The 72089-nt window shown below is 44.9% G+C and overlaps 1 long non-coding RNA gene across 1 annotated transcript; it reads right to left on the reverse strand.

The window, feature by feature from the left end:
- Positions 1-14047: 14047 nt before the first annotated feature.
- Positions 14048-51207, reverse strand: LOC115080767. Its single transcript, XR_003853650.1, has 3 exons — positions 51143-51207; positions 20921-21124; positions 14048-14241 (listed from the first exon to the last, which is right to left on the reverse strand). It is a non-coding gene; the product is annotated as an uncharacterized LOC115080767 (long non-coding RNA).
- Between the last annotated feature and the right edge of the window lie 20882 nt (positions 51208-72089).

Consider the following 72089-nt stretch of genomic DNA (forward strand, 5'->3'; position numbering starts at 1 on the left):
TTTTAAAGATAGGTTACAAATTTTAACTAATAGATCAGAAATTTTATTTTTTAGTTCCTTCAGTACCCGTGGATGCATACCATCCAGTCCAGGAGATTTGCTACTCTTTAGTTTGTCAATCTGGCCTACTATATCTTCCAGGTTCACAGTGATTTGGTTCAGTTTGTCTGACTCATCACCCTTGAAAACCATCTCTGAAACTGATATCTCCCTCGACACCCTCATTAGTAAACACTGACACAAAGAATTCATTTAGTCTTTCTGCAATGGCCTTATCTTCCCTAGGAGTCTCTTTAACCCCTCAGTCATCTAACGGTCCAACCAACTCCCTCACAGGTTTCTTGCTTCGGATATATTTTTTAAAAATGTTTATTATGAGTTTTTGCCTCTACGGCCAACTTCATTTCATAATTCCCTCTTCACCTGCCTTATCAATGTTTTAACTTGACCATGCTTATGCTTTATCCTATTTTCTTCAGATGGATCCTTCTTCCAATTTTTGAAGGATTTTTTTTGGCTAAAATAGCCTCTTTTACCTCGCCTTTTAACCATGCTGGTAATCGTTTTGCCTTCCTTCCACCTTTCTTAATGTGTGGAATACATCTGGACTGTACATCTAGGATTGTATTTTTAAACAATGTCCATGCCTGCTAAAGACTTTTAACCTTTGCAGCTGCACCTTTCAGTTTTTTTTCTAACTATTTTCCTCATTTTATCAAAGTTTCCTTTTGAAAATTTAGTGTTAGATTTAGATTTACTTATTGTCCCATTCCAGTTATTAGTTTAAATTTGATCATGTTATGATCACTATTGCCAAGTGGACCCACCATCGTTACCTCTCTCACCAAATCCTGCATTCCACTAAGAATTAAATCTAAAATAGCTCCCTCTCTCGTTTGTTCATGAACCAATTGCTCCATGAAGCAGTCATTTATTACATCCAGGAACTTTATGTCTCTAGCAAATCCTGATATTACATTTACCCAGTCAATATTGAGGTAATTGTAATCCCCCATTATTATTGCACTGACAAATTGGCTAGCTTCCATGATTTCTCTTAGCATTTCATCATCTGTCTGACCATTTTGTCCAGGTGGATGGTAGTATACTCTTATCATTATAAAGTTATGTTTCATAATTATAAAGTTATCATTATGTTGAATGTAAAGCTTATTGCTGTGTTATTGTTTATTGTAAACCGAGGTGATGTTTTTAACGTGCCACGGTATATAAAAAATCACTAAATAAATAAATAAATTATACTCTTACCCAACACACATGGGATTTCTACCCATATAGATTCTACTGAGCATTTAGTCTTTTGTATGATCGTTAACCTGTTGGACTCTATAGCCTCCGAGACATAAAGTGCCACACTCCCACCAAGTTGATCCTCCCTGTCTTTGTGATATAATTTGTACCTTGATATAGCACTGTCCCATTGGTTATCCTCCTTCCAACAGGTCTCTGTGAAGCCAATTATGTCAATCTCATCATTTACTGCTATATACTCTAACTTTCCCATCTTACTTCTTAGACTTCTGGCATTGGCATACAGACATATCAAAGTGTGTTTTTTGTTTGTATTAACAACCTGCTTTTCAGTTCTTAGGGATAATTAGGAAATCCTTATCTCAGGTGATTTTTACATATAGGCACATGGACTACATTTGCTTTTATTAGAACCTCTCTGTTGGGATGCCCTAACTCTCCTGTTTCATTAGTATCCTTCAAGGATACAATCCTCCAAACCATGCACTGCTGAGTGACTGTCGGCTTTCCCCTTGTTCTAGTTTAAAAGCTGCTCTATCTCCTTTTTAAAAGTTAGTGCCAGCAGCTTGGTTCTACTCTGGTTAAGGTGGAGCCCATCCTTTCGGAAAAGTCTTCCCCTTCCCCAAAAGTTTCCCCAATTCCTTACAAAACTGAATCCCTCTTCTCAGTACCATCATCTTATCCACGCATTGAAACTCTGGAGCTCTGCCTGCCTCTGGGGACCTGCACGTGGAACAGGAAGCATTTCAGAGAATGCCACCCTGGAGGTTCTGGATTTAAGCTTTCTACCTAAAATACTAAATTTGGCTTCCAGAACCTCTCTCCCACATTTTCCTAGTCGTTTGTGCCTACATGTCCCACGACAGCCAGCTCCTCCCCAGCACTGTCTATAATCCTATCTAGGTGGTGCATGAGGTCTGCCACCTTCGCACCAGACGGGCAAGTTACCAGGCGGTCCTCACGCCCACCAGCCACCCTGCTATCCTCATTTCTAATAATTGAATCTCCAACTATGATGGCCAGTCTAACCCTTCCCTCTTGGGCAGTAGCCCTGGGAGACTTGTCCTCAGTGTGAGAGGACAATACATCACCTGGAGAGCAGGTCCTTGCTACAGGATCACTTCCAGCTACACCAGGGTGATGTTCTTCTATTGGGAGACCTTTCTGATCCAAGGCAGCACTGGGGCTGCCAGACTGGATTTGGGACTTGGCTACTATGTCCCTGAAGGTCTCATCAATGTACCTCTCTGTCTGCCTCAGCTCCTCCAAGTCTGCTACTCTAGCCTCCAGAGATCGGACTCGTTTCCTGAGAGCCAGGAGCTCTTTGCATAGAGTGCACACATGCAATCTCTCACTGGTGGGTAAAAAATCATACATGTGACACTCAATGCAAAAGACTGGAAAGCACCCTCTTGCTGCTGTACTGCTGCTTTCATCTTAATTTTATTGAGTTCCTATTTTTTTTTTATTTATTTATAGACTTTTTCTATACCGGTGTTTGGAACCAAGACCTTCACATCGGTTTACAATCTCAGCAGTATTTATACATAAAATACATTAAAAAGAAATTCTTACAATACACACAGTTATTATAAAAACTTCATCAACTAATAAATATAATAAAATTAATAAAAATTACATAAACACTATAATAATCACAGTCACCATTACGCTTATCAATGTGGTAGATTTTCCCAGTTAAGTTTAAGATACTAAGGAAGTTGGAATTAAAGTACTTTAAATTTGCAGGTGAATTTACTAATTAATCAGCTAGTGTCCTACAAGGGGATGATTAAACTTTCAATAAGGGTTGGTACAATAGTATGATTTAGATAAGAACCTGATTGATTTTTAATGAGAAAGTGTCTGTTGCCTAAATATCAAGAGTTGGGTGGGTGGGAAAGACAGATACTAGAATTAATTATCTCTGGCTTGCTTATTACCTCAGACACACACAAAATTACCTCAGCAGGATGGAGATGGTCCAGAGAATGGCTACTAAAATGGTCAGTGGTCTTCATTCTAAATCAAATGGAGATAAACTTAAGGATCTAATTATGTCCACCCTAGAGGAAAGGTGAGAAATGGTAGATATGATAGCACACAAACCTACTAGGACCACACTAACAGCAGATGGACTCACTCTTATTAGGACTGGAGCTGGAGCTTCATCTTTACCAGCCTCGTTCCCTACAGGTCGAGCCCTTGAGTTCCAGAGACAAGCAGGGCTTAGGCAAAAGCCCTGTAAGGAGCGGTCTGACAAAGTCAAGTCTCAGGCAGAGGTCAGGACTGGCAGCAAGCAACAGTATTCAGAAACAGGCCAAGCTCATGGCAGACAGTGAGAAATCAGTCTCCAGATCCAGGCCAAGGTGGGGGAAGGCAGTGAGAAGGCAGGACGAGGTCTAAGTTGGGTTGAGGCAGGTGACAGTCCACAAGAGTAGTCAGTATCCGTAGCAGAGGTCAGAACCAGGAATCAGGCAGAAATGGATGGACAAGACAAGATAAGCACAGGGGACCAAGAAACAAGCAGGGCAGATAGGCAAGGCAATAGAGAGGCAGGACAAGGCAAGGAGACAATGAGGCAACAATGAAGCAAAGCAGGACAACAAAGAAGCAAGACAAGGCAAAAGGCACTGAAGTAAGTAGCAACACATACGGTAATGCAGGAGGACCTATTGCTCAGGCATCAGCTGAAGTGCAGCTGGGGTTTAAATCCTCAGCTGACACTGACATCATCTCCCTGTGCAGATCTTCTGTAACCACCACAGAGCTTATATCAGCTATTTCCTGATGCTCGTGCAGGCCTAGGACAAAAAGGAGGACGTCAGCGGCATCCCTGCTGCAGTAGCAGCTCATGGCATCCTGGGATGAGAGTGGCTGGTCACAGAACAGCCATGAGACCGGCCAAACATTTCAGAGAGGAATGATCAGCAGAAAAAAAGGAGGTGTACAGGCCTCTGTATAGGTCCCTGGTGAGACCTCATTTGGAAAACTGTGTATAATTCTGGAGAATGCACCTTTTGTAAGGATATAAGCAGGATGGGGACGGTCCAGAGGGCGGCTACTAAAATGGTTAGTGGTCTTCATTCTAAATTATATGGAGATAAACTTATGGATCTAATTTTGTCCACCCTAGAGGAAAGGTGAAGGAGACATTTAAATATCTCAAAGATTTCCGTGCACAGGAGGCAGATCTCTTTCAATGGAAAGAAGGATCTAAAACAAGGGGTTATGGGATGAGAGAGAAAGGAGTAATCTTAGGAAATATTTCTTTACCAAGTTAGTGGATACATGGAACAGCTTCCTTGTGGAGGAGGTAGAGACAAAAACAGTATCTGAATTCAAGAAAGCATGGGATAAATATAAGGGATCTCTAAGCAAATGATGAGAATTATATTGCTAAATTAATTGGGCATATGGGAAGACTAGCTGGGCCATATGGTCATTTCTGCTGTCATGTTTCTATGTTTTCTATGTTTGTGCTGCTTTGTCCCTTAACAGTACCTGGATTTTTTATGTCACCTTAGCTGCTTTTATCCCCCATCATGTTGCCTTAGGAAGTTCATGCCACTCTGGGTGCCATGTTGCCCCTTTTATGCTGCCTTTGGTGGTTTATACTACTGTTATCAGTGCCCTCTTAAAACCTTGGTGTGTTCTTGACACTCTTGCTGATGTTTGGCTGCTCTGAGGGTGCTTTGGACTCCCAACACTGCTGGTACCCTTTTGCCCTTTTAAGTAGTCTTAAGATATTCATACCAAGGTCTTGGTACCTTAGAGTTCTCTTCCCCTTCTGATGGTATCTACCCACAAGTTTCATTAGAATTGCTTGGAAAACCCCCATTTTGAAGCTAAAAATAGGCTTCCCCCTTTGACTATAATAGAAAAGGAATGAAACAAATAGATCTAATAATCAAAAATAGTTTTTTTTCTCATTTGAACCTAATGAAACAAATAGAGGTGATCTATGAAATGAATGGAGTTGACCTATGAAACGAATGAACAAATCAAAATGAAAATTTTGCTTCTACACATCCCTATGAGATGTTGCTGGGCAACATTTTTTTGAAAAGAGATAGAGTGGGGGAACATTTTGCTGGGCAGATGGTGATGGAAAGAGAGAAAGAGAGAGTTGGGGGGGGAGGGGGAAATACTGCCAGGCAGGGAGTATGGGGGAAAAGAGATGGGGAGAAGCTACCAGACAGGGGATGGGAGAAGAGAGAGAATGAGAGAGAGAGAGCAAGGGAAGATGCTGCTGGGCAGGGTATGAAGGAAAAGAGAGACAGACTGGCAGAAGAATTTGACAGGCAGGGTATTGGGAGGAGATAGAGAGTGGGGGGAGATTTTGCCAGGAGGAGGATGAGGTAATGTTGCTGGGTAGGGTGTGGGGTAGAGAGACAGAATTGTGGAAATGTGGATGTATAGGGGTGGGGGTGAGAGAGAGAGAGAGAGGGAGAGAGGAGATGTTGCAAGCATGGGGTGGAGGAAGAGAGAGAGAAAGTACATAGGAGATTAAGGCTTACAGAGAGTGGGGGGAAAGGCAACAAGAGACAGAACGGGTTGAGATGTTGCTGGGCAGGGTGTGTTCCGAAGAGAAAGAGGGAGAGTGATGGGATTTATTTCTAGGAGGGGGGTACAGGGAGAAGAGAGAGTATATGTGGAGGAGATGTTGCCCAGCAAAGATGGGAAGGATACAGAGAGGGAGAACAGGGAGAGATTTTGTTGGGTGGGGCATGGGGGAATGAGAGAGAGAGAGAGAGTAAAAGGGGAAGATGTTGCCAGATGGGAATAGAGGGAAGAGAGAGACTGGGAGGAGTTGTTGTCATAAGGGGGATAAGAGAAGAGAGGTAGAGATGGAGAGAGCAGGGAAAGATGTTGCCAGACAGGGGGGTGGAGAAAAGAGAGTGAGAACAGGGGAAATGTTACCAGACAGGGGGTAAAGAGAAAAGAGAGTGTGGGGGAAAACATTGCGGGGCTGGATGTGGGAGGGAAGATAGAGTAGAGAGAGATATTACCAGGAAGGAGGAAGAAAAGGAGAGATTAGGAGGTGATTTTACAGGTGAGGGGTTGTGGGGAAAAGATAAGGATTGGGAAAATATATTGCTGAGCAGGGGGAGGGGAATGACAGAGAGAGAGAGAGAGAGTTGGGGAAAGGTGTACAGCTTTTCATTTAGTGTAATACTAACAATGGTGAATTGCCATTTGCATGTTTTGATAACTGTGGTCACAGTCAAGATCTGGCTTACACAGAATGGTCTATCCCTTAATATACAGAAGACTAAACTGCTTTGGCTGGATAAGGACCCCCTCTTGTGGGCAAATTATTTCTGTTAAGTTTGAAGGAGCTACTCTCTGTTTGCTATCTGAGATTCACAGTTTGGGTGTTATTTTGGATTCCCAAATAACTCTCCAACAGCATGCAACTAGCAATCCCTGCCTTTTACAAACTAAAGATGCTAAAACCAATAAAGTATCTATTACCAGCAGGTCTGTTTAGAAGTGTGCTATACGCACTTGTGTTGCGTCCTCTTGATTACTGCAACAGTCTTTGTGCGGGATTGTCAGAAAAGCTGACACATGCTATAATTGTTCAACATGCAAGCTTAACAAAAAGAGACTATACTGCATGCATTACATTGACTCCCAGTGAAATGGAGATTAAGATTTGAATTATTAACAATTATACACAAATTTATTCGGAGCATTCACATTTACTTGAAAATAAGATACAGTGGTGTGAACCCACCCCCCCGCACATTAAGATCTTCTTCTACTCGTATATTGACAGTACCAGCCTTGCAGAATTATAAATATGAATAGCGAGGGCGAGGGCTTTTACCTTTGCAGCACCAGAATTGTGAGATGCACTGCCAAATGAGATCCAAGGACAGCAGGACTGGAAGGTCTTTAGGAAGAATATTAAGACCTTATTTTTTAAAGAGGCTATGGGTAATTACTTTTATATTAATATTTTGTTCATCTTAATTTTATGTTTTGCTGTTTTAATGTGGCATAAATTGATTTTATAAGTTAGTAAGTACAGAAGATAAGGAGTGGGGAGAGATGCTGCCAGGAAGGGGGTGGAAAAGGGGGAAGAAAAAGAGAGATTGGGAGGTGATGTTACAGGTGCGGGGTTGTGGGGAAGAGAGAAGGAGTGGGGGAGGGGGAGGGGAACAACACAGAGAGAGAGAGAGAGTTGGGGAAGTGTGTGCAGTTTTTCATTTAGTGTAATACTAACAACGGTGAATTTCCTTTGGCAAGTTTTGATAACTGTATGGTCGCAGTCAAGATCTGGCCTGCACAGAATGGTCTATCCCTTAATATACAGAAGACTAAACTGCTTTGGCTGGATAAGGACCCCCTCTTGTGGGCAAATTACTTCAGCTAAGTTATTAAATTATAATCCACACTGAATACATTTTTTTGGAAGATTGCGGAATATAAGACTTTGAATAAATAAATAAACACATTTTATAGGGCCAGGTGAGGGAGGAAGAAACTGAGAGAGAGAGAGAGATGTTGCTGGGTAGGTAGGGTTGCCAACTGTCCAGATTTCTTCCAGACAGTACTGATTTGAAAGGCAGTGTCCAGAAGCCAAACAGAAGACTAAAATGTTCAAATTTTAACTCCCCAGCCCAGCACAGCAGCCTGTACCTCCTAATCTAGCCAGACGTTGCTTGCACATGCCCCCAATCCCTGCTGCAGAAAACAACAATCTCCCCACAGGCAGGGGCATCATTAGCTACAGCACGTGGCACCCATGCCACAAGTGCTCCCTTCTTTGGTTGTTGATACTTTCCCTCCCACCCGAACAGCAAGAGTCTTCTCCCGCCACCCCATACAGCCTCAGCAAAAGGCCCAGCTTGGCCACCGGCGTCTCCCCTCCCTCCCAAATAGCAAGAGTGCAAGGCCAGGTATCTCCTTGCCCACCCCTGAACAATAAAAGGCCCAGCAGAGCTGTCGATGTGCAAAAGATGAAACTCGGGTGAGAAAGCCTGTATGATAAACTGAATGAGAGAGTCTGTGTATGTGTGTGTGTGTGAGGGAGAGAGAGCCAATGAGTGTGAGACCATCTGTGTGTGTGTGTCTATGTGAAAGAATATGAGATATGCCATACTAGGTCAGACCAAGGGTCCATCAAGCCCAGCATTCTGTTTCCAACATTGGTCAATCTAAGTCATAAGTACCTGGCTTGTACTCAAACATTAAATAGATCTCAAGCTACTATTCCTTAGTGATTAATAGCAGTTTATGGATTTTTTTCTCTCGGAACGTATCCAAACCTTTTTTAAACCCAGTTACACTAACTGGGTTTAAACCCAGTTATACTAACTGTGTGTATGTCTGAGTGACAGAGCCTGTGTGCATGTCTGGGTGCGAGGAAGAGAGAACCAGTGAGTGTAAGAGAGCCTGTGTGTGTGTGTGTGTGTGTGTGTGTGTGTGTGTGAGGAAGAGAGAGCAGTGTTTATGTCTGTGTGTGTGAGAAATCCAGTAAGTGTGAGAGATCCTGTGTGTGTATCTACTTGTGAGGGAGAAAGAGATCCATTGACCATTAAAGAACCTGTGTATGGGCATGTGTAAGGGAGACAGAACCAGTGAGTTTGACTGAGCCTATGTGTGTGTGTGTGTGTGTGTGTGTGTGTTGATGTGCAATGGAGAGAGAGAGAGCCATTGAGCATTAGAGAGCCTGTGTGTGGGTATGTGGGTATGGGGGAGAATGTGAGCCAATAACTGTGATAGAGTTAATGTGTTTGTATGTGAGTGAGAATGTGTGTGTGTGAGAGGGAGTGCGCATCTGTATGAGAGAGGATAAAATTTGTGTACCCTCCCACTCTCCCATTAATCCATAACAATGTCAGGATAACTGGAAATCAAAAGTTCCCAAGTATGAAGAGCAGGACATTTTTTATCCCTATTTGTTTTAATTATTGGACTTTGTGTCTACTGTTTTGACATTTTTATTGGTGTTTGGTAATTTTTTAAAATGTTAATAGGAGTTATAAATTATTGGATGTCATTCTATTCATCAGCTATTTTGAAATATGTATTATTTTTATTAGTATAATTTTGTTTATATTTCTTCATTTTTTTTATTTGATGTTTTGAAAGGAATGGTGGGACTTTTATTTTTTCATTGTAGCACTGCATACAGAGCTGGCTTTTTACAATTCCTGTTCAGTTTTTGGCTGTATATTTCTGTTTATACTTTATGGCCACTTTATTCTGTATTTACTGAGGGTCCCTCTGTGTTCTCCAATTGTGACCAAGGTGAGTGTGTAGGGATCTAAAGCAGACTGGCTTGTTTAATTAACTTAATAGGACGTGTATTGGTGATTTAGGTACTGGAGTAATATTTGCAGTGTTGCCTTTTCATACTATGATTTTTACTATCTGAGTGTTAGCAGTTAGGGCTGTTTTGCTATGGGATGTTTACTATATTATAATTGTAATTTGGTTAAGGGCCAAGCCCACCTGCAATATGCATTATAATGGAACTAATACCATATGTGTTCCAAGTGTCTTTTTTTGTAGTTTCATGGTGTTAAGTTTCATATTGGGAATTACCTCCCAAGAAAAAGATTAGGGCATCATAGTGGATAATAAATTGAAATCATCAGCTCAGTGTGCTGCAGCAGTCAAAAAAGCAAACAGAATGTTGGGAATTATTAGGAAAGGAATGGTGAATAAAATTGAGAATGTCCTAATGCCTCTGTATCACTCCATGTTGAGACCGCAACTTGAATACTTTGGGAAATTCTGGTCACGACATCTCAAAAAAGATAGAGTTGCAATGGAAAAGGTTCAGAGAAGGGCGACCAAAATGATAAAAGGGATGGAACGGTTCCCCTATGATGAAAGGCTAAAGAGGTTAGGGTTGTTCAGCCTGGAGAAAAGACGGCTGAGGGGGATATGATAGAGGCCTATAAAATCGTGAGAGGGCACAAGGACTAGGGGGCACTCCATGAAGTTAGCAAGTAGCACATTTAAAACAAAACGAAGAAAATTATTTTTCACTCAAAGAATAATTAAGCTCTGGAATTCATTGCTGGAGGATGTGGTTAAGGCAGTTAGCATAGCTGGGTTTAAAAAAGATTTGGACAAGTTCCTGGAGGAGTCCATAAACTGCTATAAATCATGTTGACTTAAAGATGAATTTTAAAAGCCTGATGCGCGTATTACTTAGGGGATACATGAATATGTCAGGCTCGCTTGCACCAAGCAGATTTTAAAAGCTGCCCAGATATGCACATAAATGATACACAACGCACATCTTAGAAGTTTTAGAAAAGGGGTGGGGTTTGGGTGGGGAATGGGCATTTAGGGGCATTTAGGGGCATGAACTAGAGATATGCCCATAAATAGTTACACGATCCAGAGCACTCTGAGGCCCCCCCCCCCTTGCCACCTAACTTTACTTCTACGATTTATGCAGTAGAAGTGGCGTTTGCGCACACTTGCAAGGGCACACTTGCATATTCGCATGCAAGTTATAAAATAGCCGCATCCCTGGGTGCGGGCTGATGAATGCGTGCACATGTGTGCCTGAGCGCTGGTTTGAAAGTTACTATCTTAGAGAATAGCCGCTGCTTATTAGAGATGTGCAAAGCCCGAACCTTTTGGACGAGGCCAAAGAATATAGTACGCTGGATGACCGGGTCAAGTTGCATTAACAGTGCCTACAAACTGCGTGCAAAATCACGTCTCAACAGAACCAGAGGAGGTTCCAGATAAAGAAGAGACATTTTGATCGAAGAGTGAAGGGTGCCATCGTCTATGAGGGGAATAGAGTATTGTTGAGGAATCACAGATACAGAGGAAAGCATAAAATACAGGACACCTGGGAAGTGATATCTTCTAAAGCAGACTGGCTTGTTTAATTAACTTAATAGGAGGTGTATTGGTGATTTAGGTACTGGAGTAATATTTGCAGTGTAGCCTTTTCATACTATGATTTTTACTGTCTGAGTGTTAACAGTTAGGGCTGTTTTGCTATGGGAAGTTGCACAAGATTTAGAGTTGCACAAGTTTTAGAGCCAGAAGGGAGAACTTACAAAATAAAGGCAAGAAGTTGAGGGACCAACACAGTACATAGGAATGAAATTAGAATCTGCCCATTCCCTGTAGAAGAAAGTACCAGAAAAGACCCTACTAAGACTCAATCTTACATGCATGAGATAATTTCTCTCAAAATTGAGGATCCAGAGGGAGAGAGGGACAGTTAGTTTCTCCTGGACAATGAGGAACTGGGTGGGGATACTCACAAAGGTGACTTTTCAAAGAGCTGCGCGCACACACATTAGCAGATGTGCGCACAGATAGCACATATTCACCTAAATGCTATTTTATAAACCTCAAGCATATGCATGCAAGTAATGGTGTGCAAATAAATTTGCATAATAACGAGGAGGGCGAGGAACGTTCGGGGAGGGGCAAACATTTACATGTATAAGTTGCTTTTTTTATAATCTGGCAAAGGGATACGCATACAGCCGTGTCCTGCGCATATTTATATCTGCTAAATATCTGGTATAAGTGAGAATAAAATTCTTTATTGACAAATACCGACTGAGTGAGGGGGAGTTCAGGCTCAACATCCAGGAGGTCTCGAATACCTTGAGGGAGACTGGGCAAACTGGTGGACTAATTGGTAAAACTGGTAAATTTCCTGTACGAACGCATGGGGTTGCAGAAGAGAAATAGAGTATGGGGTGAGATGTTTCTGGGCGGGGAGAAGGGTGAAGGGAATGAGCAGAGGAGATGTTCCGGGTGGGGGGAGAGAGAGAGAGCGCAGATGGAAATGATGCCATGCAGGGAGTGGAGGGAAGAGAGAAAGTATGGGGAGTTGTTGCTGGGCAGAGGGTAGGAGTGGGGGGAATACAGAGAGAGCTGGGGAAGATGTTGGCCAGCATGGGAAGAGAAAGCATGGGAAGATATTTAGTTAGGCAGGGGATGGAGAGAAGAGTAAAAGAGAGGGGAGGGGCTGGTGGGGAGAGAATGTGAAAACAGGATGCAATGTTGCCAGGTGAAGGATGGGGTGGGATGAGAGAAAGGGAGCAGGGGGAGATGTTTCCAAGCCTGTGTTTGGAGGAAGAGAGATAGTGAGAAAGCCAGGGGAGCTGTTGCCCAGGATGGTTGGGTTGAAGAGAAAGATAGCAGTGCTTGGGGGAAAGAGAGACAGATGGGAGATGTTGCTGTGTAATGAATGGGGGGGAAATGTTGCCAATTAGGGCATGAGGGAGAGAGAGAGAGCAAGTGGAGATGTTACCAATATTGTGTGGAGAAAGAAAGAAAGAGAGTCAAAGGAGATGCTGTCGGGGAGGGTTTGGGACTACTGGTCAAATTGCACTCTTCCCCTTTAAGAGCTCTCTTGAACAATTCAAACAAGAGGACTCAGTGACTCATTTTCCCTGCACTCACTAGCAGGGACCTTTTCTTCTCCTCCTTATCATGGCTGTGGCAGCAACAGGCCTCCCCTCTCCTCAGATGTCCCCATGTCTTGCTCTGCGTCACAACTCCAGGCTAAATCTCATCTATACCGGCAACAGGAGAATGGCAGCCAGTCGCATGGGAGTTTCCCTCTTTGGGAAAGCTCTGGCACCACTGACTCTTTGGGAACAACTCACCATTGGTTACCCCCTCCTCTGGGCCTTGCAGGTGCTCCTCCTTCTCTTGGCTGCCTCCAGCAGCCCCTGTCAGCAGAAGCTCCTTCAGATCTGCAACAGCAAGGAGTGCATGGGAAGCTCACTGCAGCAGCTTCAGAGTTCAAGCCCAATCACCGGCAGTGAGAAAAAGATTGGAGGCAGTGGATGATAGCAGTGGAGGCAGCTCTTCTGTCACAGCTCCATGCCATCCCCCGTTCACCATAAGGGTCTTCTTTGCTGGCTGCCATGGCCGATTCCTTTAGTGGGGCCGACAGTGACAATGGTAGGCCAGGCGCCCTTCTACCTGTGGTGTTAGCAAATGACTTGGGAAGTGGAGGGGCTGCAACATTCTTTCTCTAGAGCACTGGTTCTCCGGAATCCCTACGTTTTTAGCTCCTGGCGCCAGTTGAAAACAATTATCCCTACCCTTGCAGCTTGCATGCATCTTGGCAATAGGCCTCACCGTCAGGGGCTTCTTTTACACAGATCTTCATTTCTGTTTGATGGCAGAAGACTTCGGATCTCCTCCACCAGGAACATCGCCTGCTCTACTCCCTTGTACGTGCCAATGGGCTTCTTATTTTATATTTCCCCCGGGGTACATGTGGCAGACATCTTAGCCCATTGAGCTAATGGGACCAAAATTTTAAATTTTCCACAAACAGGCTCTTAGTAAATATCTGTGGGTTCCTGAAAAATGATCAAAAACAGATCTGGAACACACAATTTTCAATCCCTTAGCCAATCCCCATACCGGGCGACAATAACCCGCTGCCTTCATCAGGGACCACTTTGAGGCTGCAGAATGCTGAGCCACTAAGTGCACTCCTGGAGAAGCAGACACAGATTCATACTGTGGGGAGCAGGATTACAAGCAGATAACATAAGAACATGCCATGCTGGGTCAGACTAAGGGTCCTTCAAGCCCGGCATCCTGTTTCCAGCAGTGGCCAATCCAGGCCATAAGTACCTGGCAAGTACCCAAAAACTAATTCTATCCCATGCTAATTGATGCTAGTAATAGTAGTGGCGATCTTCTATGTCAACTTGATTAATAGCAGGTAATGGACCACAGGACCACCAGAAAACAAAAATGTAGTCCACACAAAAATTGATGCTCTAAACAGGAAAAATAATTTATTAAAGAATCCAGTTTTTAAGTCCAGCAGAAAGGCAAGAACAATCAGCAAAACAGTTCACAAGTCAGGAAAAATAAAGCACCACTTGTCAGACAGTTCAAAATAGTGGCTCACTTTTTCATGTCACTTGAATACTGTTGCACTGAAGATTCCTCCCTCTCACTGAGGCCTTTTCTTTCCTTTTGGCTCCACTGAAAAAAAAAGGAAACGTTTCCTTTACCAAACAACTCAATAGGCTTCAGACTCCCCAGAGATGGATGGTAGTCCCCTGGATTAGCAGTTCCACTCCTTCCTCTTGGCCTTTAGCCCTTACCAAGCAGAGGCAACTTCAACTTTCCCCATCGGATCAAATATTTCTACACACTTGCCCTGAGCACCTCAGAACCAGAATCAGGTTCTATCACCTCAGAAATCATCTTCACAACTCCTACCTACGACTCGTGGAGCCATTTTACGGTATATTCCATCTCCAAACCAATCTCCTTTGGGTGAAGAAACATCCCATCAATCACTCCCTTTCCTCGCACCTCCCTGGGTCTCCTGTTGCTGTAAATAGTAGAGTATAGTACCAAACAGTGAAACTAGACCGGTGTCACACATGTGATATAGTAAAATAAGTTTGTAAGCCTTCACCCAGACAGAGCATATAAAATGTGAGAGGGTCTGGCACCTGAGTGAGCCGAGTGCCAGTCTCTCGGGAAGGGTGATTCAAGCACACGGTGTGGTGGACCCGGGCGCAGAGGCAGGGAAGGCGTGCAATAAGCCCTGAGCTGGACAGGGAACTCAGGTTTAAGAGAATCCCCTCTATGACCCTCTCTGGCTGCTTTTTCCACCCTGCTAAATTCACATCGCACCAGAAAGATGGAGTTCACTCTGCAAACATATTCAAACAAGAAGCTTTTATTTTTCTGGTTGCTGCAGCAGTTAGAGTGCACACCCATAGATTGGAAGAAAACATTGATCAGTTCAGGGTCCATAGGCTTGCACAGCTAAGCTGTAAATGGTTACAGAAATAATAGAAAAAATGAACAGGTTGATATTCAATGCTAGTTAAGCCGGAAAAGTAAGGACTACGTAATTGGCTGGATAAGTGGTGGGCGGGATATGGGAATTCCCGGGAGAAATGACTTATCTAGCTAACAGCCGGATATGAGCGGTATTCAAACTTATCCAGTTATGTTATCTGGATAAGTTAGACCTGCTCAATAGCAGGTCTAAAGTTAACTGGATAAGACTTATTTATTTATTTATTTATTTATTTAATTAAATTCTTTTAATATACCAATGCTCAAGACCAGGTCTTATCGTACCGGTTTACAGTAAACTAGGGGGAACCAGTTAACAGAGCAAATAAACAAACAAAAGTTACATTGTAACAGGGAATGTAGAACTGGGCTGTTAGAGAAAAAATAAGTTAAACAAATTATAACAAATTCTAAAAATTAAATTAAACAAATTCTAATGGGAGAGGAGGGCAAAGGGAGGAGAGGGTGCTTATAGGATAAGAATTATGTACAAATTTATCTAGTGTATATGAAATTAAGCAAATTTACAGATTTATTCTAGAGTATAGTAACGTAAGCAAATTATAAAATAGTGCAATTAGTCGGACAACAGTTCCTTTGAGTTATGGAGATGGATGCATTCGTGAGGCAGGAGACTGTGTGGGTGACCCTGCGTCTTTTTTAAGGGTAAGCTTGGGCGAATAGCCAAGTTTTTAATTTTTTTCTGAACGTGATATGGCAATTAGGGATGTGAATCGTGTCCTCGATCGTCTTAACGATCGATTTCGGCTGGGAGGGGGAGGGAATCGTATTGTTGCCGTTTGGGGGGGTAAAATATCGTGAAAAATCGTGAAAAATCGTGAAAAATCGAAAAATCGAAAAAATCGCAAAACCGGCACATTAAAACCCCCTAAAACCCACCCCCGACCCTTTAAATTAAATCCCCCACCCTCCCGAACCCCCCCCCCAAATGACTTAAATAACCTGCGGGTCCAGCGGCGGTCCGGAACGGCAGCGGTCCGGAACTGGGCTCCTGCTCCTGAATCTTGTTGTCTTCAGCCGGCGCCATTTTCCAAAATGGCGCCGAAAAATGGCGGCGGCCATAGACGAACACGATTGGATGGCAGGAGGTCCTTCCGGACCCCCGCTGGACTTTTGGCAAGTCTCGTGGGGGTCAGGAGGCCCCCCACAAGCTGGCCAAAAGTTCCTGGAGGTCCAGCGGGGGTCAGGGAGCGATTTCCCGCCACGAATCGTTTTCGTACGGAAAATGGCGCCGGCAGGAGATCGACTGCAGGAGGTCATTCAGCGAGGGTTCCGGCGCCTCGCTGAACAACCTCCTGCAGTCGATCTCCTGCCAGCGCCATTTTCCGTACGAAAACGATTCGCGGCGGGAAATCGCTCCCTGACCCCCGCTGGACCTCCAGGAACTTTTGGCCAGCTTGTGGGGGGCCTCCTGACCCCCACGAGACTTGCCAAAAGTCCAGCGGGGGTCCGGAAGGACCTCCTGCCGTCCAATCGTGTTCGTCTATGGCCGCCGCCATTTTTCGGCGCCATTTTGGAAAATGGCGCCGGCTGAAGACAACAAGATTCAGGAGCAGGAGCCCGTTCCGGACCGCTACCGTTCCGGACCGCCGCTGGACCCGCAGGTTATTTAAGTCATTTGGGGGGGGTTCGGGAGGGTGGGGGATTTAATTTAAAGGGTCGGGGGTGGGTTTTAGGGGGTTTTAGTGTGCCGGCTCACGATTCTAACGATTTATAACGATAAATCGTTAGAATCTCTATTGTATTGTGTTCCATAACGGTTTAAGACGATATTAAAATTATCGGACGATAATTTTAATCGTCCTAAAACGATTCACATCCCTAATGGCAATGTTCCTGGTGGAGATCTGGTGGGAGGGAGTTCCAGTGATGCGGTCCGGCAGTTGATAGTGCCCATTTTTCAATAGAGTTGTGAAAAATGGATTTTTTGGGGGGAACTTGGAGGGAATCTCTGTATGCAGATCTGGTGGGTCTTGCAGAGGAGTGTGGTTTGAGGGGTATGGTGAGTTGGAGCGAGGATTCTTGAAATAAGGTTTTGTGTATAATAGTAAGTGTCTTGAAGAGAATTCTGTAGTGAATGGGTAGCCAGTGAAGTATTTTTAGAATCGGGGTGATGTGGTCCATGCGGCGGGAGTTTGTGAGGATCCTGGCTGCAGCGTTTTGCAGCATTTGAAGAGGTTTGGTAGAAGAGGCCGGGAGACCAAGTAACAGCGCATTACAATAGTCTATCTTTGAGAATAGTATGGCTTGAAGGACAGAACGGTAGTCATGAAAGTGAAGGAGAGGTCTAAGTTGTTTTAATACCTGTAGTTTGTAAAAGCCTTCTTTGGTGGTGGTGTTGATGAATTTTTTAAAATTCATTCTGGAGTCTAGGAAGGCTCCAAGGTCTCTCACTTGATTTACTAGAGGTATGTTAGTATTGGTGGCTAGAATGTTGTTATCATTAGGGGAAATGATTAGCAGTTCGATCTTGGACGTATTGAGAACGAGGCAGAGACTTGTGAGAAGGAGATTGATGGCGTGAAGGCAGCTGTTCCAGTAGTTTAGCGTGTCGGAGACGGGTTCCTTGATGGGGATTAGGATCTGCATGTCGTCCGCATAGATGAAGTATGTGAGGTTGAGGTTATCGAGGAGTTGGCATAGTGGGAGAAGATATATGTTGAATAGGGTCGGTGAGAGCGAGGAACCTTGGGGAACTCCTTGTTTGGCGGCTACAGGGTGCGACTCCTTGTTAGTTATTTTTACTTTGTAGTATCTGTCGCTTAGAAAGGATTTTAGCCAGAGGAGAGCAGTACCTGAGATACCTATTTCCATGAGACGGTCGATGAGGATTGTGTGGTTCACTGTGTCGAACGCTGCCGAGATGTCTAGCAGAGCTAGAAGGTATGATTGGCCTTTGTCTAGACCCAACAGGATGTTGTCAGTTAATGAGAGTAGGAGAGTTTCTGTATTTCTGCGTTTCCTGAAACCGAATTGCGATGGGTATAGGATGTCGTGGGATTCGAGGTAGTCTGAGAGTCTAGTGTTGACCAGTTTTTCCATTAGCTTGGCTAAGAAAGGTAAGTTAGCGATAGGGCGAAAATTTGTGGGATTAGATGGGTCCAGGTTGGGTTTTTTTAGTAAAGGTTTCAGCGAGGCTGTTTTCAAGGCGTCTGGGACTGTTCCGTTTGTGAGTGAACAGTTTATAATGTCAGCCAAATGTTTGGCGATGATGTTAGGAATTGTAAGAAGGAGTTTGGTTGGAATTTGGTCTATTGGGTGCGATGAGGGCTTCATTTTCTTGATAATAGATTCTATTTCCAAGGATGATGTAGTATCAAAAGATTCTAGGGACCGTTTGTGTATCGATGGGGCGTGGTTTTGGTCTGGTGGTGGCTGGGAGTTGTGACTGGGGTTGGGAATGGGGTTGGAGGATGTTAGCGGGATAAGTAGATTTTTTATTTTGTTGTCGAAGAAGACTGCCAGCTCGGTGGATTTGTTTTGTGCTTCTTCTTCCGGGATGATAGGAGGAATAGGGGTGGTGAGTGTGGCAACATATGAGAAGAGAGTTTTTGGGTCGTATATGAAGCCATGTATTTTTTTGGCGTAGAAGTCTCTTTTGGTACGAAGAATAGTGGTCCTATAGTAGCTCATAGTGGTTTTGTAGGAGGCCCGTGCAGTATTAGTGGGGTTCTTCCGCCATTGTTGCTCTTTATGTTGAAGGTTTTGTTTAAGTGTTCTTAATTCTGGTGAGAACCAAGGTTTTTTGTTAGTACAGGCAGGATTAATGTTTTTGGGTGTCAAAGGGCATATTTTATCAGCTGCTGCGTGGGTGATGGTTAACCAGGAGTTAATGGCGGAGTCCGCATTTGTGAGGTCCAGGTTAGTTAGTTCCTTGGTGAGCATGTTGCTGAGAGTTTCCATGGAGCATGTTTTTCTGAATTGGATCTTGGATTTGGAAATGTTGTTGGTGGGTTTATTCTTTATAGATATTTCTGTTTCTATAATTGAGTGATCTGACCAAGGGATGGGGGTGCAGGTAGGAAGAGCAGTGGTCGAGATTGGATCATTCGTAAATATTAGATCTAGTGTGTGTCCTGCTTTATGCGTGGGTTTGTTAATAATTTGTTTGAAGCCCATGGCCTTGAAGGATGAGAGGAGGGCTTCGCAGTTGGCTGAGGGAGATGGGAAGTCCACATGAATATTGAAGTCTCCTAGCAGGATCGCTGGTGAGTTGGTGTTGATGTGTTTGGCTATAAGTTCTATGAGGGGTGATGGGTCGGAGTCTAGGAGCCCAGGCGGGGCGTAAATGAGGCAGATTTGGAGTTGGTTGGATTTGAAAAGGCCGATTTCAAGTTTAGTTGAAGTTTTAATTGCATGCTGGGTTAGTCTAAGTTCTTTTTTGGCAGCTAGCAGTAATCCTCCCCCTCTTTTTTGTGTTCTAGGGATGGAGAAGATGTCGTAAAGTTGTGTTGGTAACTGGTTGATTAGTGGTGTGTCCGTGTTTTTTAACCATGTTTCAGTTATGGCACAAATGACCGGTTGGGTGTCCAGTAGGTAGTCATTGAGCAAGTGAGATTTTTTTGATAGAGATTGAGAGTTGAGGAGGGTTATTGTGATTAAGGATAGGCCTAGGAGTTGAGTTAGAGGGGAGCTCATGATTGGGATCACGGATCTCTTAGCGCGTTGTGTCTTGGGAAAGGGCAAGGGAGAATAAACTCTGTTGAAGGAGGAGTGCGGGATGATAGGGATAGGGAAGGTTTGCATCATGTTGATTAACTGGAGAGGCTGGCTGACTGCTGGATGTTCGAGGGCTGGTAGAATGCTGGGTGCTAGATTCTAGAGAGGCTGGATGAGTGTGGATGCTGGATTCTGGAGGGCTGGTTAGATGCTGGATGTTGAATGACGTTGAATGTTGGGTGTTGGATGCTGGAGTGGCTGGAAGAATGCTGGATGCTGGAGTGGCTGGAAGAATGCTGGATGCTGGAGTGGCTGGAAGAATGCTGGAGTGGCTGGAGGAATGCTGGATGCTGAAGTGGCTGGAAGAATGCTGGAGTGGCTGGAAGAATGCTGGATGCTGGAGTGGCTGGAAGAGTGCTGGATGCTGGCGTGGCTGGAAGAATGCTGGAGTGGCTGGAAGAATGCTGGATGCTGGAGTGGCTGGAAGAATGCTGGATGCTGGATGCTGGAGGAGCTGGAAGAATGCTGGATGCTGGACTGGCTGGAAGAATGCTGGATGCTGGAGGAGCTGGAAGAATGCTGGATGCTGGAGTGGCTGGAAGAATGCTGGATGCTGGAGGAGCTGGAAGAATGCTGGATGCTGGAGTGGCTGGAAGAATGCTGGAGTGGCTGGAAGAATGCTGGATGCTGGAGTGGCTGGAAGAATGCTGGATGCTGGAGGAGCTGGAAGAATGCTGGATGCTGGAGTGGCTGGAAGAATGCTGGATGCTGGAGGAGCTGGAAGAATGCTGGATGCTGGATGCTGGAGTGGCTGGAAGAATGCTGGATGCTGGATGCTGGAGGAGCTGGAAGAATGCTTGAGGAGAAACTGCTTTAGGGCAGTAGGATTAATGGAGAGGGTGGATTAGGCATAAGATGGCGCAGGTAGCTTATAGTTCTATGTGTTGGTGCGCACGAAGGGGCGCACAAAGGGGCAGGCCCCTTTGTCGCGCTCCTTAGGCACGCGACGCCAGGCACGAGACGCCTTCAGCCGTTTTCAGCCCTTTAAAGGGCTCTGGGGAGGCGTCGGGGCTTCCGGGGAGGGCTGAGCAGTGCCCTTCCAATTGCTGCTTCCTGATTGAAATCGCCGCGTTTTTTTATTTTTTTCAAAAATGTGTTTGCTAACCTCGGGGCCTCGCGAGAGGCTAGTTCCTGGTCCACCTCCCCTGGCCCCGATGGGCCGACGCCGATCGAGCGGGGAGGGCCATGCTGCTGAATATCTCTTTATCCATCTAACTCACAGACATTTTGATCCAACTGCCCATCTTTCACCAGCTTCCTCCACAGCCTGTAGCACTTTCTTCCTCAATCTTCCTTCCCAATCAGTAGCCTAGGAATGAAGGGAAAACAAGATCCAAATGTAGACTGCTTTGCAAGAGACTTGTCACTCTCACTTCAGCCTAATCACCTTACCAGATTTAAAACAAAAATTCAGCATGTCAGAGTTATACACTTTCCCCATATAGCTTAGCACACTCCACTGCCTCAGGTCTTCTTGCTATGCACAAAAACATAGATAGCATTTCCCAGGTATCACACTTCCTCCGTCTTCCCTGGCTGGTATATCTAGACCCAGGTACACTTAATAGATTCTGGTTAAAAATTACATCTCAAGCTCTCCTTGGTTCTTCAGTCCTCCTGGTCCACTCCTAAAGATCTCTTCCCTGTCCTTTCAGCAATCTGGTCTGGCTTAGAAATGTCCCCTGGATTGTTGTGCTTATTATTGCTGTCCTTCCTTTATTGGCTACTTGAATACTGTTGGTTCTCTTTTCTGCAGTCTTTCCCACTCACTTTAGCCTTGGTCTGCTTTGAATGGAGCCTATTAGAATCAATCCCACTCTGCCACCATTTGTGTGAATCTAGTGCAGATTTTCTCTCTTGCTTACTAGTTTAAATGTTGCTTCTTTTATAATAACTCTTCAAACAGCAACCTTCAGTTTAAATAGGTTTATTGTACATTTGCTCACTCTGTATGCTTCCAGAGGTTGACAGTCCAATTTTCACATAAACACAAAACTTTAACTGCGAGCAAGTCAAAGCAATATTAGTTTCTGGTTTACTTTTAAACAACAGCTTTTCCTAACGTTCTAGATGCCTCTCCAGTTAAGCTATCCTGTTTAGAATCTTGGCTTCTCCTCATCCAGACTTGCTTCTCTGGGCTTGGGGATTTAGTTAGCTTGGGCTGGCTCCCTGGACTCCTTGCCTCGGGACTCTTCATCTTCTCTTCATCTCCCCTGGCTATCACACTTCCTGCTTTCTCCTGGTCTTTTTTAAGCTGTTACAACTTCCTCATTGAGTTAGAAGATTCTTGTTCAAGGTAGACCTACCTAATTCTTGTTAAGTGTGTCTTCCTTTACCTGTTATGCCTGTCGGTCACAGACGGCTGCGACCACAAGTCCTCACGTCCTGCACTGCTCTCCTGCCCTCCCCGGGGCTGCTCGCTGCACAGGCCTGTCTACATCGCCGTGCCCCGCGGGACATCTCTTGGCAGCATGGACGCCGCTACTCCCTGCTCCAATGCTGGGCCTTCCTAGGCGTGCGCGTATGTCACAGGCTCCACCTTTGAGGCCTCTTCGGCGCGAACCTTGGGGGCGTCCCGCTGTGATGCCATCATCGGCTTCTCGTATATAAGCTCCACCTTCGTCCCCAGCAAGCTAACTTGGCAACAAGTTCCATCCGTGGTCTGAACTCCTGTGTGTGTTGCTTTCGTGTCTCTTCTTGCCCCTCGCTCCACCCTCTCTACCTGGGATGTGAAGTAAGCTTAACACTCCCTTCGGCTCTGATGGACAGTGCAGCCACGGCTTCTCTCCGCTTCTTGGTCCCAGTTCCCCCGGGCTGGCCTGATGCTTCGGATCCGCCATGTTCCCAATGACGTAAGGGCACGCGCACGCTCCAGACTTTGTATCAGCAAGGGCGTGAACCTCGGGGGCGTCCCCCCGTAGTGACATCATCCATCTGCACTTTAAAAGGTCTTTGTTTGCTAAGCTCTAACGAGTTAGCAAGGAACTCCAACGGGACTTGCTTCGGCAGTTCACGATACTTGCACCTTCGATCCGAGTCAGCCGGGGAGCCTGTCCCCATTGCTCGGCCTTTTCAAATTTACCAGGAGTACCTGCTCCACGGGGGCTCTGCTCTCTCTTCTTGATTTCAGATTGCCAGAACACTTGGAAGACTCTTCGTTTCCTGGAAACGATCACGGTCGTGAACACAGTGAGTTCTGTTACATAGGAATCGGTACTCGCTCCACGAGGTCCTACATTCCTATGGCTCTGAAGACTCCCTTCCGTCCAAGACGTTATCAGAGGTACAGAGATCAAGAGTTACATTGGCAAGATTACAGATAGGAACTGGTACTCGCTCCACGAGGGCCCATGTCCTAGAATCTTATACAGACTCTCTTCTACTCTAGAAGACATTTCATATACAGCAATTGTGAGTTCTTATTAAGGACTGTTTGTAGGAACCAGTGCTCACCTATGGCTCCTGTTCCTGAATGTACTGAAGACTCTCTGTGGCATAGAGACCATTGCAGACATCTACTATTGTAAGTGTACCATCTTGTATCCAGTATACCCTGTCTTCTCACTACTTCTAGTCTCTCTCTACAGCTCAGCGACCCAGAGATTATATTCCAGTATCAGAAGGACTTCAGCCTTGCCGGACACAGTGACTCACTACTGCCACCTCTGGTGGTGCAGCTTCCAGTCTAATAAAGAACTATTGTGTTTATCTCATATTCTAGCCTAGCCAGTGGTTCCTCTCAGGATCTCCTCCTGGGAGAGCTGTCATCTGCCATCGGCCCAGGGATTTACCATTTCCTCCAAGTGGTCATTCCTTTCACTTTTGTCACCTTGTGGGAGCCAACCACTACAGACCACTGACTCCGCTCACGGAAGTATTATATAGACAGCTACTCCTCTTTCTCTGAGACTTGCCAGCAGCTTATATATATATACATACTGATTACTACTCCGTAGCGGGGGGCATGATAGACTGCTATCTCAATAGCAAAGTACTATATACCTATTGCCAACTTCTCTTCCTTGGAGAGTTGATCCATAACTCTCCAAGGAAGATTGCTATTCCTTAGCAGATTATACAGCTTGCCACTTCCTTTCCTTACAGGAGTATCTAACAGCAGTTCGCTAACAGAATTACAGATAGCTAACTCCTCCCATATGGAGGAGCAGGTCATGTCATATCGCTACTCCTTCCCCTTTCAGGAGCACAGCCGAACAGCTTGCTTACTCCGCCCTCCTGGCGGAGTGAGCGACAGCAGTTTACTAACTCCTCCTCTCTGGAGGAGGTGAGCGTAACAGATTGCTAGCTCCTCTCCTTGGAGGAGAGCGTAACAGTGTGTTCCTGAGATGTCACCTGCTGCCTCACTCTTGGACCCTGTCTGGCACCCGCTCTTTGGGGGTCAGTGTGCGCTCATCAGGGGCTCTCTCCCCTGGCCTCTCCCGCTCCTCGGCCTGGCTCTGTGCCTCTTGGGTTCCACTCTGCATTGGCGCCTGCTACTTGAGTCTCCATGGAAACACCGCAACTCCCTGTGAGTTCTTCCTCTGGCCTTCCTCGCTCCTCGGGGTTGTGCCTGTGTCCGCGCCAAGTCTGGCCGCGCTTGCCCGCTCCTCGCATTGCGGTTCCATTCAAGAGAACTACCTAGTTCTACCCTGCTAATTGGGGCTGGACTCCAGCTCGCTACTGACTGTCAGCTGTCCTGCTCCTCAGGTCAGTCCCTTGCTACATCGCTGGTAATACCTCCGCTCTCTGGGTTCCTGCCTACATCAGCATCTGGGTTCGGGACCGGACTATCCTACCCCATGAGTGGTCTACGTCTCTTGCCCACGTCCATCACGCTGCAGCTCCACCTCCTTGGGGTGAACCTCCCGGAGAATCTCCTACTTGACTAACCCTGTGACTACCTCTCCGCAATTTGCCTGGCGCCTCTCTCTCCAATAACCACCAATATCCTACCACCCTCCAGGGCTGGCATATTCAACAGATCAGATATTCTGATCTGATTGCTGCAATACCAAAATCAAAACATCAAGGCCTTACAAAATGTTCTGGTGTTTGCACTTTCACTTGGGATATTAAAGTGATCAGAGGGTCTACCAGTAAGGCTCAATCACATTGCCATTCCTGCAAGTCTTCAGAAAGTGCCCTCCAGCTTCATGAGAGTCTAGTCCTCTTCAATAGCAAGCTATTATTATAGACCATTATTATAGTTTGCTTTTTCTCAGACACCACAGGAAATTAGTAGGAAGGGAATGGCAAATAAAACCATGATACAGAGGATATCACAATACCACTGTATCATTCCATGGTGAGACTGCACCATGGACTGCATTGTGTGCAATTCTGGTCACTGCTTCTCAAAAAAGTTATAGCTGCACTGGAGAAAGTAAAAAGAAAAATGACCAAAATGATGGAACAGGAGTCATGTGATGTGTTGATTTGGTGCAGTCACTCTGTTGCTGAATCTTGGTGCCATCCCCCAATATTTGTCCTTTTCTGACAGTCATAGTGAAGCTATTATGGTAACAAGCACTGAATCTTGAAGCGCTTATGAATATCGACCATTACATGCAGAAATCCCCTTCTGGAATGCTTGTGAAATCGGTAAGAAAGGAGAAGGAGAAGCCGAGAGCAAGGGAAGAAAAAATGGCCACCACAGTCAACACTACTGTTCAATGGGCAATTACAAACACCGATATAATGGCGATTACTGAAACTGAAAGGCGGCAGTCGCTGAACAGTTAACTACCATCATGGAACAAATCGCAGATATTAAAGCGTTGATTGCCAAATTCAATCCTAGGGTTGAAGCCCTAGAAGGCTGTTTGTCCATAATTGAGGATGATGCTTTTGCCAACAAAAGGAAGCTGGCGAGCCTAGAAGAGCTAGTGTGGGCACATGAGGATAAAATAGACGAATTGGAAAATTGCTCAAGGCGGAATAACCTACGTTTTGTAGGTTTTCCTGAATCCATCGAGGAACAAAAATTGATGGCAATTCTGGCAGACTGGCTACCAAAAACATTGGGTTTAATGGATCATATTATGCCCCTGGTTATAGAGCAAGTCCACATCTTTGAAGGTCAATTCAGGAGATCTAGATCAATTAAACATAGAATTAAGGGTACATAGGGCTACGGAAGAAGGAAAATCTGAATTCCACAAGGTAAAGCAGTAAGTAGTTAAGATATCGCACATACAGAGTTTTTTTGGAAATTGCCCACAGGTTAATAATCATTTTCATTTAGCACACCTGAATTAGCCTCGGTTTAGTGAAGAGAATGGATGTACACCCGCGGTAAGTATAAAAGCACAGAATAGGCATACGCGCCTCAGACAGGAAAAGGAGGCGTCGTCCACGAACAGAAGCACGGTAAATACAAAAGTAAGTTCCTGCGACTTGAAAATGGTGAGTGAGAAAAATACGCAGTTATAACAAGTAGTAAACTTAGATTAATTGTATTTAATTTTACATAGTTGAAGATATACCAGCCACTGTGTACCCAGCAAGGACGCAGTAGCCACCCCTCCTGTAGCCCCTGAAGCAGGCACACCCGTGCCGAAACATGGCCCATGTCGGGCAAGCAGACGCGACCCTATAAGAAGGAATAGAGACAGATGCCTCGATAAGTATTCATTTATCTACTCACGGGTCGCCTCAGCAAACAGGGAGTTGGGGTTTTATCAAAAAGAAAAAAGAAAATATTGCTATTAATAAAAAATTATATTACTACAAGACTATGATAATAAAGAGAAATAGACGGGGCGAATAAAAGGACAGCCTCAAATTGGTTGCCCTTGAATATAGCCACCGTACACAAAATCACCATTACACAAGCATTCCCTTATATCGATGTATGTTGAAGAACTGATGCAATTAATAGCAGTGGCTATTTCCTAAGTAAAATTGATTAATAGCCATTAATGGACTTCTCCAAGAACTTATCCAAACCTTTTTTGAACCCAGCTACACTAACTGCACTAACCACATCCTCAGGCAACAAATTCCAGAGCTTTATTGTGCGTTGAGTGAAAAAGAATTTTCTCCGATTAGTCTTAAATGTGCTACTTGCTAACTTCATGGAATGCCCCCTAGTCCTTCTATTATTCGAAAGTGAAAATAACCGAGTCACATCTACTTGTTCAAGACCTCTCATGATCTTAAAGACCTCTATCATATCCCCCCTCAGCCGTCTCTTCTCCAAGCTGAACAGCCCTAATCTCTTCAGCCTATCCTCATAGGGAAGCTATTCCATCCCCTTTATCATTTTGGTTGCCCTTCTCTGTACCTTCTCCATCGCAACTATATCTTTTTTGAGATGCAGCGACCAGAATTGTACACAGTATTTTGGTTCCTTTTCTGGATTAAAATTGAATCTTTCTAAATCAGAGGCCATGGACATTGGTGGACATTTGTGTGCCTTATGGAACAATTTCCCGCTTGCCTGGACAAAAGATACAATTAAATATTTAGGGGTCAAAATACACAAAAACCCAGGCACTTGGTATCCATGTAATATTACACCGCTATTTCAGGAATTTCAGAAGAAACTCAATTGTTGGAGATATTTTTCCTTGTCATTACAGGGTTGTATGGTAGAGGTTAAAATATTTTTGCTGCCCAAATTAGTTATTTATTTATTTTTATTTATTTAGTGAGTTTTATATACCATCGTTTGGTTTCACCATTACAATGCTTTACAAAATTTCAATGTTTAACAGAGTTTCCAAAAGGTTCTTGTGATTGTTAACATAGATATTGTCATAAGAACATAAAAACATAAGAAATTGCCATGCTGGGTCAGAGCAAGAGTCCATCAAGCCCAGCATCCCTTTTCCAACAGAGGCCAAACCAGGCCACAAGAACCTGGCAATTACCCAAACACTAAGAAGATCCCATGCCATTGATGCAATTAATAGCAGTGGCTATTCCCTAAGTAAATTTGGATAATAGCCGTTAATGGACTTCTCCTCCAAGAACTTATCCAAACCTTTTTTGAACCCAGCTACTCTAACTGCACTAACCACATCCTCAGGCAATAAATTCCAGAGCTTCATTGTGCATTGAGTGAAAAATAATTTTCTCTGATTAGTCTTAAATGTACTACTTGCTAACTTCATGGAATGCCTCCTAGTCCTTCTATTATTCGAAAGTGTAAATAACCGATTCACATCTACTCATTCAAGACCTCTCATGATCTTAAAGACCTCTATCATTTCCCCCCTCAGCCGTCTCTTCTCCAAGCTGAACAGCCCTAACCTCTTCTGCCTTTCCTCAAAGGGGAGCTGTTTCCTGTCTTTTAACCAGTTTGTAATCCACGAAAGGACATCACCTCCTATCCCATGATATTTTAGTTTTCTTAGAAGCCTCTCATGAGGGACTTTGTCAAATGCCTTCTGAAAATCCAAATACACTATGGGGTAGATTTTATAAATTTGCGCGAGCGCGTACTTTTGTTCGCGCACCAGGCACGAACAAAAGTACGCTGGATTTTATAAGATACGCGCGTAGCCGTGCGTATCTTATAAAATCTGGGGTTGGCACGCGCAAGGGGGTGCACATTTGTGCAACTTGTGCTCGCCGAGCCCGGCGCGCGCTGCCTGTTCCCTCCGAGGCCGCTCCGAAATTGGAGCGGCCTCGGAGGGAACTTTCTTTCCACCCCCCCGCACCTTCCCCTCCCTTCCCCTACCTAACCCACCCCCCCCAGCCCTATCTAAACCCCCCCCCCTACCTTTGTTGCCAGATTTACGCCCAGGGTTCACATTCTTACAAAAACATAATAGATAGGACTGTTCAGCTTGGAGAAGAGACAGCTGAGGGTGGATATGATAGAGGTCTACAAAATCATGAAAGGATTTGAATGAGTAAATATGAAATGGTTATTTACTTTTTCAGATAATTCAAGGACTAGAGGACGCTACATGAAGTTTGCAAGTAGCACATTTAAATCAAATTGGAGAAAATTCTTTTTCACTCAATGCACAATTCATTGCCAGAGGATGTGGTTAGTGTAGCTGGGATTAAAAAAGATCTGGATTAAGCTCCTGGAGAAGTCCACAAATTGCTATTAATCATTAAGCGGCTTGTTGCCAGCATTAGTAGTTTGGAATCTATTTAATATTTGGGTACTTGCCAGGTACTTGTGACTTGGAGTGTAGACAGAATACTGGGCTTTATGGACCTTTGGTCTGACCCAGTATAGCATATCTTATGTTCTTATGTGTTTTCTCTGCTATGCTCTCTCGGTATGACCTCAGTAGCCTGGAACATTCCTCTACACTTACACTTGAAAACTCTCTTCAGCATGCATACGTCTTCATTGTGATGATGTAGAGCATGTTATTACATGCCTGCTCCCCATGTCCTTCTTGCTGTCATTTTGGGGTGTTGGAGTTTTCCTCATCTACAATGGCATGCAGTGACATTTATAGCAGGGGATTCAGTTTCACTTCCTCAGCCCCTTCTCCATTCCCTTCCCACACCCCTCCAAGTCACCAATAATTTTGCTCCTTCAGTTCTCTTTCCCCTCCCACATTTCCCACACCTGCCACCCACCCCCTACCTCTCCGGTCTCCAGCAGTCTTGCTCCCTCAACTCCTTCTCCCCAAAACACAAAAAACACATAGAAGAAATATGGCATTAGGCCTATTATAACATATAATGGGGGCTTGGCCTATAGAAAGCCATGAAAAAATATTTATAATATAGTAAATCTCCCATACCAAAAACAGCACTAACTGCCAGCACTTAAATTACAACCCTACCTACGAAAAGGCAGCACTGCAAATATTACATCAGGCACTAAAACAACTATGTACCTGCTATTTGGAAAATAGAATAAGCCAGGCTGCCTAAAATACCTGTAAAATAAAAAATATATGAATCTAAAAATATTGCACAAAAACTTTTAAAACTACATAGCCCCTTCTTCAGATGTCAGATCAGAAACATTCACTTCTAAAGATGGATCCTATATTACATCTGTTTGATGTAATTTTCTGATCCTTGTTCTGTGTAAACCGAAGTGGTATGTACTAGTGCATGAACTCCGGTATATAAAAGCCTTTAAATAAATAAATAAATAAATAAATAAATAAATAAAATATATTGTCTCAATAGCTCACATACAATATTTTTGATAATATTTACATAGATCAAATAAAAATGAATCATAGCCTGTCAAGAATAGGATTTACCCCAAGAGACAAATCTGCCTTATCAAAACAAAACTAATTCCCAGGACTGAAACAGCAACAACCCTACCCAGGAAAAAGCAGCACTGCAAATATTACATCAGAAGCTAGAAAACCAATACATCTCCTATTGAAAACAGAAAAAGACAGACTGCTATAGACCCCTACTCAGAATCTATGTACAAGTAGAATCTCTCACCTCAGTCACAAATTCAGAATACAGATAGACCATTAACAAAGACAGAATAAGAGGCAAAGAAATATAAAACATTAATCATAAAAGTAAAACCACACTAATAAAAAGAATAAATATTTCTAAATAATGGATGAACAGAACATCCAATAATTAAAACCTCATAAAAATGTTTATAAATTTCCCAACAGCATCCAATAATCAAACTAATAAGGATTTAAAAAGTCTCCCACTCTCCATGCCTGGGATGTTTCAGTTTCTATCCACTCTAAGACTGTTGTGGATTGGGGAAGGGGGCTATACAAACATTCACCTCTCTCATGCCTTACAAACACACCCATCACAGGCTTTACACACACACATACACACACACTGGCACTCATCCACACTCACCGATTCTGACCCACATACCCATCCACCCACCCAAAAAGGCAGTCACCCACCCACAAACATATATACACAGGCAGGCACACACACATGCTCACTGTCTCTTACCCATATGTGTAAACCCATGCAATGGCTCTCACTCACACATACACACCGGTTGTCTCACACATATACCCCAGTTCTCACCTACATATACACATAGACAGTCACATACACACACACCCTCAGGCAGTCACACACACACACAGATTCCGGTTCACACACACATACATGCACACACTAGCTCTCATCCACACAGTCACATACCCAGGCTCTCTCACACGCTGTTGTAGATCTCCTCCTGAAGGAGGAGGAGTTAGCAAACTGTAATAAATCTTCTCCCAGAGAGGGAGGAGTTAACAATCTGTTATGAAACTCCTCCAGGAGAGGAAGGAGATAGTAATCTGCTATCAATCCGCTGCTAGGAGTTGGCAACCAGTTATGGATCACTCCGCCAAAGGAGAGGAACTAACAATTGTAATACTCCGCAGGTGGGGTTGATGATCTGTAGTGGGTTGGCTTCCCACAGAGTGGCAGTCTATAATAATACCACTCTAGTAGTGTAAGGAATGAACATTTAATGTAAATTGGTGAATCCCTGGGCCGATGGCAGATGACAGCGCCCCCAGGAGGATGTCCTGAGAGATACCACCGGCTAGGCTGGAGAATGGAGACAAACACAGATAGTTCTTTTATTAGACAGGAAGTATAACTACCAGAGGTGGCAGTAGTGAGCTGATGTGCCCAGCAGGGCTGAGGTCCCTCAGATACTGGAATTGTGGTCTCTGGGGTGCTGAGCTGTAGAGAGAGACTATAGGTAGTGAGTAGACAGGGTATGCTGAATACATAACCAGTAGTAGATTATACACTCATAATTGTAGATGTCTGTAATGGCTTCTATGCAACAGAGAGTCTTCAGTATATTCAGAAACAGGAGCCGTAGTCGAGTACTGGTTCCTATGTGCAGTCTGGGATGAGAACTCACAATATCTGCATATGAGATGGCTTCTGGAATAGAAGAGAGTCTTTGGAGAGTTCTAGGAACATAGGCCCTTGTGGAGCGAGTACCAGTTCCTATCTGCAATTTGAAATAGTAGTGCACCAGATATAGGTATGTGATAGCTTCTGAGATAGAAGAGAGTTGAGAAGGGTTTTAGGAACATGGGCCCTCATGGAGCGAGTACCAGTTCCTATCTGCAGTCTGCAATAATGACTCGCGATCTCCGTACCTGCGATAATGTCTTAGAAGGGAGTCTTCAGAGATTAGGAACATAGGCCCTCGTGGAGTGAGTACCGGTTCTATATGCCATAGCATACTAACTACCAGACTCAAACAGTAATGACTCTACGCATGATAAGGCAACACCGCAATTTTTACAACAGGTCCTACAACAGCAATATAACCTCATACTGGGGAAAAAAAACAAGTTGGACTGCTATAGATTCCTACACAGACTCTGCACACTAGCAGAATATCCTCATCTGTGTCACAGACCCTTCCCAAACTGAATAGGTACCCACAAATTAGGAACAGAAGCATGCAGATAAAAACTGAAATGGAAACCCCAAAAAAGCCTGACTATGCATGTTTTGTTAAACCAAACAGAAATGTATTTCCTCCTGTACTGAATGAAACACAAAGATATCAGAAACACACATCCCAAAGCTGACATTACAATCATACAACTGAAAATAAAGCACCTTTTCTTTTCCTTTGTTGCCTGGAAATTTAAATTTTCTAAATGGGCTGGTTCCAGTCTCTCTATTCTTCTTTCTTCTATCTTTTAACTCTTTTTCCGAAGTCTCCTGTGACTTTTGATTTCCTCCCCTATATCTATCTCCAACATTGGTCTTTTTCTTTTAATCTCTCTTCTCCATTTCTCTTTTCTTCCTCTCTATCTATTCATAGCCAGGGCCGGCATGACCCAATAGGTGAACTAGGCGGTCGCCTAGGGTGCCAGCTATTGGGGGGGGGGGGCAAAGAACAGCCATATAGGGTCATGAGCGGAGCCCATCCAACTCACAGCCAAGAGGAGTAGAGACTCTGCGGACCATGAGCAGAGCCTATCCCACATGTGGCTGAGAGAAGTAGAGATTAGATGGGCCACGAGTGGCTGAGACCTAGCAGGCTGCGAGCAGCACTTATCCTTCTCATAACCGAGAAATGCAGACACTCGGTGGGCCATGAGCAGCGCCCATCCTGCTCACGGCTGAGAGAAACAGAGAATCAATGGGCTGGAAGCAGCGCCCGTTGTGCTCACGGCCAAGAGAAGCAGAGACTCAGTGGGCCACAAGCAGTGCCTCTGTTTGTGTGTGTGTGTGTGTGCATGAGAGGGTTGTGTGTGTGTATGTGAGAGCAATGGTGTTAGTGAGAGAGAGGGAGAGAGCCTATGTAAGGGTGCGTGTGTGAATGAGTCAAGGAAACTAAGCAGCAGATTTTAAAAAACTACGCCTGTGCGTACTTTTGTTCGCGCGACTGGCGCAAACAAAAGTACGCCGGATTTTAATAGATACGCGCGTAGGTGTGCATATCTTTTAAAATCTGGGGTCGGTGCGCACAAGGCTGCGCAAAATCGGCAGCCTGCGCACGCCAAGCCGTGCAGCCTGCCTCCGTTCCCTCCACCCCCTGCATCTTCCCCTCCCTCCCCTACCTAACCCACCCCCCCAGCCCTATCTAACCCCCCCCCCCAACCTTTGTTGGTAAGGTTACGCCTGCCCGAGGCAGGCGTAACTTGCCCGCGCCGGGCCGGCTGCCAGCACGCCATGTCCGGTCCAGGGGCTGGTCCGGAGGCTGCGGCCCCGCCCCCGGAACACCCCCGATGACGCGCCAGCTGTGACACACCCCGACATGCCCCCCCCCAGGAAAGCCCCGGGACTAACGCACGTCCCGGGGCTTTGCGCGCACCGGCAGCCTATGCAACATAGGCTCTGTGCGCGCAGGGGGAGCTTGGGGCAGGTTTTCGGGGGGGTACGCGCGTATCTTTGAAAATCTGCCCCTGTGTGTATGTAAGAGAGGGGTCTCTGTCTGAGTGAATGAGATCAGAGCCAGAGCTGGGGCCTGGACCTGGAGGGGAAGGGAGGCGCAAGGCAGAAGGTTTGCCTACAGTACCTAATACCTTGCACCGGCCCTGCTCATAGCTAAAATTCACCCTATCTTCTCCCCCTCATTCTCCCTCCTTTCACCTCTTACCTACCTACCAGCTTTTCATTTCTCATCCACTTCTCAGCCCATGTCCCCCCTCTCTTGCTCTTCCCAGCCCTCCTATTCCCATCTTTCACTTCTTTCCTGGCCTATTTCCCCCTTTGTTTTTCATCCATTCCATAGTGCCCCATTTCCAGTCTCTATGCTCACCTCAACCCCAACCCTCAACTACTTTCCTATGCCTCTTATCCCCTAACTAAGTTCAGTTACTTCTGTCACTCTCCCTGTTGCTCCCCAACCACTGCCTCTAGTCCCTTTCTTATGTCTCTTACCCTCTACCTAGCCACCTACTTTCCAGTCCCATTCCCACCCTTCCTTACCACTTTCACAGATCCCTTTCCAATGTCTCCCACTCCCTCTCCAGCTCTCCAGGTCCAGATCTTAACCCATCTCCATCAATTAGTCCATTTCTTCTACTCCACATTTCATATAAGAACATAAAAACATAAGACTCAGAGACAGTGGAAGCACTAGCTGGACTAGGTGATCATCTAGGATACTGGAAGCGGGCAGGGGGTGGCACAAGAAGGTAGGGCATCAGTTTAGGTAGGAGCATCAGAGCAATGGGAATCGGCTGATGGCAGTCGGTGCTCGGGGGGCTTCAGTATGTTATATAGGAAGAGAGAGATCATGTAATCTCCACCTAGGGAACCTCAGACCCTTGTACCGTATCTGATAAGACTTGCCATACTAGGTCAGAACATCCAGGTCAAGATCCCAAGGGGTAGATAAATTCCAAGCTACTTATCCCAAGTATAAGCAGTGGATTTCTGCAAATCCACCTTAATAATGGTTTTCCTCCAGCAACTTGTCCAAACCTTTTTTAATTGCAGCTACACTAATAGCTTTCACCACATCCTCTGGCAACAGTCCTATCTCATACCTCTCAGTCCACGTAATGCACCCTAGCTCTTCCCGCACCATCCAGCTTCCAAGTTCCTATTCTCTCAATCCATCCATGAGTCTCTGCTCTACCTACCAATTCTCTGAGTTTTCACTCTGTCCAAACATTCCTAAGCTTCAACTGTTTCCCCCACATACAATCTCTGTTCCCTCTTCCCCCAATCTGAATCATCCTACTATTCCCCTCCCCCCACTGTAAGTCCCCACTCTTTTTCTGTCTCCCCATCCATCGATCAAATCAGGGTCCCCCGCTCCTTCACCCATTCCTGAGTCTCCACTTCCCTTCCACCCAATTCTCACACTCTCCCTAATCCCCATCCCATCCCCCCAGACAATTTCCCATTCTCCCCTCCATCCCTTCCATTCCCATGCATGTTATCTGGAGTCCCCCACATCTCCTTCAGTCCTCCCTCAGAGCTTTAAAATTGTTTGGCTGCTCTGACCCTACCTCTTTATTCCCACACCTCTGTCCTCCAAAGTACTGGCCCTTACAACCTCATCCCGCAGTTCTTCTTTACGCAGCGCTGACATTTCATATCTGCCCCTGCGTACTTCTCTAGTCAGCTTTATGAACCATGTGCCTCTGTATCTATGGAGGCCTATATAGATCAAAAACTAATGAGCGAACCATATCGGTGGAGATGAAAAATGTCCTGGCTGCAAAAAAAACTGCAGGACCAGGTTGCAAATGCAGGATCGAGTATGGAGGAGGGATATGCTGGGAGAAAGAGGCAGGAATAGAGCAGCCAGAAAATAAGTTTAAAGCTCCGAGGGGGAACTGGAAGGGACTCAGGGCCATTGGGCACTAGAAAAGCCACATCCATTGATCAATGCAAGACCTTCCTAAAGTTTGTGTTCTTCCCTATCTGAGCCTTCACCAACCACGACCTTCTGAAGAGCTGACACCAACACTGTTAAAATCCCAATCCTGCTTCTTTCTCTTTAGCATGGGCTTGTACAGGGCCCATATTATATCCCACCTTCTTTTCAGCCTCGAGCAGTCACAATGTTAGACTTCTTCCTGCCTCCTTGTCATTGGTCCCGTGCAGCTGCAGCACTGAGGCTGCTTGCCAGTGACCCAATGCTGCCATTATACTGATCATGCCTATTTCCTGTATGGCTCAGCTTCACAAAATGGCAGAATTGGGTGGGCCTGAGTGTACAGTGGCTAGTCCATGGCCTACTCATGGTTAAAGGGTCCCTTAGAGAAGATAAGGTCATTGCAGAAAGACTAATCACCAATCACTCTACACTGGCCGCTCCACTCACCGCCATGACGAGGAAGGGATGTGATCCTCAAGTGTGGATTCCCAAGGCCCAAATTCCATGCCTTGAAAGAGGTCTTCTGCACTGGCCTGTGTTTATGTCACCCAGATCCAAACTGCCCCTTCATAGTCGAAGTCGATGCATCCGCCATTGGAGCAGGAGTGGTCTTGAGTCAATACTCCACCAAGGGAACCCTGGTTCCATGTTCCTTTTATTCACACAAATTCCCTCCCACAGAACAAAATTATACCATAGGGGAATGCGAACTCTTAGCAGTAAAACTTTCCCTCCAGGAATGGTGTCCCTGGCTTGAAGGGACGCAACACAGGTTCACAATATATACAGACCATAAAAACTTGGAGCACCTAAAAGAGGCCCAGTTACTCAACCCAAGACAAGCCTGCTGGGCTCTATTCTTTGCACGCTTCAACTTCGAGCTCTGTTACCACCCAGTGGTGAAAAATCTTCGGGCAGATATGCTCTCTCGCTCCGTCGAGCCAGAAGACACACCCGAGTCCCCCATGCATATTATTGATTCAGCCTGCAAATCAATTGTGGTTACCACCACGGTACCTGCCAGGAAGATGCTAGTTCCCCGCCATCTCCGTGAGCATGTACTTCTTTGGGCTCACAACTCCAAGCTGGCCAGTCACCCCCGAACTCTGGAGATGCTCGAAAGATACTATTGGTGACCCGGTATGACTAAGGACTCTCAGGACTATGTGAACTCCTGTCCGGTTTGCGCACAGCAAAAACCCCCGACTGGCCATCCGTGGGGGCTGCTTCAACCACTTCCTGCACCCACCAAGCCTTGGACAAGTCTTTCCACAGACTTCATCGTAGATCTGCCTCCTTCAAAAGGGAATACCGTAATCTGGGTCGTAATAGACCGTTTCTCAAAGAAGGGTCACTTTGTCCCCTTGCCTGGACTCCCATCAGCTCCCGAACTAGCTCAACTCTTCCTAACCCACAAATTTCATTTACATGGACTACCACAAGAAATCGTCTCTGATCTTGGCCCTCAATTTGCCGCTAAATATTGGAGGTCTCTCTGTAAGAAGTTCAATATCACATTAAACTTAACATCAGCATATCACCCACAAGAAAACGGCCAGGCTGAGAGGACTAATCAGTCTTTGAAAACCTTCCTGTGATCATATGTAAACGACCAGCAATATAACTGGGCTGATCTCCTGCCATGGGCAGAATTATCCCACAACACCCATATCGCCTCTGCCACAGAAGTTTCTCCTTTCACCGTAGTTTTTGGCCGTCAACCTCACTTACCACTGCCAGTTCCACTCAATGTACCATCACCTGCAGCCCAATCCACAGCACAAAACATTCGCCAGCTCTGGGATCAAGTAAGGGAGTGACTCTGCCAAGCAGCTGACCAGGCCCAGTGCGTCACAGACGCCCATTGTCGGGCTGCACCCATGTTCCCACCTGGACAAAGAGTCTGGCTTAGCACTAAGCACATCTGGTTACATTTGCCTTCCCAACGACTAGCTCCCAAATTCGTGGGTCAATTCCCTATCCTACAACGAGTAGGAGCAGTCACTTACCAGCTGAAACTACCAGCATCCATGGGGATTCATAACACGTTTCACATGTCGCTACTCAAACCCTTGATCTTGTCTTGGCCTTCCTGAACACCTCCTCCACTGATGCAACACTCTGCGGAACCCAAAGACACCATTCAGGTTAAAGAAATCCTGGACGTCTGTTGCCATAGGGGCCACTGGGACTACCTCCTTTCATGGGAGGGCTTCGGCCCTGAAGAGAATTCTTGGGAGCCCTCTCACAACATTCTCAACAAGAATCTTCTCCAGGAGTTTCATCATCAACACCCAGACCGGTAAAGGGGAGGCCTAGAAGGGGGGGGTACTGTTGCGCGTCCAGGCCATGTTGGTGCTGCGGTTGGGCCTGCTCACCTCGCACTGCCCTCCACCAGTTCTGGCCTTGCTGTAGCCGCCAGCTTCCGAGGTCCCCGATGCTCTCCCCAGGTGTCCTCGGCCTACTCCACGCCACAGGCCTCTCAGTGGAGCTCCCGTAGGGGCTCTGCATCTTCCATCTCCTCGGCCCCGCCTCTAGGTGCATACGCAGCCGATGTCTCTGCCTTTAAAGGGCCAAGTGAAGAAAACCTGGCTCAGACACATCCTGATGACATCACATAGCTCTAGTATAAGAGGTGAGGCTCTGTCCCCAGAACCTTGCCTTGGCAATCGGGTCGACACCTCAGTGTACTAGTTTGCCTGTTCCTTGTATCTGATCCTGCATTCCAGTGTCTCCTTGTTCCAACGTCTCCTTGTTCCAGAATCTCCTTATTCCAACGTCTCCTTGTTCCAGCATCTCCATGCTCCAGTCTTCCCGTGGTCCTCCGTATCTTCCAGAGTCTGTCCTGTTCCTGCTCCACGTTCCCTGGTAGTACCCTTTGGACTGATTCTTGGTACTGACCCGTGCTTGCCTGACTACAACTGACCACTGCCTGAACCTGACCTTTGCCTGCTTCTGACCACATTGACCGCTGCCTGGAACTGACCCTCGCTTGCCTTGACTACACTCAGACTGACCTTGGATTTGACACCTGCTTTAGCTGACCACTTCTGGTCAGATACCCTGGCTTTGACCCTTGTGCTTCACTCGGACACCCTCTTCTTGCCTTCTGTGACCATCAGATCAACCTGTTTGGACTCTGACCATGGCCTTCATCTGACCAGACCCATAGGTGCTGCCTGCTCCACCCAGAGAGCCTTCCTGAACTGCTACCTCCCAGAGGTCTCCAGAGTCTCCAGTTCAGGTCTGGTCCATCCTCTCTGCATCAGCCGCGCACCCTTACTCGTGGTGGGCACACCTCTCCGCTACCTCTCCGGGAGACCCTCTGAGGCCCACCTAAGTCCAGGCTGTCCGGGTACCCAAGGGCTCAACCTGGGGAAACCTCGGACTGTTATTGGCAAAGCTCCAGCTAGCTTCTGTCTCCTCGTGTGCTCCGCCTCCTGGTGGCAGGCGCTGTCTGGGTCCAACCAGAGGGCCGTACTAATCCTGCACCAGGCCAAGGGTCCACCTCCAGCGCAACACCAGGGTCTTGTGACTTGGATTGGCCACTGTTGGAAACAGGACACTGGTCTTGATGGACCCTTGTCTAACCCAATATGGCAAATCTTATGTTCTTATGTACAATTTCATTGAACCACTTCGGGAAATATGGATACTCTCCTTCCAAATACAAAAAAAATTAAGTGGTGAGATTATTCCCAATAGTGTATGTCAAATAAATTATGCAAGAAAGACAGAATGATAGGATTGCTATACACTCATATTACACACTGTTTAATGCAGAAAGAATTCACTTGATGATTCTTAGTGGTTAGTGCAGTTAGTATAGCTGTGTTTAAAAAAGGATTGGATAATGGTTTAGCAATGGTAACATGGAATAGACTTAGTTTTTGGGTGCTTGCCAGTTTCTTATGGCCTGGATTGGCCTCTGTTGGAAACAGGATGCTGGACTTGATGGACCCTTGGTCTGACCCAGTATGGCATTTTCTTATGTTCTTAGACTCCTTTAGCCAATCACTGAATCTCCATCCTTCTTACCTTTAAACCATTAATTTTATTTTTATACTTTTATTTACATGTAACAAAAATTTAAAATATCAAGCCTATAGAATAACTTTATAATATCCCTACAAGTGCTCATAACCTATTCTATCCCATAATCCTGAATTTATTCATATTATAAAATCCCATATTGTGTAATTCCAACAAGGGCCTTTTGTTTCACCTATAAGGCTTCTTCAGGGACTATTATCATTTTTACAATACAAACCAATACTTTACTCACTTATATCCACAAGAGATAAATCAAACAATAGGAAGTATATTACAAATACCCCACAGAATAAGACAGGCAATATTTATTTGATTTATACTATTAGGATTCATCTCACCACTTATTAATTTTGTATTTGGATAATTAGTAGTGGTGTTGAGTATTACTTACCATACTGTGCCTTCCCAAACATTTCTCACTCATTGCCTCACGATCCTTCTCCGCTTTCCTGATCTTAGTCATGGGGTTTTTTCCCCTTCTCATTGAATAGGTAAGACCCAGGGAGTCTCATTTCAAGTATCGGATAGAGATTCTTTGCAGAACACATCATCAATGTCCTGGTTATCTCCCCAATCGCTCTGCTCATCTGCACTCATGGAGACCTGTTCTAGATGTTTCCCTGCTGATTTCTGTAGTACCCCCGTGCTGAAACGGGGCAGACTGCTACAAGTTTGAGGCTCCTTTGGCCCCTCTCACACACACTCCAACCTAGGAAAGGAAAACTCCTGCCAAGTCTTCCCAGTTTTATACCTTCCTGGGACACATCTTCCACCAATTACGTAAACCCACAATCTTAAGGGGACCAACACACCAACCCTTATTCATAACATTAAGACATCATAGAGGCCCTCCCCACAATAAATGGCATCCTGTGGTCATTCAGAGGTACTGCACACTCAACAGTTAAAACTTTAAACAAATGAGAATCCTGGGGTCTTTCCCACCCAAAAAAATCTTATATCACTACAATAGAAAAAAGAGCACAAATGTGGGTTCTCCCCACAATTAGAAAATGTTTACAGTAGAAAAAAAAAGTATTTACAGTCTATCCAATGAGCTTTTCGATAGATACACTTTTTATCTTCCAGGTCTTTACTACCAGAACTTCTATGGGCAATATTTCAGTCCCTGACATCTCTAAAGACTCAAGATAATGATGCAGAAGTATTTCCCTAGTAACCCACACCCACTCCCCATCACTTTACTGGTACATCTCACATGCTTACCCAACCCTGGGATGGGCCTGGACTGTATCGCATCTTCCCTTTGCTAGGGATATATTTAAATAGTATTAATCTAAAAGTCTATGGGCCTTATAATCAGAATTTACAATATATGGTATATATCTCTTGAAATTTTTTCCTTTTCCTGATTTGTCAAAGTAAAGATAACAGGATATTGGATAAACATACTGGCCCAATATTCAGATGCCGGATAGCCGGATAAGTTGGACTTATCCGGCTATCTAGCACCACTGAATATCCGGTTATGTTGTGTGGCCGATAGATAGCCAGATAAGTGACTTATCCAGCTATCTGGCTAGTTGGCTAACTTAAAACGGGCAGTGGGTAGATCGAGGCGGTGTTACTGAGTAGCAATATTAAGACTTAGCCAGATAAGTTTTCTGACTAACTACCTGATTCACTAAGGCTTTTCTCCCATTCTGTATCTATGAGAAAATACCTTGATGATTCAGGCCCTTAGACCTGCTCAGTAGCAGGTCTAAACTTAGATACAATTTATCCAGCTAAATAGAAACTTCTACACGGATATTCAGCAGCATTGTCGTGCTGCTGAACATCCTTGTAACTTAGCCAGATAAGTGTTATCTGGTTAAGTTACTTAGCTATATAAGCTATGAATATCTACCCCACTATGTAATGTGGGGTAGATATATTTTTTAGCTGTTATGTTGGCCAGTATGGCATATAAACTAATATATATCCAAGTTAGGCATACTATATGTTTTTGATTTTATACTAATGGAAGGTTGCAATGTATATGAAATATTTAACAAAATTAGCACCAGAGTAAATTTCTGCCTTTAAATTGGTTTGAGCTAAAATTGGAAAGGTAGTCTAGAAATGCAAAAATAATAATCTGAGCAATGACTGAGTCAAAGTCAAGAAAAGATAAGAGCAAAAAAAAAAAAAAACAAACCAAAAACACTGCAGGTTAGTGTATGTTTTGTGTGTGTTTGTATGTAACTGGACGCATGATATGTATAACACCACAGCTGTAACAGAAATCCGGATATTACACCATGTAACCAGAGAGTAAGTATGTCTAACAACCTGTAATTAAGTCATGTCATGCAGCCAGATTCAACTTTGGAAAAAGAAATGCCTGGAGTAATTGCATTTAGTTCATCTTGTAGCATGCTCCCAATCATAACTGCTAATTCAATTGTACATTCATTCTGCCAGCTTGTTCCCATTAAGCGCACGTTTAATTACTTCAATAAAGGATTAATATGCAGCGCACAAAAGAAAAGGCCTTGCACCATGCCAAAGCACACAGCTGCCCCACCGTTTAGCGCAGAGATAAAGGAAGACTATCACCGGACAGCATAATCCTGTTACAAATACATCATTATTAGATGAACATTTGGGGCTTTTATTTTCATGCTTGTTAGTCAGCATTCAGGGCGCTTATATTTTCTCGGCAGCAGAAAGAGCTATAATGTGTGACTTGACAGTTCAGCCATTGTTGTCTCAATAACACTATCCACTGCCTCTCCCCCTCCCTCTCCACCCCTTCCTCGTCTTTCCCCCCTGATTACTCCCTTCCAGGCTTGTAAGGCTGCTCTTATCTCATCTTCAAGCCAGAGCATACAGCAGCAAGGTTACAACATCCTGAGATAAGGGACTTGGCTGCACATCATTCCTGACTATGCTGTGAACCACTGACAAGCAAGGCATCTATTAAAAAGGCAACAACAAAGCAGAGAGGGCCCCCCCCCCCCCAATCACCACCCCTTCCCTCATCCTGGCTTCCCCTCCCCCCTCCCCACCTCTGAAGACAGCCCATCAATTCTCCAGGATGTACACAATCATTATTGTTGGGGAAACAAAGGCCAGTGTCAATTGTGCAGTGTTATAAAGCAGTCCCTCAAATTAAAACCATGTTCCTAACTGCATCCGATGGCAGAAGCTATTTAGCAGTGATATTTTACGGAAAGGCAATGAAAAGCAATAACTGCTTTATTTAATGTATCTGTTCCATGCAGCTGCCCTGGATGGGCCTTAATAGAAGCTGTCGATCAATGTCAGGCCCTCTGAAATAACTGCAGCAGACTGCAATAAACACCAAGGAAAGATAACTAAAGCTACTGATCAGCCTCTTGTTACCTTCCTGTGCTCAGAGATTTGTCATATTGTTTGTACAGCTCATAATAGCTGGGGTTGATGATTATCATGTGAGTAAGAGTGGGTGGAAGGACATGGTTGGAGGGGGGGCGGGGAGGGGGGAGTTGGTGGCGGTGAGCCAGAGGAATTGAACAAGAAGCCCAGGAGATGAACAAATTGAAGAAACTTCAGTCACTCTAAGGAATCCAGCAAGTCGCATCTCTGGGAAATGTGCATTTGTTTAATCTCATGTTAGCTAGCTAACACTTCTATCTTGCATGGATCACATAAATTAGAATTATTAATTTGATACTTGTTATTTGAATAGCACCATGCACAATGACTATAGGAAGACTTGAGAGTACTAGGGAAAGAAAAAGGAGATTGCATGAATAGCATGGTAATATAGTAATGTAGTAGCCCTTAGCAGATAAGGACCATTTGGCCCACCTAGTCTGCTCAGTTGTGCCTGTGTATACTTCTCTAGCCCTGATCTTCACCTTTCTTGCCCTTAGCACTGCCCTTTGTGCTAAAGGAGATCTCTCAGCTCTCAAATTGTACACGTTTGTCCACCTGTGAGAGGCCACCCCTTATCATTTTTGTGTTAGCTTGGGAGCACAGCCAAATTGTCCTGCAACCTATCAGATCCCTTAAAATTATTGTATATTTAACCCCTGTGGGGGACAGTATGCTTAGACTGAGAGATGGGTCCTATCTACACCCAGTTCTCCACAGATAGCTTCTACTTCTGAGGGCCTGGGCTCCCTATAAGGAGAAGCATAGCTACAAGGCCCTTTTGCATTCTCCAAAGTATGCAGTCCTTTGCCCTGTCTCTGTAAACAGCACTAATAATCTCTACAGTCTAAAGCAGCAATGATCACTCCAAGAAGCAATATGGATTCCAACTTCTTTACTGAGAGTTGATAAATTGAATGAAGATTATTTGCAGTACTATCATGCCCCCTTTCACGCATGTATCTGCGCCCGAACTGAGATTTGTTGGAATTTTAAATTATGCATGCACCCTCCGGGCAGATGATTTAAAATATGCCTATCGCGCATAAGTATGCTCCTAATTTTAAGAGGTTACTCGAGGAAACCTGCTTCACATATCTTCCATTGAACTTTGTCAGCTTTAACGCACGTATGTCAGCGGATTTTAAAACATGCCCACACAAGGGATATTCCGAGTTTTTCCATTTAATCCACCAGTTTGCCCAGTTAATATTGAGATCTTCCAGACCCCTCTGATTCTTCATCCTGCTTGCCCTCCAGTTGACCTGTACCACTCACCCTGTCTGCAGGCTTGCTCCCCATCTGGAGCAGCGGTAAAGTTAAACGGATAACATTTGGTCCTGGTTGTAAAATATGGAGTTACACGAGAAAGTCATGGGCCCCCCCAAGAATAATCATGCGCTGCCCCTTTATTTTTGACGCGTGGACGGGTATATGCATGTGTACTTCACGGCTTTTTTTAAAATTGCGGTCTTCACACGTGGCCCACATATGCATGTATGTGGGCATTTTTGTGCGAGCAACACTTTTAAAGTGGACTTCTTAGGTTTTATCAATAGTTGATGAACAATAATGGAGGAAAAAGATTTATAAATTTGTGACTTCACTCTTCTAGAAAAGTCTCTAAATTTCTTTTAGAAGCCAATTCCTTAACACTTGACGTCTCTCTCCTTTCAATTACTCAAATTGCAGAAAGTGCAATCTTTCTTCCAATTCCCAAATTTGTCGCATTCCTCTCTCCACTACAGAATGGTTAGAGGTTTTTAGTCCCAAAGTCTGACCAGAACACAGCAAGTTCCAGTTCTCATACCTTTCCTAGAGTCTTCCTAAATGTTTTAGATCTCCTTCTGAAAGCACCAAATGGGTACTCGAGAGGAGGCATGTAACTCACTTGAGTCAATAGAAAAAACACTGTTCTGAAACAATACCTTCGGCTCCTTCCCTCTCCCAATGCACAAGAGTCCATTTCTTGCTGATGAAACCTCCACTCCTCAGGCAGTTCCCAGATGAAAGAGGCCTCTCCTCCCAGTAGATTGGAAACAGATTCCCTGGTACTCAGGGCACTCAGTTCCAAAAGGAAAACAAAATAGACTTTGACTCAAAAGGGAGAAAAACAAATCAGAGACAAGAAAAGTGGAAAAACTTCCTTGCCTCCAAACTAAGGAGACAGACATTGAAGACAGACAACTCAAAGTTGAAACTCCCCTGCATCGGGTCACTGACTGATCTATCCGCTGGAGGTGAGATAAAGAGCAGCAGAATCTTCCCTATGCTCTGATCCAAATCTTACACAGGGGTGCTCCAGTCTTCTGTGAAGGGGTAACAAGACTCTCACAGGGAAAGTCTCCAAAATTAGCTTAAAAGAGTGAAAGGCGATCAGAAACAGGTCAGTCTGAGCAGGTCAACCCAACAAGGGCAAAGCAAACAACTCTTCTGAAATAAGTTAGTCAAAATAAACAACAGAAGGCAGCAAACTCCTGTCCTCTTGAAACGTTAACCAAAAATTCATACCCTAAGATCTTGGCTGGGGGTGATAAGCTGCTAGAACCCACCATCTGAAGCACCCACATGGGGGAGAAAAATTCAGACCTCTCTTCATTAAATCTCTATGAACCTCACCAGCTACTTAGTATAATCCTACTGGTAAGGAAACCAGAAGTTCTTTACATATACCTGAGTACTTGCTAGGTTCTTGTGTCCTGGTTTGGCCACTGTTGGAAACAGGATGATGGGCTTGTGTTGCGCAGGAGGTGGACCCTTGGGCCGAGGTGGGAGTTGACGCTACCTGCAGGGCAAGCCCTACAGGTCCCCACCATCGGCAGGCGGAGCTGGCAGACTGATGGAGGCCAGCTGCAGCTTCGCCAATACCAGACCTCGTTCCCCGCAGGTTGAACCCTTGGTTACCTGGGCTGGCTGGACTTAGGTAGGCCACCGACTGAGGTCTTCTGAGGGACAATGAGGAGGTCATCCAGGGGTCAGCAGTGGTAGGTGTTGATGGTCTGATCTGGACAAGGCGGAGACTTGGAGATCTGGGTGCCAAAGGGAACCGAAGGCAGACAGGGGGCACCCAAGAAAGAACAGGCCGAAGCCTGAAAGGCCAAGTCCAGAGTGAATTGGAAAGGAACATCATTGAGCAGGCTGAAGTCAGGGCAGATGGCAGGCAAGGAAGAGTGGCAAGACAAGCGTGGGTCAAAACCAGAGGTCAGTGAGAGGATAGTCAGGCAAAGCAGGGGTCAAACCAGAAGGTAGTCCGTAGCGTAGGCAAAGCAATGGTCAGATCCAAGAGACAATCAGTACATAACAACATACAAACATAAGAAATTGCCATGCTGAGTTAGACCAAGGGTCCATCAAGCCCAGCATCTTGTTTCCAACAGAGGCCAAACCAGGCCACAAGAACCTGGCAATTACTCAAACACCAAGAAGATCCCATGCTACTGATGCAATTAATAGCAGTGGCTATTCCCTAAGTAAACTTGATTAATAGCAGTTAATGGACTTCTCCTCCAAGAACTTATCCAAACCTTTTTTGAACCCAGCTATACTAATTCCAAAGCTTAATTGTGCGTTGAGTGAAAAAGAATTTCTCCGATTAGTCTTAAATGTGCTACTTGCTAACTTTATGAAATGCCCCCTAGTCCTTCTATTCCGAAAGTGTAAATAACTGATTCACATCTACTCGTTCAAGACCTCTCTTGATCTTAAAGACCTCTATCATATCCCCCCTCAGCCGTCTCTTCTCCAAGCTGAACAGCCCTAACCTCTTCAGCCTTTCCTCATAGGGGAGCTGTTCCATCCCCTTTATCATTTAGGTTGCCCTTCTCTGTACCTTCTCCATCGCAACTATATCTTTTTTGAGATGCGGTGACCAGAATTGTACACAGTATTCAAGGTGCGGTCTCACCATGGAGCGATACAGAGGCATTATGACATTTTCCATTTTATTAACCATTCCCTTCCTAATAATTCCTAACATTCTGTTTGCTTTTTTGACTCCAGTGTAGCTATTCCCATCATTATGATTTGTCAGTGAATCAGGATGCTGCAATACTATCCTTTTTCAGAGCCCCATGCAGTCCTCATGACGATAAATGTAAAATATGTATGTTGGACAAGCAGCTGAAAATTAGTATCAAGGAAAGCAATCTGGCCATATTAAAAAGTTAACATCTTTCATTCCCCCCTAATTGTGAAACTCAAGACAAATTCTATTAGTGCAAAAATAAGAAAAACATGTACCAAAAGAAACAGAGATGGCTCCATCCAAGTTTGGTGATTTGTAATCAAAAAATCAAAATTGTTATACATGGGATTCCTCAGTTCAGGTCTTCATTACTGCCACAGCAAAAATCACAACATAACTGATGATGAGAAACGGTGACATGTTTCTGCTTCTAGGGTGCCATTTAATAAAACAGATAATTTTAAAATTAGCAAGATAAGTATATCTGGTTAACTTCAGCCCTGCTGGATATCAGGTCTAACTTATCTGGCTAATTTAGGCCTGGATTCACCATTCTATCGCAGAATGGTGAATCCTGAGAAAAGGGGAGGCAGGCGAAAGCCGGCAGCCTTCGTACCACCACGGTGTCTTCGCTGCTGGCTTTCGCACCAAATAGCACCACCGTGAAAGGTGGTGCTATTCAGCAAACTACTGGCAACGATAAGGTTACTAACCTTATTGCCGCCAGCGAAGACATCGCCGAGTCCGCCCCCTCGCCGCCCCGACTCCTTCCCTTGCCGCCCCGATTCCGCCCCCAGCAAGCTATCGCACGCGAAAAGGGACTTAGCTGGTTATGTGTGAATATCTGCTGTTCCCCATTACGCCGCCATCCGCCCACCACTTAGTCAGCCAACTACTTAGCCAAAAAAGTAGTTATCCAGATAAGTGGCATCCGCTAAAACTGGTCAGATATTCAACTGCTTATACTTAGCCGGATAAGTCCAAACTTACCCCTAGATTCATCAAAATGAGTTATTAACGCATTGATAATGCCCGCATTAAGAAAAAGGGGTGTGTTTAGGGAAATTTTAGAATTACTGCACTATGTGGTAACTTGCTGCTTTGCATTGGTATTATTGTGTGGTAAACTTAGCACACCCTGCACTAATCCTTATTTTTCACATCTTGCACTAAGGGGAGGGGGGAGAGAGAGAGAGAAAGAGCACACCTATCTACAAGGCCCTCATAGTAGTGAAGTATTTATATCTCTATAGGAGGGCCATCTAATAGGTTGAGGTGAGGTATTGATCTCACAAAGATGAAATTTCTACTATGTTCTCTCACCCTAGCCTGATGGACACCATCAAGCTAGGATGGAAATTTCATCTTTGTGAGACTTTCCTCACTCCAAATGACGCCAAATCTTCACCAAGGTGTACTGTGCTGTTCCTACAGCTCACTCTACATGTGAAACTGGCCCCTAAACCCTAAACCACTACCAACACCTCACCTCAACCTATTAGATGGCCCTGTTATAGAGATATAAATAGGTACACACAGTGAGGCCCTCCCCAGAGGTTCTCTCTCTCTCTCCCTCTCTTCTCCACGCCTTTTTCCTCTCTCCCCCCCCGAGGGGAGAAATGGGCAAAATGCAATTCAAAAAATGTATTGTGAATTGCGTTATGTCCATTTCAGGCATATCGCACAGCCTAACAAAAGGAAAAAGGCGTAGTTATTTCTGGCATTAAAACCATTATGCTATTGCACAGTGTGATATTGCCCCTCAATTATCTAAATCCTACCCAAACTCCTCACTGATCCTGCCTCTCCAAAAAATTTGCATTCGCACAATGCGTTATTGTTCATAACTAATACATTATCACATGCGTTAATGCCATAACGCATTTTGATGAATGACCCTATTAGCCGGCTAAGTGCCACAGGATATTAGGCCCAGATATTTTATTCCTGCCTAAGGCTGCCATAAAATTGGGTTTTAGCACTGCCATAGGTGCGCAACTCCCATTACTTCTCATAGGAGCAATTCTGGCTCTTTTAAAATATTTTTTTTCATTATGGGAAAAAGAGTAAAGCAAACTCAAATATATTATCTTACTTTATTCTATGAGGTTACACCATACAAATGTAAGAACCTCTCTATATTTTTAAAGACTTCATAAAATTTGCAGTTTGTCACCTGGTAGTTCTCAGGGACCTGAGATGGGCTCAAGGCTTTTTTTCCTATAAGGGGGAAACACTGTAGTGTTCTCCCAGGACAGGCTGGTTTATGTATTTATGTATTTATTTGTTTGTTTGTTTGCTTACTTATTTATTTATTATGAAAATTTATATTCCGCTAGCTCCAATCAAAATCTGTTTAATGCAGATTCCAAAACTACATCCATAAAATCATTACAAATAAACCATTAGTGCAATAGAAGACTCCTAAAGGCTGAACCATTAGTGCAATAGAAGACTCCTAAAGGCTGAATTCCTACAGATTTACTCTGAGTCTGCATAGCTCTCCAGGACTGAGAATGGGAACAACTTTGATACTGATTCACTTTTAATCGTCTGTATGAAGTGACTTGAATAGAAGATTTTTCTGTCTATTGTTTTGGATGGTGCGTAAAAAGATTATGGTTTTTGTTTGAAATTTGTGAATCTTTGTTTTAATTTGGAAGTGAAAAAAGAAAAGCTCCCTGGGAACCTCATAACCTTGTGAGGACTGTATTTTTTTTACATAGCAGAGATTCAAACTGTGATGTTCCCCAGTCTTAAGGTTTACAGAGTGTTGCATGTAAATGGCTATTATAAAATCAGCTGGGCCTCGGATTGCACAACCTGGTTTTGGGTGCATTTGTATTCACACAGGGAAGAGGCATTCAAAGGAGACAGAGTTGGAGTAGGATTGCGATGTACATGCATGTCTTGTGATTTTTAAATAGTGTGTGCATTGGATACCCCTATAAAAGATACGCCATGCTTGGAGCAGGTGTAACTTTGTGCAAGATTAATTTGCATGTATACTCAGCCAATTGGCTGTTAGCAATCCAGCAGTTAATGTAGAACCAAATAGTAGAATGACAGCCTTACCTGGATCAGCCAAGACGAAAGCAATCCTGCACCTAGTAATGGACAGTCCTAGTCACCAGGATGGTCGATAAACAAGACGGATTCAATGATGGTCCGAACCTGTCAGGGCGGCGGCAAGCCGGGTACTCCAGAGACGGTCCGAGATCGGGGCAGGCAGCAGGCAAGGCAAATCCAGAGGCAATCCGAGTTCAGCGCAGGCAGAAGACAAGGCACATCCAGGAACAGACCAAGTCCAAACGAGAAAGCAACGATCACCAAACGAAGCACAAGAACAAGCAAGCCTGTAGCCAAGGCAAAGGCTTAAGTGGAGCTGTCTGCTTAAGTATTGTTTTTTTCCCACAATAGACACCGAGAGCGCCTGGAGGAACGCTGACGTAAGGGGTGGGGCCCAGTTGAGTCGGCCCGTGTGGTGCGCCGCGGAGCGCGGCCCTGCTGGAAGTGGCCCCAATACTGTCGGATGATCGAGGACAAGACGGAAGTACGGATTCCTCTTCTAACATTGGCAGAGGATGTTTAAATACTCAATACGATGCACACTGTGACTTTACCGCCATGCTGGCTGTTTTAAAATTAATCCTCATTGAATCATAATCTAAATAACTGTTTCTTATCCTGGTCCTGGAACCTCACCTAACAGGGATTGTTTTCATGAATATGTACGAGACATGCTGGTATACACTGGGTCCCCAAGTCACCCTACTAATCAGTCAGGACTGAATGCACCCAAATTTGGGACTTAGATAAAATTTCTGACGCAAAGATATTTGATGACTTTGGTGAATGAAAATAATTAAATCCTATGTTTAAAAATATGGCTCAGATGCTCTGCAAAGCCTGTAAAAGTTAATAAACCACCATCCCCACCCCCCTTACTTGTATTTTAAGGTTGTCCCTTCCCCTTGGAATCACTTACTACATTTTCAACTTCATTACAATATGCATTACCCTCATTATCCCTCATTCCATTATGTAGAGTTGCTCTCTTGATGTTACTACCATCTGGAATTAGGCAGAGGGAGCACATTGAATATGCTTATGTTGTGATTTCAGGTTGAGCTAAGGGCAAAAAGCCAAAACCACTTGTTCACATTTCAGTCACCTTGCTGTTTCATTTAAACATGGTCAAAAGTACTTACACAGCCAAACTCCACAGCAGTCAGTGAGGAAAAAGAAAAACTGAAGAGATGAATTTGTCACGCCTGTTAGAAAAAAAAAACACTGTCATAAGCAGAAGAAAATTAAAGAGAACAGTACACAAGTGTTGGGGCCATGCTCATTTATATGCAGGAGTGTAATAGCTGGAAAATAAAATGATTCACCCCATTGTGTCCTATCCTCATTATGAACAGCACTGCACAGCTAAGAGAAACCATCCCTTTGCTAATAATATTTCATTTCTTTGAAGTTTCGTTTCTCCTTCTAGCCCCTCTTGGGATAGGATGGCATAGCAGCATGGAAATGTACTATGCAGTGCAATCTAGCACAAGAAGGATAGGTGGTGGGAAAGGAGACATCGCCTTCACGTAAGACAGACGTGCTCAGCATGGATCAATGATCTGAAAGGCATATAGAGGTAGAAACTATAGCAGCGGCCAGGGAGTCTGGGCAGGGAAATAGAAAGCCCCACTGAACAGCTGCCACTTAGCCGGATAACTAACTAGCCAGCTAAGTGGTGAGTGGGACCAGAGCATTCCAGGGAGGAGCAGACTTAGCCGGATAACTTATCCGGCTAAGTCTGGTTAGGTCATTGAGCTGGGTGGCTGGGTATATTCAGCGTTGCGGCCAGGCTGCTGAGTATACAGACTAAGGGGGTCCCTTCTCGCGTGCGATAGCATGCTGAGGGCGGAGTCGGGGCAGAATCGAGTTGGCAAGGGGAGGAGTCGGGGCAGCGAGGGGAGGAGTCGGGGCGGTAAGGGGGCGGACTCGGCGATGTCTTCGGCCCCCAATCAGGTTACTAACCTTATCGCCGCCAGTAGCATGCTGTTGCGTCCATCGGTCTCAGACGGCTTCGACCTCTGTGCCTCACCTTTCTCTCTGCTCGCCCTGCTAGCCTTGGGAAGATGGCTACCGCCGCATCTGCATGCCGCTCTCTCTGGTGTCCCCGGAACGGCAATGGCAAGGAAATCTGCCATGTTTCTCCTGAGGGCCTCCCAGGGTGCGTGTGTGCACGCCACCCACGTCTTTATCCACATCATGGTGGGAACCTTGGGGGTGGCCTCCCCGAGTGACGTCACGCCATCCGGGTATTTAGCCTGCCCTTCGTTTGCTAACAATTCGAGTTAGCAAGGATTGGACTTGTCTGGTCTAAGCTACTCTGCCGATTCCTTGCTGCAGCTGGAAGCTCTCTCTGCCTTTCGGGGTAATTCTCTAACCTGTGTACCTGCTCCTCGTGGGCCCTTTACTTTCTTTCAGGTGCCTATCAGGGATCAGGTACTCGCTCCTCCAGGGCCTGCTCTCCCTGCCTCGGTGCCTGTATTCAACTACTTCTGCCTGCTGGGATCTCCATCTATGCAGCTACCAACTTAGTGAGTAATCTAACATTGTCAGTCTGTCTCATCTACAGATCAGCACTGGGAACCTGCATCCTGCACTCCCTATACTATCATTGCGAGATGGGTCTCTTCTGCCGAGGGCCCTGGACTGCTACCTCTTGATCACCTCACTACTGCCACCTCTAGTGGTATCAATCTACAGTATAATAAAAGACAAATCTCTGTGTTTGCATGTCTAGAGTCTAGCCTAGTACTGGCCATATATGCGTAAGTGCTGGTCCCAGAATGCCCCTAGACTGCCTCTTCTTTACATACGTATATGTGCGTGCGAAGGTGAAAATGCACACTTATTTTTGGCCTTTATAAAATATGGATTACGTGAGTAGACACTACTTAATGCATGTATATGCTAACTTTTATGCACGTAATGTTTTGAAAATTCACCTGTAAGATGTCATTGATCAGCCCAAGAGGCCATTCTTTGATCATCGAGCTACTGGTGCATCTCTTACCCGCTGTGCTGCTTTTGCAGAAAGTGTTACTGAGCTCAGCCAGAGAGAGCTAATGCACTTATGGCATTAATATGCCATTATCATTCAGATAGATTTTGTTTAACTTTAAAAAATGAAATTAAACATTCTCTAATAAACCATTTTTCCAATAAAATAAACCCAAGCTTCAGTTTCCTTTCCAACCTAAGATGGCCACATATTATTGAGCTGAAATGTAGGCTATTCATTTTAAGTTTCCTCGGCACCCAAGAACTATATCTTCCTTTAAAGCTGGATTCAGTATACCAAGTGGGGATGAACTGCTTGGTACATGTAACAACTTCTTTTAATCAGCTATCTCTTCCACTCTGTTTGCACCCCAGTGTCCTTTGTCCTTCCTAAGGGATGTTTAAATTTGTTCTGACTTATCCACCAATGCAATTCCTCTGCATTTAATTTTGCAGTTTTAATGAGGATAACTAATTTGGTTTCTGTTGCTAATGTTGCCATGTTTGCCTGTCTTTGTGTGTCTTACTTTTGTGTATTTGCTATAGTTAATGTCAGTGTGAGGGAGTCTATAGGAAACTCCCTCAGACTACCTTAAGGGACCAAGCACGCCTGGTTTTCCTTAAGATCCAGGTCCACAAAGAATCCTGGGTGAAGAGAGGAGCCCCTCACTAGAGTACAGGAACTCAGGGCTTAGAAGGGTTAAACAGGCCCCATCAAGCAGGCAGGAAGCAACTCTATGTGAAAACTTGCTAAGTTTGATGACTTTGTGCTACCTGAACTTTAAGGTGAGCTGCATTATTTGTTTGTTTTGCTTTGCACTTTGTTTTTCACTGTAAATAAATTGCACAAAAAAGGAAACAGTCAGAATCTGCTTCCTTATTCCTTTTGGCTGTTTCCAAGCCCCTATCATCCAGTTACCACAGTCAGGCACTGGATTAAAGAGCTCCAGAAATATCCTTTTAATAATACTGTCCAGAACTATGCATATTGGGGGCAATTCTGAATAGCCTGCAGTAATGCCAATGCGAGCGCACACTTTTAGCAGGCGTACATTGTGGACTATTTTATAATGGAACCCACCCAGGTCAATTTTCTTTGGAAATTGCTTACAATGTACAATTGCTAAAAACACCCGCATACATTTATGGCTCCTATTTGTGCAGATGACTTACCAGGGGTAAAACAGCCTGTGTTTATTTTAAAATCAAATGTTCATGAACTGTTTTATTCCCTTGGCTTAAGTAGACCCCCCACGCAGGTACTTTTTACTGCAAATATATGATGTGAAATTTTCAGCCAGGCCCATCTACCCATGCAAATATCTGTTTATCTGGATAAATGGCTTTGAAAATTATCCTGTTTAAGATCACAAGGATCATTTATTATAAGTTAGAATAATAATGTTTTCATACTGAATCACTGAGATCTCCAGCATGTGTTGCGACCTGGCCGATTCTTTCAGGTCATTGGTAGTATGACCCAATCTCAGGATTAACGCCTAGATGGTTTCACTGATCATTGAGCTTTATTCACAATTCACAAGCTTGACCATTACTCTTTCTAACTTGGAAATTAACCAGGCTGATATGTATTTGAGGGCATTGTCATATGTCAACTGATATGTTCCAAATTCTATCATATCCAAAACCACTTGAAATGCCTTAGGGTGATCCAAATATAATCTCCATTAAATTACTTCCATCCACATACTGTCATCTTGTTAAAAAAAAAAATGCAATCAGATTTCCTTGACATGACCTATTGTGAGTTAATCCAGGAGTTTGGAAGGACAGCACAATTTTCTAAGGCATCTCTCCCTCTGACATTTATATGAAGATTTGAGTCACTGACTCTGATTCGGGCATTTTTGACACAACTTTTCATCCTAGGCCACTGTAAATAAAATGTGTATCAAATGCAAAACCAGATGCAGAAAGGCCACAGCGGGGGGGATACCAAAAGGAATTTCCAGAGCTTATAGCTCAAGATCAGTCTAAAAATATGTCTTTAAATATACTAACCAAATTTTTAACTTGTAAATCAATATTTGTGACTGAAAGCCCCACAAACAATTGTTTTGCTTTGATGCCACATTTACTTGAGGTATGATTAGAGTGTAATGAGTTATAAATGCAGCAAATGGACGTGTAAACCATGCAAATGAAGTCTTGTTATGGGGGGGGGGGGGGGGGGTTTGAACCAGCAGTTTCCTGATGATCAGTTGGAACCGTCATCTGTTGGGTTATGGCACCGTAAACCATAAACAATGCAGGAATGTTTCCCTGTTCTCTATCTCACCCCTTCCCTTCCACAAACCTCGTTTAGTTCATTCATTACAGCAGCAGTCTTCAGCTAGAATCCTTGCACCAGGGCTCCTTCCAGAAACTTGCAATCATGAGCCCTGCAGACCGCTGTCCTTTGAATAGATCATTCTTACTTGCAAGAGTGCAATGCTATCTTAACCTATCTTGAGGGTCCCCCTCCAAAGCTGACAAGATCAAGAAGTAAATAGTGCCCCTCTCCAACTAGACTGAAGAAAAGGGGTGGTCCCTCTCTGATGAGAAACAAGGAACAGGGTAAAAGGGGGTCCCCCTCTGATGAAAAGATCGAAAAAGGAGGAGAAGTGGTTTCATACCAACACCTGCAATAGTGAGGAGCGGAGACAGGGTTATGTGGGTCCCCCTACAGATTCAAGGCCCTGAAACCCCATGCCTTAAGATGACCATGTAAAAGTGAGAAATATTTGTTAGCCCACATAGTTCAGAACTGTAAGTAATACTGAAGAGAAACTGTGTTGACTAGCTCCTTCTTAACATCTTTACAATGTGGCAGATGCTTATTATCGTTTATTTATTTATTGGCATTTCATATTCCACTTTTTTTTATCATGAATGGCCTCAAAGCAGGCATTTAAAGTACGTTACAATAGTATTAGATCAAAAAACAATACTGGTTGAGGATCTATATATTTAAAGACTGATTCATAATTCGGTTATTTTGTTGTTGCTGTAGAAACTTCTGTAGTAACGAGGTTGTTGGACAGGAAATCTCTGTTTGGAATGCTTAGCTAAAAAGCCATGCTTTAGCTTTTTTCCTGAAGCTGAGATAGCTAGACTGCAAGCTTAGGGATAAAGGAAGTATGTTCCAAATCCTTGGTGCAGGACAGTCTAGTAGAGGCCAGAGGTGGGGTGGAAAGTAAAGCCAGTTGGGAAGATCTCTCTTGGGGGCATAAGGAAGAAGGACTTGAGAGAGATATTCTGGGACCTATTTGTTCATGCAGTGGAAGACGAAGCAATGTTTTGAATTTGATCCTGCTATTTGTAGCCAGCGTAGCCAAGATAGAATAGATATAATAAGAATAGATATAACAAGATAGAATAGCTTTTATGTGGTCAGCTGCTTTTGCTCTTACTAAAATTGTTGCTGCTGTATTATGTAGGAGCTGGAGGCGTTTTGAATTGTATAGGAAGATACCAATGAATAAAAAACTGCAGTATTCTACTGTTGATTAGTGTGTGGATTACTATAGCCAGATTTTCTAGATAGTTCCATAATTGGTGGATCTGACAAAGGTGCATAAATGAGGTTTTTACTGCTTTGGAGATATGTTTCCATACTGAGGTTTTGGTCAAGTAGGTCCCCTCAGCGTCATACTGATTCTTTGGGATGTTCCAACATGTCTAACAGGTAGGGCGGTGACTGTAAGGGATGACGGTAGTGGTTAATCCAGAGAAGTTCCAATTTAGAGGGTTCTGTTTGAGTTTCTGATTGCTGAGCCATTGGGCCACTGATGTAAGACGATTAGTGAGATTTAAAATAGAGGGTGACTGGTCGACTTCGATTTGATGCAGAGCTGAATGTCATCGCCAAAATGAAGGCACTCAATGTTACATAAAACATAAGTGCATAAGGCTTGCCATACTGGGTCAGACCAAAAGTCCATTAAGCCCAGTATCCTGTTTCTAACAGTGGCTAAGCCAGGTCACAAGGGATAGATAGATTCCAAGCTGCTTATTCCAAGAATAAGCAGTGGATACTCTTGGGGGAATTCTGCACAAAAAAACTTAAAATTCTGCCCACAAAAACTTAAAATTCTGCACACAAAAACAAAATTCTACAAAATTCTGCAAACTTTATATTGGTCAAAATAACACAATTTACACGACAGTCTTTAAGTAATTACATTTTAAATTAATACAGAAAAAAGTTATTACTTAGAGATGCAGAATTTTAAATATTTTGAGCAGAATTTCCCTAGAAATTCACTGTAAGAGTGTCCCTTCCACTCGCTCTCCCTACTCCCCTGGTCACTTTGCCCTCTCAGGCCCCAACTCTTCCACCTACCAGTATCTCTCCCCTCCACCTCTAGGCTCAACCCCTTCCACTCTATCGCCAGTCCCAGAGTTTGACCCCATTCTCAGTACTGCCCCTCACACAGGCTCTCTCTGTCCTTCCTTCTCTCACATACATGCTCCCTCTCTCTAGTACATATACACACACCCTCATATAGGCTCCCTCACTCTCTCGCACACACACATCCCCTCATGCAGACTCCCTCTCTCTTGCATACACACCCACACAAGCTCCCTTTCTCTCTCACATATACACATACCTATGTCTCTCTCTCATGCACCCCTTCACACAGGCTCTGTCTCACACATACACAATCCATTTACACAGGCTAGCACCCTCACATACACACAATCCCTTTTTCATATACACGAGCTCCCAATCTCTCACACACACACACACACACACACACTCCTTCACAATCTCCTCATATAGGCTCCCTCTCTCTGGCACCCACACTCAAGCATCCCCTCCCACTCTCTCACCTCCCATGCTCTCTCACACACTCTCCTGCTCACTCCCCTGCTCTCTCACCCCCCCTGCTTTCTCTCACCCTCACTTCCCCTCCCCTCTCTCACACCCCTCTCCCTGCCTCTCTCAGTACCATCTCTCTCATACCCCCTCCCCTCTCTCACAGCCCCCCTCCTCCACACCTCCTCCCCTCTCCTTTCTCACAACCCCTCTCCGTTTCCTCTCACACACACACACACATTCACGCTCACCAGGGCCTTCATCTTCACTGCGATCGGCGTGCCGGGGCCTTCGTCTTCGCCGCAAGCAGAGCGGGTTCCACGGCACACAGGGGCCTTCATCTTCACCGTGAACTGCATGCCAGGGCCTTAATCTTTGCGTGCTCCATTCACAGCGTGCCGGAGTCTCCTCTTCCATGTTCTGCACAGAATTTGGCAATTCTGTACAGAAAATGGAAATTCTGCGCAGGGGGGAATTCTGCATAAATTTTGCGTTCTGCACTAGTGCAGAATTCCCCCAGGACTAAACTCTACCTTAATAATTGTTAATGGACTTTTCTTCCAGGAACTTGTCCAAACCTTTTTTTAAACGCAGCTATACTAATAGCTTTCACCACATACTCTGCAACTAATTCCAGCGCTTAATTATACATTGAGTAAAAAAATATTTTCTCTTATTAATTTTAAAAGTATTACCCAGTAACTTCATTGTATGTCCTTTGATCTTTGTACTTTTTGAAAGAGTAAACAACTGATTAATGCTTACTCGTTCCATTCCACTCATGATTTTATAGATCTCTATCATATTTGTCCTCAGCCATCTCTTCTCCAAGCTGAAGAAACCGAATCTCTTTAGCCTTTCTTCATAGGGAATTGTTCCTTCCCCTTTATCATCTTTGTTGCCCTTCTCTGTACTTTTTCTAATTCTGCTATATCTTTCTTGAGATTTGGTGACAAGAACTGAACACAATACTCAAGATGAGGTCGCATCATGGAACAATACAGAGGCATTATGGTATTCTCTGTTTTATTCTTCATTCCTTTCCTAAAATTCCCTTCTTCCCATCCTCTTCTACAGTTCATACTTTCAATAATCATGAGACTCAATGCTATTCCAATCATATATAATAGCAGGAGAAACACATTAAATAAAAAAAAGTAGCACCTTTTGGACCTCAAACTCAACAAAAAAGGCTCATACCAATCATGCTCTCTCCTCTAAACCAACTCCTTGGCCTCACCTTATTTTCAGTAACCCTACTGAACGCTCAATCCGTAATGAAAAAAACCCACCTACTCTATGACTATCTTGTTGAAGAGCAACCAGATTTATGTGCCATCACAGAATCTTGGCAAAAACCAGAAGATACAGTCCTGCTCAACCAACTTCCTCTCCAAACTTATGATATCTTCTCCATCCCCAGACCTAAAAAATGGGGAGGCGGTCTGCTATTAGCATCCAAAAAAATTCTTGGATTATCCCTTCACACAACCAGCTCCTCCCTCTCTCTTGAATTTGCTGTCTTTAAATCCCCTCACCTGCAAATAGGTCTCATCTATGCTCCTCCAGGCCGTCTCGAGTCAGACCCCTCTCCTTTAATAGAATGTATCGCCAAACACATCAACACGGATACTCCAGCCATACTGCTTGGAGATTTCAATCTTCACGTGGATGCTAATCCCCGTTCCTCCAACAGTGAAATTTTCATTAACACTCTCAACCTCATGGGCTTTCAACAGTTAATAAACGAACCCACACACAAAGCAGGACACACCTTGGATCTAATCTTTATAAATCAATGCCTCACCCTTTCATCTCACGCAGTCTGCTTGCTAATCTCTTGTGATTAACTTGTGATCAGACCATGGGGTCTGATCACAAGTTAATCACCACTTCTTTAGCCATCCTCCATCCAAGCCCTACAACCTCACAGAAATCATCGGTTCATTTCAGAAAATTATGCAACCAGGAAACCCTCATCTTACATCTATCTGAGGAACTAAAACACCTCAACATAACGGACGCTGACTCAGCCCTCGCCTCCTGGTCTACTATAACAAAGTAAGTTGCAGATCTGACTTGCCTTCTAGTCTCCAAAACCATCAACTCTAATAAAGAAAAAAAAAGCCATGGTACACCCCAGAACTTAGACTCTTAAAGCGGGAACTTAGAAAGAAAGAACTCATCTGGCGAAAAAACCCAACCACTGCAAACATCTCAACCTTCAAAACCATCATGCACCAATACAGGATTTCCATTCTCCAGACTGAGAGATTTTTACTCTTGAAAAATCCACCACTTCATTTATGACCCAAAAGCCCTTTTTTCCTTGGTCTCATCCCTCACCAAACCACCTACCACAGTTATTCCGGATGAAAAAGCTGCTAACAAAGCTGAGGAACTTGCTTTCTTCTTCAAGGAAAAAATATCCAACCTCCTGAACCCACTTCTGGAGCGGAAAAATCCTTCCCCCCATCATCTTCTCTTTGCATCACCACCACAAGCCACAAGCCTGGAAGCCTTCGAACCAGCATCCTCTCTAGAGGTTGAAAACGTGCTCAAGAAACTTAAACCAGCCTCCCACCCTCTTGATTCGATTCCTGCTAATCTTCTCATAGCAAGCTCCAAAGTTATTGCTAAGCCAATCGCTCAAATTATCAACGCTTCCCTAATTCAGGGCTCAGTGCCAACCCCACTCAAACTCGCCATCCTGAAACCTCTTCTAAAAAAACCGAATCTCTCTCCTGAAAACTTATCTAACTTTCGTCCAATAGCAAATCTCCCTTTTATAGCTAAAATTCTTGAAAGAATAGTAAATCATCAACTCTCCGAATTCTTAAACGACAACAACATTCTCGCCAAGATGCAATTTGGCTTCCGTAAAGCCCGAAGCACTGAATCCCTTCTAATTTCTCTAACCGACAACATTCTTTTCAACCTCGAGAAAAAACAACCGTGCCTTCTTATCCTCCTCGATCTATCAGCGGCATTTGACACTGTAAACCATGAGATCCTCCTAGACCGACTAGCAGAAATTGGAATAAAAAACACCGCCCTCAATTGGTTTAAATCCTTCCTACAAGACAGGTTTTATAAAGTCAAGATTAACAACAAAGAATCTCAGCCTATCAGTTCCACTCTAGGCGTCCCTCAAGGATCCTCCTTATCTCCGACCTTATTCAACATTTACTTGCTACCTCTTTGTCACCTACTATCTAATCTGAATCTAACCCACTACTTATACGCAGATGACGTCCAAATCCTTATTCCTATTACCAAATCACTGCAAGAAACCCTTCATTTTTGGAATTCATGTTTTATTTCCATATCACTTCCAGCGGCGGTAGGGGGTTTAAATTCAGGAGCCCTACCTCCAGGCGCTCCTTTTTGTCCTGCCTGCCCTGCACGAGTCTCCGGCCCTACTCCCTCCCTCCACTGCAATCGGCGAAGACCGATCGGGGTCCGTGGAAGGGAGGCCTGCCGCTTCTGACCTGCTCGCACCGACGCACACTCGCAGCACCGCCGAGAGGCCCTGAGACCCACCCCCCGACGACGTCACTTCCAGCGGCGGTAGGGGTTTAAATTCAGGAGCCCTACCTCCAGGCGCTCCTTTTTGTCCTGCCTGCCCTGCGCGAGTCTCCGGCCCTGCTCCCTCCCTCCACCGCGATCGGCGAAGACCCATCGGGGTCCGTGGAAGGGAGGCCTGCCTCTTCTGACCTGCTCGCACCGACACACGCTCGCAGCACTGCCGAGAGGCCCTGAGACCCACCCCCGGACGACGTCACTTCCAGCGGTGGTAGGGGGTTTAAATTCAGGAGCCCTACCTCCAGGCGTCTCGCGCCAGGCATCTCGCACCGAAGGAGCGCAACTAAGGGGCCTGCCCCTTAGTGCGCCCCTTCGTGCGGCCACTTCGTGCCTGTACACTAGGCAGACCCATCAACACCCTGTCTCTGGTCTGCACCCAGCAACTCCTAATCCTGCCCGCTAACACTTGGACACTCAACTCTCCCCGCCCTTAATTCCACTGGCCAGAGGAAACGACCTCCTGCCTTGTTACCCCTACTGCTACTAGTTGCTACTTCTTCACAGGGTTTTTACTGTATCCCCCTCACCTTCTTCCACAGGTCCACTGGCCGTACCCATCCCAGCCTACTACTACCTCTGCACCGCTCTTCCCCTTCCCCCCAGCACTCCCCACTGCCTCCCCCCTTTTCTCACCACCTGCATTCTAATCACCTCCACCCTCAATACCCATCCACTCATCCCCCCCTCTCTTCTAACACCCTCAAGCGAAAATGTATCCCATACCTCTCCTCCACCGGCCCCTTTCCCGCTTACCCCCTCCCTTTTTCCACCCCCTCCCCCTGTGCAAAGCAGGGCCGCACGCAAATCACTAGTACCTATCCTCACCTCCCCCTTAACACAATTCCTAGGCCTCACCACCCTCTCCATAATTCTCTTCAACGCCCAGTCTCTCATCAAAAAGTCACCTATTCTCAGTGACCTCCTTATCGACTGCAAACCAGACCTTTGTGGGGTCACCGAGACATGGCTCAAAGAAACAGATACGGTGCTCATCAACCAACTACCCACCTCCGAGTACGAGATCTTCTCCCTTCCTAGACCGCAAAAAAGAGGAGGAGGTCTCCTCCTAGCTGCAAAAAAACATCTGAAGCTCAAACACATCAACACAGCCTCTCCACCCAACATAGAGATAGGCCTGTTCAAATCCCCTACCCTGCAAATCTGCCTAGTGTACGCACCCCCAACTCTTCTGGAAGCAAACCCCTCACCCGTCATTGAATATATAGTTGACTCGATCAGCACCGACCTCCCAACTATCCTACTCGGGGATTTTAATCTCCACGTAGACGTGTCCCCTCCCTCCACTTCATGCCAAGCCTTCATCAAATCCCTCCAAGCCCTAGGATTCCATCAAATCATCTCATCTCCCACACACAAAGCTGGACACACTTTGGATCTGTTGTTCATTAACGCTGATGTCCACTCCAACACCTCTCCCTCCTGTACCCCGGTACCCTGGTCTGACCACTATTTAATAGAAGGCTCCTTTTCCACCAATGCCCCCCCAGCTGCGAACCACGCCCACAACTCCACAATTATTTCCAGAAAACCCTGCCCAAGTGATGATCTAGCCGCGGCCCTTTCCTCCTCCCTGCCTAACCTTGACTGCAACGACCCTGACTCAGCTCTAGCTTCATGGTATAGCATCACCGGTGACATAGCGAACAATCTGTGTCCACTCTCTAAATGAACCATAAGTACCACCACCAAACCAGGAACACCATGGTACACCTCCGAGCTTAAAGCTCTAAAAGCCGATCTCCGCCAAAAAGAGAGAAAATGGCGGAAGGATCCATCCCCACAGCTCTCTTCCATCTTCAAATCAGCCTTACATAACTACAGAATTGCCACTCTAAAACAAAAAAGAGACTTCTATGCCAAGAAAATTCATGACTACAGATTCAACCCTAAAGTACTCTTCTCTTATGTATCAAGTCTCACCAAACCCCTCCCCCCTACCATCTCTGATGCTGTTGCAGCCTCCAAATGTGAAGAACTTGCCACCTTTTTCCAGAGTAAAATCACCAACCTTCTCTCAAGATTCCCCACATCACCTGACCAATCCCTCCAGTCTGCTCCTACCCCCCTTCTCCCTCTCACCCTAACTTGACTGCCCTCGACCTCACCTCCTCTAAAGAAGTCAAAAATATCCTCAAAAAAATCAAACCTGCCTCCCACCCCAGTGACACCATTCCACCCAAAGCACTACTGGCGATCCCTACCACCATCGCCTGAGCAATCGCAGATATTATCAACTGCTCACTCACCCATGGATCTGTCCCCGACTCCCTCAAGCACGCTGTTGTTAAGCCTCTCTTAAAGAAACCCTCCTTAGACCCACAGGACCCCTCCAATTTCCGCCCAATCTCCAAACTAATGGAAAGAATTGTCAATGCCCAATTGTCAATGCCCAACTCATGGATTACATTGAAAATCACGCAATCCTCCATACTTCCCAGTTTGGTTTCAGGAAGCACTTCAATACGGAGTCGCTCCTCCTCACTCTTACTGACCACCTCATCAGGGGCCTGGGTCAAGGTCGCAGCTACCTCTTTGCCCTCCTTGATATCTCTGCGGCTTTTGACACCATCAGCCACAATCATCTCATTACCCGACTAGAAAGCATCGGCATCTCTGGCCTTGCCCTTGCCTGGTTTAAATCCTACCTTTCAAATAGGAATTTTGCTGTCAAAATTGGTGAAACTTTATCCAACCCACGCCCATTGCAACAGGGCGTCCCCCAAGGCTCTTCACTTTCCTCCACCCTCTTTAACATCTATCTTGTACCTCTATGCCAACTCCTATCTGATCTTAACCTTAAATTCTATCTTTATGCCGACGATGTCCAGATCGTCATCCCTATTCAAAGTTCCATCTCTGATGCCCTAAAGCACTGGGAGAAATGTCTGGATGCCATCAACTCCCTCCTTACCAACCTCCACCTAGCCCTCAACGCCTCCAAGACTGAGATCCTACTTATCTCCCCTCACACCACCCTTCCCCTACCATTTGCCAATGACCCCAACATTAACATCACCACCGCTCAACCATCTGTAAGGGATCTTGGCGTCCTCCTTGATCAACGCTTAAACATGAAGAATTATATCAACTCCATACTTAAAGAAGGTTTTTTTAAACTTAACGTCCTAAAAAAACTGAAACCCCTACTTTACCCCCAAGATCTTCGTACAGTGATCCAGGCTACCATCGCCTCCAAACTGGACTACTGCAACGCTCTCCTCCTAGGCCTCCCCTACTCCACAATAAAACCCCTGCAAATGTTGCAAAATGCAACAGCAAGAATCATCTCAAACACACACAAATTCGAACACATCACTCCGATTTTCAAAAACCTCCATTGGCTACCCGTCCTCTCCCGTATCCACTATAAAGCCCTCACCATTGTACACAAATCCATTCACTCACACAACTCCAACTGGCTAGATATCCCTTTCACCCCCCACCACTCCTCCCGCCCGTCCAGATCTACCAATAGTTGCACTCTACGTGTACCCCCTCTAAAGACAGCCCGTCTTTCCTTCGCCCGTGACCGTGCCCTCTCTATTGCCGGCCCTTCCCTCTGGAATTCCATGCCCCTTACCCTGCATCTTGAACCTTGCCTTATCAAGTTCAAAAAGAAATTGAAAACTTGGCTATTCAAACGAGCCTACCCAGAATAGTCCATGTTATCTATTTCTCCTAGCCATGCACCTATCCCATGAATCCCTAACCCAGTCCACGATGCCACATGTCCTTCTTATGAGATCACAGATGTTTACAAGGTTACCAATACTGTAAATTGTTGTAAATACTGTAAATTGTTGTAAATACTTGCTATCTAATGTTTTTTATCAGCTTGTTCACTATCCTTCCTTGCTTCTCTAATGTTCCCCCCCCCCCCCCTCCCCAAGTTACTTTCTCCTGTTATGATGTAATTTCCGATCTTTCGTTAATATGTGAACCGGTGTGATGTCCCCACTAACGCCGGTATCCAATCTCCTTGCTGATCTCTGCCTAATTCTCAATGCCAACAAAACAGAATTCCTCCTGATCACCCAAGATGACAACTACCAGCTCTCTAACACTCACCCAGTGGCACCACCACCTTCTTTATCTCCCCTGGTCAGAAACCTTGGAGTCATCATGGATAACCAACTGAACTTTAAAAGCTTCATCAGCAACACCGTAAAAGAATGCTTCTTCAAACTCCAAGTCTTAAAAAGACTTAGACCTCTACTTCACCCCCATGATTTCAGATCAGTTTTGCAAGTAATCATATTTTCAAAGATTGATTACTGCAATTCTCTTTTACTTTGTCTCCCAGCCATTTCCCTAAAACCTCTCCAAATGCTACAAAATGCCACAGCTAGGATTCTAACTAAAGCAAACAAAAGGGACCACATTACACCAATTTTAAAGAATTTCCATTGGCTCCCTATAAAATATAGAATCCTCTACAAATCTTTTTCAATCATCCACAAATCTATCTACAAATTCTCTCCTCTTGACCTCAGGTTCCGTTGCAGCTACATTCTTCCTCCCGTCCTTTGAGATCTACACAAAGAGGCTCTCTAAAAACCCCTCCAATCAAAACATCTTCAAACAAAAGAGCCTTCTCCACAGCGGGCCCTAAACAATGGAACTCTCTCCCTTCAGACCTCAGGCTCGAACAATGCCCAATCACCTTCAAAAAAAGACTCAAGACCTGGCTTTTCACCCAAGCCTACGCCTGAGTTTGATTTCACTCACACCTCCCAACCCTGTACATTTTCACTATGTCTCCCTCTGCTTAATAATCCTAGATACAATAATAATTTTCTCTTGCCAACGCTTGCTCGCTTTTACATGTTCGATGCTAATCTCTGGTATTTCAGATTTCTGTTATTTAAAATGATTTATTCATAATGAGTTATTTAAAATGAGTTATATCCTAGTTCTTCATTCCTTTGTTTTCTGTAAGACATATTTTTAAGTCATTTCAGTGTTGTGTGTAAACTGAAGTGATTAGTAACATTGTTACCAGAACCTCGGTATATAAAAATGTCAAATAAATAAATAAATAAATAATAATCCCTAGCTGTTGCTCCTGTCGGTCGCAGATGGCTGCGACCTCTCATGCTTACCTCTTTTTTTCGCTGTACCATGTAATCTGGGATGAGTGGCAGCTTCCACCAGTCACCGCCGACCTCCCTGGTGTTCCCAGTTCGGCATGGGTGCTGCCGACTGCCATATTGCTTCTGGAGTCACATAGGCTATGTACACATGATGGCAGGACCCTCAGGAGCGTCCGCTCCGGATGACATAGTCTCGCTACCTATACTCAAGCAGACCAGCCCGATACACTGACGATTTAGCAAGGAGTTTCCTCGTTGCTGAATCCACCTTACTTGGACTACCGGTTCCAGTTCCTGGCATACTGTGGGAAACACTCTGAGTACCCGCTCCTCGGGAGCTCTTCCGTGTTCCCAGGCTATTCGCTCCTAGGAGGACCTTCCTGCCTTTGAACTCTTGTTTGTTCTAGTTCTCAGGACTTCCTTTGGAACCACGTCTCATGAGTACTTCCTGTACTTCTACTCTACCAAGCCTCGCTGGGATTCCCGGTGGTGTACCCCGTACCTCGGGCCACTACCGCGTTCCTCTCGGCGGGATTCACTTCTCCATTCCTGCGCTACAGATTGCTGCCTCAACTTCATCAGGTACCCTCGGAGCTTCCATACCTCTGCCTACCTCAGTATCACCATCTTTGTACAGTCATCCTCGGTATACCCCGTGCTGCGGGCCACTACCAGATCTACACACATGAGGTAATTCCTCCATCGCTGAGAAGATTGTCTGGCATACCTCATGCTGCAGGCCACTACCAAATCTTCACATCTGAGGTATTGCTCTACCACTGAGAAGGCTGTCTGGCGTATCCTGCACCGCAGGCCACTACCGAATATCTACTTCTGAGGTATCACCCTGGGCATACCCTTGCTCAAGAACTGTATCTCTACTGCAGATCCCGCTCCACGGGTTCTGCTCAAGGAACTATTCTCTCACTGCAGTACCCCGTTCCTCGGGTTCTGCTCTTTCTCTTCTATAATAAAGTCTCTTCTACAGTTGTGTCCTAAGCCTCTGAGACCGCGTCTACTGACAGTGAGGCCCACAGGGCTCCTCCCTATGGGTGGAGTCATCTCTCACTTCGGCCCAGGGTTCACATCCATACCAAAACATAACAGATTACCAACTCCATGGACCCGGCTCAGCTCTCAGCCCTCCAGGCCATCCCTGGCCTGGCCCAAAAACTCTCCGAACAACAGAGGACACTAGAGACTTTGGCTACTGCCTTCAACCAGTTAAACTCTCATCTGGAGTCTGCCTCAATGCATGACAAACTCTCTGCCACTTCACAGACATTACCTATACAGCACTCCGTATCCTTGCCTGCACCTACATGTTTTACAGGTGATCCCCTGTTATGTAGGGGCTTTCTGAATCAGTGCTGAATGCACTTCTCCCTGCAACCTACTTATTTTCCATTCGTAGTGACCAAAACTACGTACATCCTGTCTCTTTTAGATGGAAAATCCCTGGCATGGGCATCACCTCTGTGGGAGCATAATGATCCAATTCTCAAAGACTTGACTGGCTTCCTTGCACTTTTTCGTTCTGTTTTTGACGATCCTGCTCAAGACTATCGCTGGATCTGCACTTCTGCATCTCCAACAAGGTACCAAATCGTTAACTGACTATATTATTGAGTTTAAAACCTTGTCCTCGGAACTACATTGGAACCTAGATTGCTTACGGACTATCTTCTTGGAAGACCTTAACTATGGCATTAAAGATGAGCTAGCAGCATGTGAGCTTCCCGACCACTTGGGCTCTCATTGATTTAGCTGGATGTATTGATCGTCATCTGCGTGAGAGCTCACAGGAGCTTAAAGCTTCTAAGAAATTGCATCGGGGGTCTCTTGCTCTTGTCCACCACCAGTTACCCAGACTATGCCGGTACCTTGCAACTGGGCCACAGTCATTTATCCACTAAAGAGAGGCGCCACCGGAAAAGACTAGGCTTCTGCATGTACTGTGGATAACCTGGTCACGCCATTCCAACTTGTACTATCTGTCCGGGAAACTCGCAAACCTAGGATCCGCCAGAGGACTCCTCCTAGGTCTTACCTCTCCATCTCCTCCACTGACTGTTCCAGTCTCTATTAATTCCAAAGCCCTTGAGTTCCACACATTAGCATTAGTGGATTCCGGTGCCGGAGGCAACTTTATACTTCGACAACTCTTGGAGCACCTAAGAATTCCTACCATCCAGACACCCAAACCACTACTCTTGTCTTCAATCCATGGCGAGCCATTACCTGATGAGGTCTCATTTACTACGCAACCTATTCGTCTCCGCACGGGGTCCCTTCACACAAAGACCATCTCTTTTTTAGTCCTAGATAAGCCAATACATCCGGTGGTACTCGGATTACCAATGGCTACAATTACATATACCCCAATTTGAATGGAGCACTCTTCAATTATCCCAATGGGGAGAGTCTTGCCATGGGAGATGTCTCTAGGTGGTGACTCCTATGCGATGCATGACCACTACAACATCCCTTCCGGGCCTACCTGCACAATACTCTGCCTATCACGACGTATTTTCTAAAACAGTGGCAGACGCATTACCACCTCACCGATCTTTTGATTGTGCCATCAATCTACTACCTAATACCAAGCCTCCCAGAGGAAGGATGTACCCACTTTCTCTCTCTGAGACCCAGGCCATGTCCTCCTATAGCCAAGGGAACTTGGCGAAGAGCTTCATTCGACCTTCTAAATCTCCTGCCATGGCCATATTCTTTTTTGTGGGCAAGAAGGATGGCTCCCTTCGCCCATGTATAGACTACTGGGGTCTGAACAAGATCACTTTGAAGGATCATTACCGACTCCCATTGATCTCCGAACTTTTTGATAGGCTCCAAGGAACTAAAATATTCACGAAGTTGGACCTTAGAGGGACATACAATCTGGTCCAAATATGCCAGGGCGATGAATGGAAGACAGCATTTAATACCCGCGATGGCCATTTTGAATATTTAGTCATGCCCTTTGGCCTTTGCAATGCCCCAGCCATTTTTCAAAACATGATGAATAAAATTTTCAGAGACATGCTTTACACCTGCGTAGTAGTCTATCTTGACGATATACTGGTCTTCTCCCAGAATCTTCAGAATCATCTATCGGATGTCAAAAGTGTTCTCCAGAGATTGAGAGACAACTACTTATACACCAAATTAGAAAAATGCTCTTTTCATCAAGAGTCTGTTCCTTTTTTAGGCTACATGGTATCCAGCCAGGGGTTCCAGATGGATCCGCAGAAAACCAAGAGTATTCAAGACTGACCCCTACTTACTGGACTTAAAGCTCTGAGAAGATTTCTCGGATTCACCAACTACTATAGATCCTTCATTCATCACTATTCCACCTTGACCGTGCCTCTTACTGCCATGATGCGAAAAGGAGCTAATCCTTCTCAATAGTCCCCAGAAGCTGTGGACACCTTCCAAAAACTCAAGGAGGTGTTCCTTCTACACCACCCAGATTCCCAATGACCTTTCACTGATGAGGTAGACGCATCGGACATCGGTGTAGGAGGCGGAGCAGTCATTGTTCCCATTTTCCTCTTTATTTTAGATTTGTTCTTACCTTTCACTTTGCTATATTTTGTTTTCTTTTAATTTTTTTGCTTTTCTATTTCCTCCCTAACTCTCCTCCCCCTCCCCCCCCCTCCCCCCCCCCCCCTCTTATCCTTCTCTTCCCTCCATCTCTGGCCTCTCTGCCCATTCCCTCCCCTACTTCACTACTTTTTTTTTCCCAGGGGGACAGCCTCTGCCATTGCTCCCCCTGGGTAGGGAGCAGCCGTAGGAACTCCTCCCGGAGTAGGGTCTGTGGCTGGTAGTAGCTCTTCCTGGTTTGTGGAATACCAGAGCAGCTGCTTCTGTGTTCATGTCTGCCACCGCGGAAATAGCTCCTTTCCTGGACCTGCCGCAGCGGGGATGCCTTTCCTCCCAGGCCATGGCATGCCTGCAGCAACATCTCTAGCCTCCCTCCTCCCTGAGCTTGCAGAGTCTCTGCTGCAACGAGATTGGGCAAAGCAGCCATGTTTTAGTTCCTCGATCAGCCAGCCAGTGTGCCCTCCCCCTCCCCTTTCAGGATCATTCATGCCCCCTCCCCACCACCACCACCAATTAGCGCATCCCTGGTCTAGGCTATGAATCTTAGTGGCAGCGTCCTCTGTTACATTAAAACTAGGAACCAGGTCCCTAGTTCCAGGCAAGAGGAGCAGAACTGTCCTTTCTCCTCCAAAATCTGCCTTGCTTTTTATTGGCCTCTGATATATATATATATATTTTATTTTTTTTTGTAGCAGTATTGATTTTCCATCAGATTTCTATTTTGTATTCCTTCCTTTCCGCTCTGAACTTTAGTTCCACTAGCAGTGTGATACATACAGATCCTAATCTTCATTTTTAGTAGACTTGACAAGACATTTCATCTTTTCATTTACAGGTGAAACAGAGTCCCAGATATGTCAAAGCTCTGCATGATGTCCTTTAGTGTATCGCTGCGCTCCCTCTCTTTCCCTGCACTCAGTAATCAGTCGCCTCTATAAACATCTTCATCATTAAAAGATGCATCCTTATCTTCTTGGACCTTATCCTCTTCCTCTCTTTCATCAAAAAATCCAGAATACAAACTGCTTTTGCACTACCTAGTTTCTGTCATGCTTTTTCCCTTGACAACAGGGAAGCCTGTCCAGCTTCATTCATTATCAGCACTGGACAGATCCCTGCAGACTCTACATTTCCTTTAACTTCTAGGTCAAACACATCACCTGACATTTTATTTTAACTGGAGTAAAGAGCGACCAGAGTGCATTTTTGTTAAGAATGGCATTATAAAGCCAAGTAACAACTTATCCAGGAGGCTGTGATTTGGTAAACTACGAGCCTGATTTACTAAGGCTTTTCTCCCATTCTGTGTCTGAGAAAAAAAGCTTCATAAATGAGGGTCTATGTCAGTTTTAATAACACTGGGCAACAATGAAAGTGTTACTGACCTAAAAAGGTCCTACTCTGTAGTATCTTGATGTGCTGAACACGAATATGACCATGAAAGTTTTTATTGGCTCTCGTTTTGAAGATATTTAATATAGTTCACTTTCTATGTTTAGTCGTGTAAATTTATCCAGTAGGACTGTAAATAAGCCTAGAATGATGTAATATTGCATCATATTGCATAATACCATCATGCACAACATCATCCAGAGTTTATTACATCATTTTCTGATGCAATGCAGTTCTACTGCCATGCTGCTGCCGAGTAAGCTGACGTCAGCAGTGTACAATATGAAGCCCAGTCAGAAAGGGTGAGCATTTGAAATATTCATGCTGGCTGACTACTGCTGGACACTCCGCAGAGATGCTCCCGAACAGGTGTACAAGAGACAAGCAAAGAAATCTAAGACGTAGTCTATGACTTCATTTTTCAAACGGTATTAACCGTAGGTCTCCTACTATTGGCATACAGTTCAAGATGTAATTATATTATTGCATATTACAAAAAAACTAGAGCCAATTTTGCATTTTCACAGTCACATTCATGTTTAGCACATGGAAATTTATAAGAATTGACTAATT

The sequence above is a fragment of the Rhinatrema bivittatum genome, chromosome 1 (assembly GCF_901001135.1).
Source record: "Rhinatrema bivittatum chromosome 1, aRhiBiv1.1, whole genome shotgun sequence".
NCBI classification, from domain to species: Eukaryota; Metazoa; Chordata; class Amphibia; order Gymnophiona; family Rhinatrematidae; genus Rhinatrema; species Rhinatrema bivittatum.